Source organism: Rhamphochromis sp. 'chilingali' (assembly GCF_963969265.1).
Source record: "Rhamphochromis sp. 'chilingali' genome assembly, chromosome: 14".
Lineage (NCBI taxonomy): Eukaryota > Metazoa > Chordata > Actinopteri > Cichliformes > Cichlidae > Rhamphochromis > Rhamphochromis sp. 'chilingali'.
The window spans coordinates 9,238,756-9,310,844 of NC_137941.1; the positions used below are offsets into that span (position 1 = coordinate 9,238,756).

General features: G+C 40.2%; 2 protein-coding genes and 2 long non-coding RNA genes across 6 annotated transcripts in view; 2 read left to right on the forward strand and 2 right to left on the reverse strand.

Annotated features, from left to right (window-relative positions):
* The first annotated feature begins 28,986 nt into the window (after window positions 1–28,986).
* On the forward strand, window positions 28,987–45,996 carry LOC308410085 (serine/threonine-protein kinase pim-1-like). Its single transcript, XM_080903165.1, has 13 exons — window positions 28,987–29,241; window positions 29,533–29,950; window positions 30,369–30,528; window positions 40,117–40,190; window positions 41,187–41,312; window positions 42,690–42,932; window positions 43,067–43,219; window positions 43,341–43,435; window positions 43,561–43,608; window positions 43,712–43,930; window positions 44,942–45,122; window positions 45,209–45,379; window positions 45,469–45,996. Exons 4-13 carry the CDS (start codon window positions 40,154–40,156, stop codon window positions 45,558–45,560), a joined length of 1,365 nt encoding a protein of 454 aa, XP_080759291.1. The 5' UTR covers window positions 28,987–29,241; window positions 29,533–29,950; window positions 30,369–30,528; window positions 40,117–40,153; the 3' UTR covers window positions 45,561–45,996.
* Window positions 33,986–36,614, forward strand: LOC308409574. Of its 2 annotated transcripts, XR_013974032.1 has the most exons (5): window positions 33,986–34,391; window positions 34,807–34,864; window positions 34,987–35,152; window positions 35,390–35,485; window positions 35,929–36,614. It is a non-coding gene; the product is annotated as an uncharacterized lncRNA (long non-coding RNA). The 2 variants fall into 2 exon arrangements; XR_013974033.1 differs by lacking the exon at window positions 34,807–34,864 and having other exon boundaries at window positions 34,037–34,391.
* On the reverse strand, window positions 43,665–45,520 carry LOC308410086. Its single transcript, XR_013974123.1, has 2 exons — window positions 45,409–45,520; window positions 43,665–43,876 (listed from the first exon to the last, which is right to left on the reverse strand). It is a non-coding gene; the product is annotated as an uncharacterized lncRNA (long non-coding RNA).
* Window positions 45,997–71,015: 25,019 nt separating the features above from the next.
* Window positions 71,016–72,089, reverse strand: part of LOC308410257 (uncharacterized protein) — a 5,461-nt gene continuing 4,387 nt past the window's right edge. For both annotated transcript variants that reach the window (XM_080903493.1, XM_080903494.1), the window contains exons 8-9: window positions 72,002–72,089; window positions 71,016–71,673 (exon numbers count right to left, since the gene is read on the reverse strand). The exon at window positions 72,002–72,089 is cut by the window's right edge and continues 17 nt beyond it. In XM_080903493.1, the coding sequence (XP_080759619.1) occupies window positions 72,024–72,089 (66 nt within the window). In that variant the 3' untranslated portion in view covers window positions 71,016–71,673; window positions 72,002–72,023. The remainder of the gene's footprint in view (window positions 71,674–72,001) is intronic.

Here is a 72,089-nt window from a genome sequence, read left to right on the forward strand (position 1 = left end):
TGTCACAGTACGGCTGTGTGCAGGCAAAAGTAGGACCCAAACGCAAACTCACGGAGACGAAACGTAAACTCAAAAACACAGCTTTAATGCTGGCATAAAGTGAAACACAAAAAACAGTACTGAACTTAAACTGGGGAGACTAAAGCACGGGGAGAAATCACACAGCTATGAGGGAGGACGCAACACTGACAAAGAGAAACATGGGGCTTAAATACACTGAGGGATAACGAGGGGGAATGAGCCACAGGAGGAGAGCACAGCTGAGAGTAATTGAGCAGGACGAGGCAAGGGAAGCAAAACTAGAAACATTAACATAGAACAGACTGTGAAAGTAAAACAGGAAACACACTGACGGAACTCAAGACATGTGGACTTAACAGACTGGGGGAGACAGAACATAGGGATCTGAAACATGGAACAGAAAGGCACAGTAGATCAACATGAACATAACGCCACAGGGGAAGAGTAAAACTGAACACGATGAACACAGAAACACCAGACCTCTTCACAATAAAACAGGAAACATAATGAGACGTAGACATGACAACCCAAACTTCACAATGTAAGACACAGACATGAAACACATGAAAAGCAGGGGAGATTTACCATAGTTGGAAACACGAGGGGGAAATAATAAGAACTAGAAACACTTAAGCATGATAACAAATGAACTTAGGAACCTGAAGGGCTTACATAAACTAAAACATCAAAATGAACTAAAACTCAAAACACTGGGTCATAAGACCCAGGATCGTGACAGGAATAGCTTCACATCAAAGAGGAGAGTTTTGGGTCACATGCTCTCGCTCCTCATCCATCAGCTCATTCCCACTCCACCCAGTAACAGTGATGGGAGGGGCTGGTGCTTTAAAAAGAAATAAAGGAGAAGCCCAAGGAAGAAGGCGGGCCAAAGATGACGGGACGGCAGTCATGTGATACCACTACACAATGTCCTCACTGATCTACAGGTGCCGGAGTGGAAGAGATGTGACTTTGTGGTGACCTGCGAGCACAATATGTCACATTACATTATAATAAATAAAAAAAATAATGGAAAAACCTTGAAATTAAGTTTTAAAACAGTGTCTTAATTAAGAATTAATTAAATCTAAAAATAGAAACAACAAATTAAAAGAGCAGAATTAAGTCTTGTACACTTCCATGCCCCAAGAGACTGTGTCTGCTCCCAGACCCAACAAAACAAGCCAAAAATCAGTAAAAGAAAAAAGAAAAAAAACCTCTCTAAAAGTCACAAAGAAAGAACAAAGTAGTATTCCCAACTGCACCAAAGAGCATGGATATGGTATGGAAGCAGTCTTCCACACCAGCTTATCAGTTAACTAAAACCCAGGCAGAGTTTAATTTCATTTTAAACCTGATGCTTAGCCTGATCCACCCTAACTGGAAAACTCAAAACAGTTTTATTTGTTGATATCAGTAATGGGAATAACGGCGTTACAAGTAACTGCATTAATAACGGCGTTACTTTTTTCAGTAACGCGTAATCTAACTAATTACTATTCCTATCGTTACAACGCCATTACAGTTACTAACAAGAAAATGCAGTGCGGTCCATTACTATTTTTCAACAAACAGACGGTTGAAGCTGTGTTCAGCTTACTGCATTTTATATCAGTTGCACGGAAGTAGCTGACTACCTAAGTAATCTGGACGCTACAGCTTCGAGCAGCTGCGCACGCTCCCGCGGACGCCAATCACGATCACTTTCTAGCACAACACCTGGAGCTAAGGGGGCAAAACAGTCGCATGAGTTCTGCTGTTTGACTGAGGAAGAATAAAGTAGTCGTGGTAAGACAATCACATGACCACTTCAAGATGACAAAGCAACAAGGTGATATATACCAGTTTTTAAATTGTGTTGATAGGCCACGTAAAACCAGAGTCACGATAAACAATATATATACGAGGCGTTTTTTCCTGAATAGTTTTGTCACGTTTACTGTCTAAGGACAACGCAGCAAGCACTCTCTGCTTATGAGCAAAAAAAACCCCCAAAAAACCACGGGAAGTTTTAGGAGTGACGGCGAGAGAGAGAGAGAGCAGAAAAAAAGTGAGAGCGAGTTTTGAGATGTGAGAGATTTGTGACGCTTAGCGTGTTTGGAGTGTGTAGTTAATGTGTTGTCTTGTGTAGTTAGTGTGTAGTGTTGTGGATAGTTTTGTGTTGTGTGTCAGAACAATGAGGCGACTGCTGTCTCCAGGTAGAAAAAGGAGTGATACACCTGCTGCTGTCAGACCTGCAGGTATCAGGCTGTGATGTTCTCCTTTATAGTGGACAGAAATATTTGGAGTGGCACAAATAATTTGTGTGGCAACTGATTGAATGCAGAACAGATTGTTCTGTAAATAGTTTGAAATGGTTATTTAAAAAAATCAAGGTAAACGGTAAATGGATGCAAATAACTTTGTTGTTTGCAAAACTTGTGCATATAATTTTAAAATTGACAATTTATATTTGCATTTAAAGTTATGAAATATGATTCATTAAACATGTTTGTGGTTGTTACAGTAAAAAAAATATAATAACCTTTTCTACTCAGATTTAATGTTTTTTGTCTGGTTTTAGATCAATTGTGTTAATACAGTATGTCAAAATGAAAACATAACTGTAAATTCAGACACCTGAGGTTGTGCTGAAAAGTACGATACCAAACAAGGCAAAGTAAATAGTTTTTAAAGGTAAAATGTGGAGGGAAAATCAAAAGTAGTTAAAAATGGCCAATTATACCCTGGACCCCAGAGGGTTAAACATTTTTTTTAAAGTAAGGCAATAGTTACTTTTCAAGTAATTAATTACTTTTAGAATATTGTAACTCAGTTACTAACTCAGTTACTTTTTTGAAGAAGTAACTTCTAACTATAATTAATTACTTTTTTAAAGTAACTTGCCCAACACTGGTTGATATCTATTCTCCACCTGGCTTTTACTCAGTTTCCATGTGATTTTTCAGACTTTAAATGAATTTAGTGCCCAGCCCAGATAAAATAGTTATTGCGGGTCATTTAAACATCCATGTAGACACTGAAAATAACAGCCTCAACATGGCCTTTAATGTATTATTAGGCTCAGCTGGCTTTTCTCAAAATATAAAAGAACCCACCCACCACTGAGTAGATGGCTGCCTCTCCCCGACCCCTGGTTCTTCTGGAGGTTCCTTCCTGTTAAAGGGAATTTTTCCTTCCCACTGTTGCCCAAAGTGCTTGCTTAACAGTCAGTCACCTGACTGATCTGTTGGGGTTTTCTCTTTAGTATAGTAGGGTGTGTACCTTACAATATAAAGCACCTTGAGGAAGCGATTGTTGTGATTTGGCGCTACATAAATAAAATTTAATTGAATTAAAAGAAATGTTCACACAGGATTTGATAAAAATCATGAAGCACTGCAGACTTCTCTGAAAGGAAGTGCAAACAAGTCTTTAGAAGTGATCTAAATATAATTAAAGACAGGATTTTATTTAGAAAGGCACAAGTTTGCAGAGGGCTATATCAGAGAAAGCCACATCACCTTTAGTTTAGGTGATGCTGACAGATGCCAAATTCTTTACAACACGTCTGTTTGGCAGTCAGCTCATATTTAACTATTATTGTCTTTTAAAATTCAGTTTAATTTTGGGTAGTTTGATTTTGAAACATTTTATTTTTTCATTTTACCTGTTACAGTTGTTGCTGTTATTATTGTTACTTTAACACTTCACACTTGACAGTGACTTATGGATACAAATATAAGACCTCTTACAATATTTTTCTTCTTTTTTGTTCAGTTACATGATATTTGTCATTGGTGGAGATAGTCAGGTAGAACAATGTTTCTTTTTCCCCCCCTCATTAATCAGTTAAGGGGACAACCAGTGTGACCGGCATGAAAACCAACTTTACACTCCATATGTTTTAAAAGAACATTCTGATCTGTGGTCTCAGATGCTGTGTTGATATCGAACGTGACTCAAATGTTACAGGAACCAAAGGCGACAGATGAAAAGATATAACTCTAACAGAACAGATTCTCTACTGTGCATGCTCTGAGGTAGAAAATGGTTGTGTTGATGGTTTGGATGCAGTACCAAATGAATCCCAAGTGAGGCCTGATGGAAGCTTTCTCTGGCACAGAACCTAAAGGATATAAAGCCTGAGTGAAAGCTGTGAGAAGAATTCAATAATGGAGCAACATTTTTCCACTTTTCATTTCAAAGTGGCAGCTTTTGTTATTGCCCTGCACCTTCTGGCTGGCTGCTTCAGGGCTCGAGGCAGCGCGAGCTCAAGTCTACCTCAGTCCAAGCTGCTCTGTTATAATAATATTCCAGCCCCGCTCTCGGGTTTCATTTGCTTACACAGCACGTTTTAGCATGCGTGATTATTCTGGTTTCAGTGGAAAGTTTTTGCTATGTCTATGTCAGCCGGCTTATTACTTTTACTGCTGGTTGCTTTTAGTGCTGTTAATGAGGAAACTGGAGCTTTTTCTACTGAAGTGCGCACTCTAAAGTGAGTCACATTAAATAATAGATGAAAAATAAATTGAAAGTAGACACACGGAGTTGTGGAACATCAGCTAAACACCCTCAAAATAAGATGAACGAAAAGACTCCCGCGCAAGGCCGTGCTAGGACATCAAGCCAGATAAGTCCAAATTGTTGCATCTCCAAGAAAATGATTAGTGTGGCTGTTTTCCCAGGTCTTCTAATAAATATCCAGGCATCCATGAGAGGACGATTTATGAGATTTAGTTTACTGAGAAGTTAGCAGGAGGTTAGTTGTGCAGACATGTGAAGATAATACAGGTTACATGCAACTTGCTAGAGTTACAACATAACTGTTTACCTGATTGACCATGAAGGGTACTTCTCACTATTAAATCAGCTAAATCTCTTTATTTGTATTTACAGAAAGTCCATTTAGGCTTTTTTGGGTTTCCCCCCATCACTAACTGGTTGTCAAACTGTTTTTTTTTCTCTTTGCTCGAGACATCTGATTTTAAAACTCCAACAAAGGTCTTGCAGAAATCTTCCTTTCTGACTGACAAAATCAACTTAATGTTTTATTCAATATGAACTGGAAATAGCCTCAACACTAAATACAGTGTATATTTCAAAATCCATATGTATAATCCATGTAAATATAGATTATTAGGAGATTACGATTTAAAGTTATCCTTGGAAGTCATCGGTGAGTAATGAAACACGTCTAAATTTTCTAAAATACAAACTTCTTGCCAAATCTCTTTTATAAATAATGTGTTAAACTGTCAGAAAGACAACTGAGTTTCAAGCACAAAACACTCGAAATGAATGAAACCAAACCTCGGACTCGTTTCTGTGTTTGAGCACGTCGGTTATTTATCGCCACTTCCTGTCATCCTCTGCCTGTGGGCTGCAGCGTGTAACAAATGGAGCCGCTGAATCAATAAATTACATTTTCTGAGCCAAGGTGCATATTTTGTGGTGGACCCAAAGTCATCTGATATGAGCGCATTTTATCCTATTGAACATGCATGAGAGATTTTCATACTGTACCCTCGCACATTTAGCGAGGGCTGCTATACTTTACCTTCTTTAGCACATCAGCACTCACATTTATGAGCATTATCCAGTCAGATTTAATAATCACACATCTAATAAACAAACACACGGAATAAGCAGCCTGTACTCGATCCAGCCCATTAAGCAGCATATTGATTTTATCAGCAACAGTAATGTAATTTGCAGAGTAATTGTGGTAGTAATTGAATGAATTCAATGGGAGCACAAAACGTCTGTGTTGCCACTTCTGCGTGATAATCATAACAGAGCTGGCAAAGCAATCTCACCCCGGGGTCCATTTAGCTTTCAGTTATGTTACATGAGCTTCATCAGCCTCATTGAATTATAGATGTTCATATTTCCCTGTTTTTCCCAAACCATTTTAAGGACTTTTATGTTTATTAAAAAGTGAGATTTAAACTGATTTCTTCACCTGAGAAATCTGATCGTGTAATAAACTGGAGCTCCTAAAATATAGAAACAAATTTAATAATATTAAATTGGAATAAGGATAGAGCTACTAGTGATTTTGTTGTGCACTGTGTTGAGATAAAGTTCCAACTTTTCCCCAAATTTTGGAAAAGCCCCAATGGTAAATATATATTAAACATAAAAGAGCAAAATTAAATTAAAAAAAATTAAAAAACTGTTTTATCCTGCTCTGCTTGTTTATGGACGATTATGATATAAACAGGTGGAAATGAAATTTAAAACATCTGTCTGGTTCTTTAATTCCTGTTATAACTTACAGGTTTTAGTATTTAGGTATGTATGGATATTTAGGATTGTAGGTTTTAGTAGGTATTATTTAATAGTTCACAAAAAGGAAATAAATACATTTAAAAAGCACAGACTCAAAAAAATTGAACTGGCTTTGAATAAGCTAATTTGAATAAGCCTGACTTCATTAGGTCCAAATACTCAAGTTCCTCAAGTTGAAAATGGTCCAAATTCGTCCAACTCCAATCAAAGGATGTGTTGCTGTTCTCCCAGGTGTTAAAATACAGTTTAATGTCTGTCATAATTGAAAAAGGATTTGTGGAGGTTAGCCAAGTTACAAGTTAGCAGGGAGTTAGCTGGCTGGTTTCCATTTAAAGATGGTCTGACTCAAGTATTACTAAAAATATATAATGTACCGCTCTGCTTGAACTTTGAACATAAACAAAAATGTAAAAATAAATAACATTTGGAGGGTTAGTGAAGTCAGGCCAGCTAACATATGACATGCTTCCCAGTGGATAGCCACAGAGCTATGGTGAAGTTCAAATAAACACATTGGCAGAGGGAAGAAGGAGGATGAGAGTTAAACTGTTCCTAAAAAGTTCCTGTTGAGGGTTTAGTGGACTAAACCTTACCCAAGATAATCTCTAACTTTTCAAAAGATAATGCTTTTTATTTAATTTCATGCAGATTGATAAAAAGAACAGCATAAAGCAATTCTTAGACACAAACTTCAATGGAGCAGATGGTCCATTGGCCCCTCCCTGAGCCTGGTTGTGCTGGAAGTTTCCTCCTGTTAAAAGGGAGCTTTTTCTTCCCACTGTCGCCAAGTGGTCATCTAACTGCTGGGGTTTTCTATCTATACAATATCTAAAGTGCCAATAATTGGAAGTGTGGTTGTTGTGATTTGCCACTATGTTAATGAAACTGAATTTCCACCACAACTAACGTGGAGAAAAGACTAATTGTTATTCAAGGCCACAGTGTTTGCTGGGAAAAAACTGAAGCACGTTAAGAAGACATGATGCTTGAACCTGAAAATAAATGGCTGGTTTTACACTAGCAGATCTTGATATCTAGTAATCCCCCATGACTCGTCTTTTTTTGTTCTTATGAGCAAAATTATTTTCTGTGAATGAGGAAACATGATAGAGCCTTGGATGTGTCGGAGCAGTTCAGTTCCACTTGTCCAGCGGTTACCAGTCTGAATAGATGGGGGTATCAGAGTTGAGGATTGGGGTCACCCAGAAGTCCCAAACACACACTAATCACGCCTCAGGTCGCGGTGCTGGAAGCGATACATGGCGGCCTCTGAATTTCCAGCCACAAACATCACAATTTCCAGGCAGTGCTGGCGAGCGAGGGGCAGGAAAACGGCCCCGTGTTTAGAGAGGCGCTCTGTTTATGGTTTATGGACAGTTTCACAGTTCAGCCTGAAATTCCCCGCCACGCAGAAGCGGTGATATTCCAGGCGCCTCTGTGACGCTCGGTGTCATTACACCAAACTTTTCATTATTTTAAATGTGTTTCATTTACTGGTGTTTTTCTCTGTACAAGCTGCACTGAAATATGTAAGGCGATTAAGTGAGGGGGAGATTGTACAAACAAAACACGGTTATTAGACGTGACCTATCACCTCTCCCAGAATCTCCCCCTCTGTGGCTCTCTCTTTTATTAAGATGATTAAACATGAAATGAAAAAAACAGTCTAATTCTTTAGATTGCAGTTATTTCAAATGAGCCAAACACAGGTCTCTCTTTGACAGCTGAGGGTCTGGAGCGCTCACTCTGCAGTCTGAAACTTGTGTGAACGATATTTGACAGGCATCCTGAGGGGAGAGCGAATGCTGCAGAGCACAGATTAAAAAAATGCTGCATGGGTTACAGGAAAGCATCAAGTTGCACCTTGGCCTTCAGTGGAAAACCTTCAAAAAGACAAGAAATAATTCAAGAACTTAAACATGCTTTATGTCACACTGCAGCCATAATAATAATCAGTACATCACAAATTCAAAGCAAAGAGCGTCACAATCACCAGCAGATTGGCTGCCGAGGAGCGTTCGGTATATTTTAAAGCATTCAATAAGTACAACTGCTATCTCAGAGGCCTGCAGGCTTTAACTAAAGAGTGCCATAAAAAAAAGCCATCTGCAAATGAACTGGTTGGAGGCTTTAACAGATGACAGCAATGGAGGCATTCTGTAAACAGTTTAATTCCACTTACATTTGCAGGAGCTCATCTGTGTATAAAATAAGTTGGCGTGAGACCCAAAAAGAAGTACAAATACTCATCTGGGACAGCTCTGTGCAGACAGATATACCTTCTATCATAAAATGAAACACGTAACTTCATATGCTTAATACACGGAAGGTCTGCAGGTCAAAATCAAATGTAAAACTCACAGTTTCACATATTTTATGTTTTACTTATGCTCACAGTTGCTTCAGAGTTGATTATTAATGCTTCTAATTGTGATGTAAGAAATTCACTTTTTTGCTTAATATGAAAATATTCCACCTTGGCGTGTTCAGCAAATAAACAGCACACCATTATCAGTGATTTTCATCGTTTCAGTTCTATAATGCGAAGGCGCCCCAGCAGAATTTTTGTTTTAAATTAGAATAAAGTTTGCAGACAAAGCATTTCCTGTATTGAACTCTGTGGAGCTGTTGTTGTAGAATAAAGAGCCATGCATAATAACAGTTTGTTGTTGTCCTGTGTGTATGCATGAAATGCCCCTGGCTCACTTACAGCCTCTGTGGTTTCCTTTTTTAAGAACAGGCAGCGAGAAAGCCAGAAATCCTGCACCGCATGAACTCACCCTCAGTGTTTGAATAATCAATGCACTGAACACAGCATGCTCAGCCGGTTCCTTCAGCAGTAACAGACTGTTATTTAGTTAATAATACAACAGAACACAGCCCACAACACGTCTACAAAATACGAAAAGTGTTTGATTTTATTACCAGTGTGTGCCAGTGGGCTGCTTTGGGTGTGCTGGGACTGTCAGTCTGCCTTCTGCTGCCTCGGTGGTGTTGTGGTTCAGTGTTACTGCTGAAATAAGATGGCATTAAAGCTTAAACGTTACGGTCCACTCAACACAGTTTGAATAGAGAAGGTAGCCATTCTAGCTGCTCAATGAGGCTGGACCAGAACACAGAATGAAACAGATCTTCATAAAGTTATTGGAAAAAAGGAAAATTTACATTGAACAAATATAACAAGTTTTGGGTTTTTTTGAGTGAGAAGAGAACGTGGTGTGAACAGAACTTCCAAAGAGAGATCTAAAAATAGGAGCTGGAAGCTGTCTGGAGATGTCCAAGAGGATGATCACAAAGGGGAGATCAGTCAAATTAAAATCAGGTACGAATTCTGTTGGAAGTTTTCATTCACACCTCCTGCAGCCTACCTGCCAAACAGCCCCTCAGCAGCTGTGGCTGTATCTTGTTATGCCCCAGTTACTTCTGCTTGAATGAATGAATGAATGTATGTATCTCTAACAGTAAAAGAAAACCAGGACTGCAGTGTCACACAGCAGCGGATTCCGTGCCATGGAATTGTTGTATTGACACTTGAGTGTCAGAACTTGAAGCGTGTGAAACCACTGCTGTCAGAGACACAGTGAAGAACACTTCATCTGTTGCACTCCTGCAATTGTTTCCAATTTATACCTGAACTGTGGGACAGCGGTGAGATATCACAGGGCAGGACAGATGGCAAAGTTGTTTTTTTGACCTCTGGAAAGAAACATTTTCACTAGTGGAAGTCAGACTGTTCTGATTCATGGTAATAGCAAAGTAAAAAGTCTGATTACAGCAATGCTGCTGTTTGATGGAGATTTAGCCAACAGATAGAACAGTTCCTGCTGGCAGGGCTCACTGAGTCAACACAGATTGAAAACAAACAACTGATTTCCACCCTGACTGATGTCCGGCTGCCTAAACGCAGCTTAAAGACACCAGATATCGATCTCGACCCTTTAGAAGAAGAAAAGAAACCTCTAAAAACCCTTATCTGAGCCTCTGTAATTCTTCAGGATACCAGCGATTCAGTAGAGTTAACAGATATGTTTCTGAGACATGAATGAAAAACAGGCGGTGTTGGAAGGCAAAAGCATATCAGTGTTTGTCAAGATGCCCTTGTAACAGTTGGGCAGTACCACTAAAGTCCTTCTGGAAGTCTGACTTCTTGGCAGCCATTTTGCCATTGACTAGAAGGAACTTAAGAGTGTTTGCAGAATTTTGAAGCATTTTCTAAATTAAGTTTAATTTAAATGGTCACAAGGCAAATCAGATTAGAAACATTACAAAATAACTTCAGGCTGTGTGGTTTAAGCTTTCAGTGCTCATAGTTTTACCCAACTGTAGTAAGACACTGCCCCTACCACCACTTCCTGCCAGTGGCGGACTCCCTCAGACATCGGTGCGTTGGTGGTTCTTTGTGTCCGGGGATGGGCGTCCAGGTACACACCGGCTCACTCCTTGGCAGCCGCTTATCGGGGCCTGGAGCCTGGGGCTCGCTCGGGCCACTTCGGAGGTGGGGTGCCCCCGGCCTCTCGGCCTGGGGCTCGGTCACTCAGGCACGGCTGGCTGCCGGCGGAGCTCACGGGCGCGTCACTGCAACTCCCCCTGGCTTCTGCTCCGCGGCTGCTGAGTGAGCCCTCATCTGGGACTCTCCTCAGCTCTTTCTGGGACAGTGGCGGGGCTGCCCCTCTGTTGGTCTTCCTTGGTCTCTTGTGTTCTGGGGGCCTCTGGATGTCTGGAGTTTTGATCTCCTCCATACCTGCTTCATGCCCTGGAGGACGGGGCTGTGGCCCCCCCACACCCTCTAGCAGATCATTACATGAAGGAACCTTTTAAAAAAACAAGCGCGTCCATGCTCACAGGTGTACACACGGGTGATCACACCCACAAACTACACCCTTTTTGGCTCCTACCTCAAAGCACACACATAATGTTTAATATTTAGTATTTACTGTCATATTCCCATATATCATTGTGATGTTGTTTATTCTATTACTCTTGTTCTCTTCCGCTTGTTTTCTTTTTTCTTTCTCAGCAGGTGACCCAGGTGATTGATATATGCATTTTTTTTCTTTTCTTATTTTTCTGCCCATTCTGTTGGTTTTTGTCTTTTGCCCTTCTCCCCCGTCCCTCTTCTCAGCTGTTTCTCTTTCCCTCTTTCTTTCTCCCCTTCTTTCCCCCAGTCAAGTCTGTCCCGTATTCAGTAAGTGAAAATAAAATAAACAATAAAAGGTGAATCAAATGGACCATTACGGCAAGGCTGGGATGGTCAATTTGGTAAAGTAAATCCGTTGGGCATCTTTCTTTGCCTTTAGACAACAATTCTGATGGCAAAAGAGCCAAACGGGACAGGCCAAAAAAAAAAAAAAAAAAAAAAAAAAGACACTGCTTGGTAAAGTTTGCTTTAGCTACCACTAGCCACATACAGCCAGTTACGTGGCATACATTTCTTATTAACATCATATCTGAATTATGGTAATGATGACCTACAGGCCGTTTAAATATCAGCAACAATACTGAAGCCAGAATTTGGCACCAGCTGGGAGTGTCTGTTAGCATGTTTATTTCTGCTGTAAATGTGGACATTTTAACATGGGAGTTTATACTGATTAACTGCCTCAAGTGAGCATTAGCGTAAGTGCAGTTTTAGCTTATTTTTCAGGACTGCTTGAATGAATAGAATCTGTTCCTGTTTTACAAAGTTTGTTTGGTATGCTATGTGTGCATTTTCCCTGCATCCTAACCGCATCCACCAGCTATATTAAACTACATCTTGGGAATATGACCAAACCACAAGTGTCTCACATGAGTTGAGTCCTCAGAATTACCCAGTGGTGCATATGTGGTCCAGCAGGTACAGTAATGAGATTTAAATCAGGCTTGTTATGTTAGGCTGCTAATTAGTCTTTTTTGCTGTCTGATAGGGAGAATTTTCAGATTTTGTAGAAGAAAATTTAACTACTTAATGATGTTAATGTCCAGAGGAAACAGGAAGCTTATCTATCCAGGTGTACTGCAAATGTTTAAAATTGGTATAAGTTTCAGCTGAGAAATGAGCAATTTCTTTAAGGCTTCCATGAGGGCAGTTCAATGCTTCTCCCTGTTTCCCGATCCAGCCAAGTGAGGCCGAGCCAACAAACAGCCCAACAATAAGAGAAAATATCACAACATCCCTGTGTCGTGCCTTTTAGTTTCCAGTGAAATTAAATCTATTTATTGTTGGCCAGCCAGTGCAAACATCTACAGTATATTTTATGTTACTTATTTATTTTTTTCTCCGTCACTGTGGCCTGTCAACATGCTGCAGAAGGAAAAAATATTTTAAAAGCGTGTATGGAGTCCAGCCCTGAGGCGACTCGTGTCACTTCTTGGATTTGGTCTCAGTCGCAAACATTTGGCCTCGGCTGCTCTTGAACACTCACCGTTTCCCACACAAACACCGTTACAGATACTTTCTGTGCCTGATTCAAGCAGCAGTTCTAATGTACATGAATTTAACTCGTTCGTTTTCAGCTAAACCTTAGCACAGTATCACGTTTCCTGGTAGTTTAATGAATTGCAAACTTAAATGGAGTAAAGTTACTACATTGTCCCGTGGGGTGACATTTCTCTTGGATGTAGTGGGGGAAACAAAAACAAACAAAATCTTACTTTACTATACATAAAAATTTAAAGATACCCAGTTTTAAAGGATTGTATGAGAGTGAAATTCAAGTGAAGAAACTAGAAAATGACCAAAAAGCTATTTCTACAGATTAAAATCCAAGTGAATGAATTTGCTGGAAAATATGCTAAATCTGTGGTTAACTGAATGCTCCAAGTTTGGACAGTTGCCTTGTGGTCCCCTGTCAAGATGGAGACCATCGATGGTGCGAAGTGTCCAGCCTTCCACAGTCGGCTTTCTGACCAGTAGAGCTTCTAGTATTCATATTTGTCAGTGTAAACTAAAAATCGGAAGTGTAAGTGGACAAATATATGATCTGAGATACACTATTAGACTCAAGGCAGAAATCAGCATGTCTTAAAAAGGTAGAGGTCACTGTGTTTTTCAGCAATAACAATATCTGGCTTTAGTTGACACAGCTGAGGTAAAAACTGTATGGCTCTATTTTAGAAAATCTTTATGGAGGTGAAGAATGAAAGAATGACTTATATCCGCAAAAACTGTGCATTTATTTGATTTCAGGATTACCTGATGAGTCACAGAATGAGACTGAGGTTTATGCTCTAGTGTGTAGACGAGCTATACTTTATCCCGTTTCTGAGTGGGGCCTGTGAGCCAGGATGGGTGGTCGATAGCTCTGATGGGATTTTTCTCTACCTCTGAGTTATTTCTGCCCGTGCTTAATAGATCTAATTATGGCCTCGTTTAGTGGATGAAAGGGTTGCTTTACTGTGGTCTTGGCCAGCAGAGAGCTTCAGAGAGCGAGGGAGAAGATGTTGTTTATCCATCATTAATTTTCTAATGTAGTTTATGAGTTTTCCTACGTGCCAGGCATCTCTTCCAAGCAAAACTTGATGAGGTGATGGAAATAATACAGAAAGAGTTTTGATCTTTTTGTGCTTTTCAGACAGATTTGAAGTTGGCTGCAGTTGATTCTTTTAAGAAGCAAAACTGTAGAGTTACTGTGGGCAGCATCATGACAATTTACCACAAAGTGTAATCACTGGGTTGTCGCTGGGCTGGAGACGATCAGACTGGTTGAGAATCTTTTACCTGCTGGGAACAGCTGGGGGTGGTTGGTAGAATGCTATTATTTTGAAAAGTAGTGTGGGGGAGAAAACAAAAGGTAAGTGTGTTATTTTGTGAATACTATTTTTGTTTGAACATCAAGTTTTGTGTGTGAAGTGGGCAGGGCTACATTAAGGAAGAGGTTTCTTGAGGATTCAGCTGTATGTATCTTTAACTTTTATAATTTTCAGTCTTTGTGTTTATGTCCTAAAGCCACTTTAAATGTGTCATGGTTCGGCTGCGTGGCAGGCGGGAGGAGGACCCAATCGCAAGATTCACAAACACGGGGATGAACTCAAAAGCAGCTTTATTGCTGACAGGCAGAACATAGGAAATACAGAACTCAACTAAACTGGGAATCAATAAACTAACACTCGTAGGGAGACACGGGGAAATCCACACAGCAATGAGGGAGAACGCGACACCGAACAGAGGGAGACGCAGACAGAAATACACAGAGGGTTAACGAGGAAAGTGGGAACACACGGGGAACACAGGTGACACTGATAATCATAACGAGACAGGGCGGGGTGAACTGAACATGACATGTACAGGCGTGAGAGTCACAAAGTAAACAGGAAGTGCACAGAGGTTCAGACAGGAGGAGAGAGAGCACGGGGAAAACACAGACATAACGGGCTGGGGAAACATGAAACAATCACAAAGGGAGACGAGGGCTCATAAATACACATAGGGCACACAGGGGGGGAGAGAGAGCACGGGGAGAACTTAGACATAACGGGCAGGGGAAACATGGAATAAAACATAAGGAGAGACGAGGGCTCACAGATACACAGAGGGGCACACAGGGGGTAAAAGCCATGAAGGGAAAACACTTAGGGAACAACACAACAGGGCAACTCAGGAAACATGGCCTAAATAAGGAACGAAATACAAAAATACAAGGAACTAAGAATACTGGGCCCACATGGCCCAGGACCATGACATCACCCCCCCCTAAAGGGCTGGCTCCCGACAGCCCAAACCCGAGAAACAAAAACAAAAACAGAAAACAACCCACCCAGGGCGGGAGGCGGGGGACCAGGACGGAGGGACCAGAACGGGAAACAAAACAAACAACAGAAAACACAGGAGCACATGACCATAGTCCAAATACAGTTCAGGGGGCCGACCCAGAGCCCACAGGTAAAAGAGTTCACAGGTCACACGGTCGGGGGCCGACCAGGCGGGCGGCACAGGTGACAGAGCTGGTCCGGAGGCCGGCCGTGCGGAAGGCAGCGGCGGCGGCGAAGGAGACGACGGAGCAGTTCAGGGGGCCGACCGCGCGGAAGGCAGCGGCGGCGGCGAAGGAGACGACGGAGCAGTTCAGGGGGCCGGCCGCGCGGAAGGCAGCGGCGGCGGCGAAGGAGACGACGGAGCAGTTCAGGGGGCCGGCCGCGCGGAAGGCAGCGGCGGCGGCGAAGGAGACGACGGAGCAGTTCAGGGGGCCGGCCGCGCGGAAGGCAGCGGCGGCTCTCCAGTGTTAGGCGTGCTGGCCATGGACCAGACGAGGCAGGACCAGACGAGGCAGGACCAGATGGTGGCGATGCGGGGGCTGGACCAGGCGTCGCTGCAGAGGCTGAGGCTGGACCAGGCGACGGCGAAGGCGATGCAGAGGCCGGTCCAGGCGACGACGGGGCCGGGCCAGGCGACGACGGGGCCGGACCAGGCGACGCACAGGCTGAAGCTGGACCAGGAGGAGCAGAAGCCAAAGTCGAAGCTGGGCCAGTCGAGGACGAAGACTCTGAGGCTGGGCCAGGCGAGGACGAAGACTCTGAGGCTGGGCCAGGCGAGGACGAAGACTCAACGGGCCCCTCGGACCCTCCAGCAGAGACGAGGAGGTGCTGGCCGGGCTGACCTGAGCCGCCAGCGGAGACGAGGAGCGGCTGGAGGGGTTCTCCTGAACCCCCAGCGGAGACGAGGAGGTGCTGGCCGGGCTGGGCAGAGCCGCCAGCGGAGACGAGGAGGTGCTGGCCGGGCTGAGCAGAGCCGCCAGCGGAGACGAGGAACTGCTGGAGAGGTTCTCCTGAACCCCCAGCGGAGACAGATGCAGAGCCAGCAGGTGCAGAGACTTCTGGCTGAGGGGACGCTAACTGTGCTAAAGACAGAACTGGTGACAAAACAGGAAACTGTGCTAATAACTGAGCTACTGACTGAGTTATGGACAGCAATGCCAGTTGTAGTGGTTGTTGCGCTTGTGGTTGAGCAGGTGTCTGACTCTGGGCTGCTCTCCTCCGGGGAACAGGAATGGGTGCTGGGCCTGGCCGAACACCAGTCATCCCCACCCGAGAAACAGATACGGGTGTAGGGACGAGCTGGGCTCTGGCTGCCTTTACCCTGGGGGCCGGTGTAGGTGCAGGAGCTAACCGGACCTCTGCTGCTCCCACCCGAGGAACTGAGACTGGTGTAGGAGTCGGCAGGGTCACAGTAGACCTCACCCGGGGAACCGGAACAGGAGCAGGCAATGGCTGGGTGTCCATCAACCCCACCCGAGGAGCCGGTACGGGTGCCGGGATGAACGGAGCCTTTGCCAGACTGGGGACTGCACTGAAGTCTGCACTGGCACAGGGGGCTGCACTGATGGCTGTAGCAATAGTTGTGGTGAGAGTGGAGTAGGTGGCTGCACAGGAAACCGAGCTAATGGTTCTGTTGCAAACGTAGCTGCTGAAGATGGAGCAAACGGCTGTACTACAGGGAGCTGGGACACAGGAAACTGAGCTAGTGGTGGTGGTGGTGAGAGAGGAGACTGGGCTGCAAACTGAACAGTAGGCGAGTTAACTGACAGGGCTGGCGAAGCTAACGGCTGAGCAGGGGTTGGTGGGGCTAATGGCTGAGCTGAGGGCAGACTGTAATCCACAGAGGAAAACACGGCTTTACTCCCGATGGGTATGTTATCATGACGTCTGGGATCTGAATGCTCGAGCGAAACGGAAAAAAGACAGTCGCTCTCGCCAACGGATGAAAGCTGCTCCGCTGCTCGGGAACGCCGGCGACGTGAACACCGTTTTCTCCGGGAAGGGGGAGGAGACGAGCCGGGCCGCGAATCCTCCAGCGGACCGGGCTGAACGTCCTCCGGCTCTTCATACTGGAGCAACTGCTCCGGGAGGACGCCTACAGTGGAGACGAGGAAGTCCTGGATGTGGGGGCGGAGCGCGCCGAATAGCCACGGGAGTCCGGACACCATCCGCTGTAGACGGACGGCTACGGTCTCCCGGTACTCACCCTCGGGCAGCGCCACCCACTCCTGACAGTGATACTCCACTGTATAAATCAGATCCTCCCGGAGGTCAGCGGAGGGGTTGTGAATCGCTGGGTCCATGTCGTGGTCGCGTTCTTCTGTCATGGTTCGGCTGCGTGGCAGGCGGGAGGAGGACCCAATCGCAAGATTCACAAACACGGGGATGAACTCAAAAGCAGCTTTATTGCTGACAGGCAGAACATAGGAAATACAGAACTCAACTAAACTGGGAATCAATAAACTAACACTCGTAGGGAGACACGGGGAAATCCACACAGCAATGAGGGAGAACGCGACACCGAACAGAGGGAGACGCAGACAGAAATACACAGAGGGTTAACGAGGAAAGTGGGAACACACGGGGAACACAGGTGACACTGATAATCATAACGAGACAGGGCGGGGTGAACTGAACATGACATGTACAGGCGTGAGAGTCACAAAGTAAACAGGAAGTGCACAGAGGTTCAGACAGGAGGAGAGAGAGCACGGGGAAAACACAGACATAACGGGCTGGGGAAACATGAAACAATCACAAAGGGAGACGAGGGCTCATAAATACACATAGGGCACACAGGGGGGGAGAGAGAGCACGGGGAGAACTTAGACATAACGGGCAGGGGAAACATGGAATAAAACATAAGGAGAGACGAGGGCTCACAGATACACAGAGGGGCACACAGGGGGTAAAAGCCATGAAGGGAAAACACTTAGGGAACAACACAACAGGGCAACTCAGGAAACATGGCCTAAATAAGGAACGAAATACAAAAATACAAGGAACTAAGAATACTGGGCCCACATGGCCCAGGACCATGACAAAATGCTTATTCTAGGCTTTTATCTCAGGCTCCTGCTCGAAAATGATATACCCAAAATAAATGAAATGATAGTGTTTCATGTCGGAGTGTCTCTATTTTTGGCTTCTCCAGCTTTTTATTAGCACTATTCATGTGTGGCATGTTTTTAGATTGAGTTTTTAAAAATTTGACCTCATGATCAAGGGATTTCACTTTGGACATTTCATAGTGATTAATCCAAACCGCAAAGCAACATGTAATGAATTATCTTCTTGTCAGTGGATCAATTCAGATATTTTCTTGGTGTAAGTTTGGTCTCTTTATGTAGGGCTATGTAGCATTTTTACTCCTTGTCCTCCTGCCCCACATACTGAGTGAATTTCCCATGTTTTGATTTGTTCCGTTACTCTAAATTATTCCCTTTTCACTTCAGTTTTATTTATATAGCGGCTTCTTTTATTGTCTGCGATAGGCCCAAGGTGGAATTTTACAAGTTACAACAAAGCCACAAGCTATGATATTTATGGAATATGATGAAAACTAACACATTACAAGCAGAATATCAGTTACAGTAACGACTGTGGCAGTTCCAGTGACTGAGTGAAGCTGTTAGAAGGTGAGTATTATTTCTCCAACAGAGATGTGACAGTTGACAGATGAACCTCTACACTAACCCAAACGACTACAAGATAAAACAAGAACTCTGTAGTGTCATGGTCCTGGGTCATTTTGACCCAGCGTTCTTAGTTTTCTTGTGTTTTTATATTTTGTTCTTTATTTATTCTATGATTCCTAGGTTGTTCAGTTTTGTTTATTAGATTTCCCCTCATGTCTTTACCCATCGTGTCCCCTTCCACGTATCTGTGTGTCCCCATGCCTCGTTTCTCCTCCTTGTGTTTTATTCCATGCTTTGCCCAGCCTGTCTGTATTCTCTTCCCCTCTGGTCTGCGTCTCTGTGTACTTCCTGTTTAATTGAGAGCAAACAAAACAACTGCTGTACAATGCCGTCCGCCATCTTAGTTGATATGGTCACATGACTGTAGGGCTGCTCAATTAATCGAATTTTAATCACGATTACGATCTGGGCTTTCAACGATCATTAAAAATGACTGAGCCGATTATTAGCCCCTCCCTCATTTATCCGCGACACCTTAAAGGCCGGTCCGTGAAAATATTGTCGGGCATAAACCGGTCCGTGGCGCAAAAAAGGGTGGAGACCGCTGATTAAGAGGACCCGAGGGAAGCTCGGAAAGCTAAGCAGAAGTTATTTGGAGAGTGACTGCCATTGGTTGAAAAGAGAGTTTAAAAAAAAAAAAACTTCAGTGGTGTTGCACACTATTTTATATTATTTTTTTAAAGTCATTGTTAACCCTTTAAAGCCGGTCAGAGCTGCATGCTCCGTTTTGCGTAACTATTGTTAAATCCCTGTAGAACCTGAACCGTGTAAGCTAGCGCAATAATTTGTTTTGCATATGAAACCAGAGGAGTTGTACTTACATCTGATGCCATCAGCTTGTCCTCGGTCACGGTTTCGTTCCACATATAGCTTTGCAAAAATTGCATAAAAAGCGCTTGCAGGAACAAAAACATAATATTCCAGAAACACGCTTTGCCGTTCCTATCAGCTGTTCGTAACACTTCCCACAGTGAAATGATGCACATGCTGTTTTCTTTGCAAATTTGCATCACAGGATTGTTTTTTGTTTTTCCTGCAGTATATAAAAATTGCTGTATCTCCAAAATAAAACTATGAAGACACTCAAAATAAATTTCCTGTGGTGGGAAACTATTTTTTGCAACTTTATTGTATTTAAAGTTTTGAGGGATAAACCTCTTAAATTTCTCCAAGTAGAAATATATGTAAACAAAACAAAAGCGATTTTCAATTTTTTTTGTAGTTTATTGCACTTTTTTGCAATTTATGTAATTACTATGGACTTAATGCATACATATTATTAAAATATGGGCTATAGCAGTTGTATTGATGTATAGCAACTTGAAATGCTCCCACAAATGGCACTACAGCATGTAAAAAAATAATATAAGCTCTGGTGGACTTGGTTCTATAGTAGGTCTTAAAGGGTTAAATAAATATCGTCAAATAATCGTGATCTCAATTTCAGTGAAAATAATCGTGATTATCATTTTTGCCATAATCGAGCAGCCCTACATGACTGCATTATATGACTAAAATGCGTCATTGTTTTCGAAAGCCTCCGTTTTCGCAGTCCACACTGCTGCGCGAAAACAGTTTTTTTTTTCAAATGTATCCACTTTGGAGAGCGTTTTCAAAAAGCTCAGTTTTCCTTGACCAAAAACAACGTCTCAGTGTGGACGAAAGGCCAAAACGTATTAGAGTGGACATGGCCAAAGTGGGCATAATAACATGCTAGGTTAATACCACCTATCTGAACAAAAAGAGACTTTAAACTTCAGGAGTTTAACTTTTAAAGGTTTACCTAAACAAATTTATCTGTTCACATTACATCTCCCTTTTTGTTTAACTTTGAAAAGCCTTTAAATAAAAAATAAACAAAACTAAAACTGGCTTTTGAGCTTTAATTAAAGTGGATTAAAGTTAAAAGGATGGGACTACAACCAGGAAACATTAAAGTTTAAGATGTTATCTTTACTTCTTTCATTTTTTGATTAAAAAAAGAAATTGAACAACAAATAAAAACATTTTGAAGGAACTTTTTTCTTACACTCACACACACACACACACACTGAGTAACAGTTCTGAATAAATGCATTATTTCCTATTACTTAAGATTTTGTTAACGCTACAGTCTCCAACTTTGTTTTTTAAAGTTCTTTCACTTCATTGCTTGGACACTTTCCCATTGCCTCAAACAGTGAATGGTTATATTTTTCATGGCTTATAAGACTTCTGTGGTTCATGATATGATTTACTTGTGCATTTTTCTCATGTGGCCTAATTATACATATTAACTATCAATCAAGTAAACATTACGTTGCATAAAAAAATACAAAAAGAGGCCACTTTCATCATTCTTAGGAGGCTTATTTGGAAAACAAACATTTATTAGGTCTTTACTTTTCAACATGAGCTAATAACATAATATCAACAAGTTCCATTTTATGTCAGCAGAACATGAAATATACACTCTTCATTTGCAATTTAGTTTGGATAGTCAGTCCCGCAGAGTTCAAAGAATCCATTTTTGTAGGAGACCCCCTTATGAAGTGCTAAACTTAGACTCATAAGAAATAAATTAGACTTCAATCAAAACAGTAAAAGTGATATGGAAATAACTGCCGTCACGGTGCCAGGACCTCTAATTGTAATCTGCTCGGTTGAAAACAGGCCACAAATGCCTCCGAGCTGCACTTCCAAGAGCTGCGGGAGAGTGATGGACGTCTAAAATGAGCTGCTTTTGTACTTCACAGTGCAGCAAAGGTTTAGAAGTTGTGCTGGACAGCAGGGGAGGCTTTTGAAGAGAGAACTTAAACAAGAAACTGAGCTGATAGAGTAACTCTCTATTATGCAGAAAGTATCTTGAAATTTGGTAGAAGTTAGAGCCCAGGGTCATAAATCTGTCACTAGTAATGAAACACAGGATGTTGCAATAAATTGTTTGAAGGGGTCTCAGGGATGGAGTGGAAACATGCACCTTGATGTGAGCAGATGTGGGAACATCATTTTAAGACTGGACAAAGAAATAAAATGATTGTAACAATGTTTAATATAATTCAAGAAGAAGTGCATGTATATCAGGCCAGACTTTTTTTAATGAACCTGATCTGCCTGAATGTCTGCCTTCTAATTTAAAAGCTACTAAATTTATCCCTATCACCAAATAATCTTCTCTTTAGACAATGTAATCACGGGCCTTCATCTGTTACTATAGTAACTCTGTCAGGCCTCGCTATGTTTCTGTGCAACAGCTCCAGGAAATATGAAGCTTCTATTTATCCTTCCTGTTTTCCACTGTGGCAATTTCTGTCTGTAGAACAGTCATCATGAAACTCTCTGTGTCTCTGTATTCAATTAAATTACATTAACATTAAAATTAAGCAACGTTGAGCTGAGAAACTCTTACCCTAAACTAGGGGTCAGCAACCTTTAACACCCAAAGAGCCATTTGGACCCAGTTTCCACGCAAAAGAAAACACTTGGAGCTGCAAATACTTTTTGACATCTAAAATGAAGATAACATTGTATATGTTGTTTTTTACCTTTATGCTTTGTGTGAACAACTAAGGTGTGCTGCTTATGAAATCCATGAAGTGCTACAGAGAAAATTAAATTTTATTTATGTAATTAACACATTTTGAACTCTTAAAGAAATATAACAAAAGGAAAGACACCCAGCTGAACTAAAATGATCCATGTAGCAAACAAAAACTGTTGTGAGCTGCCACCCTTATATCGCCTTTGTGCTTTTGGAGCCTTGACCTGACTTTTAAAAAATAATTGGAAAAAAAAGCACTATGCTGCGGAAAAATGAAAAATAGATATTTGCAAAATTCTGCCTAGATATGTATTTTACCTGGTTAATGTGTGTGGCGGGGCGTGGTCTGCAGTGCCGCTGCAGGGGAGGCGGACGCACGTGAGCGGCACCCACTATCACGCCTCGCCGCCTTAACGTCTGTGCTATCTATGCTGTTGTGTTGGTATGTGTCGGGCTGCGAGCTGCAAAGCTACAGCTGGCTGTGTGTGTACAGCAGCCATGTGTGAAAAGTGGTCAATAAAGAGAAGCTGTAAAGCATGTTCATGCAAACATCGTTGGGTCTGCTGTGATATGTTTACAATGGGACTTCTGCTCCTGAACCTCTGCGCACAGCGTCTGCAAATCGGAGCTGTACGAAGTCACTTTCAGATTTACGCAGAACTGTAAGCTGTCATCTGTGAGGTGTGAGCGGTGTTTGTTTTTAACATAGTTCACGGTGGAGAACAGCTGCTGACATAATGTGGATCTGAAGATCCATAATTGGCCTACCTGGGGTTGAAAGTCGGCGGGTATACCGGCTTCCACGAGTGTGACGCTTATTTTGAGCGATGAAAAAATAATATAATATAATTATATTTTTATATTTCAATATCACAATAATCTTCCAATTTAGAACTACAAGTTAAAAAAGAACTAACATAAATAAAATACACTTCAGCTAAATACTTCTAATTTATTTTCCCAAACCACGCGGAGCCGCACTATAAGGACTAAAGAGCCGCATGCGGCCGACCCCTGCCCTAAACATTCAGAATATGTGATTTTTGTTTTATTAATTTGTTGTATTCATTTTTCCTTTTTTCAAAAATAGTTATGTAGGATTAGGGTTGCCAACTATTATTACATGGGCCTCAGAGTGTTTAGATGCGCTGCTATCCTTCTACAAATTCTGGTTTGTAACTTGATTTTAAACTAAGGGCATCTTTTATTGATTATAGGACATTTTTTGTTGCTACTGTCTAGATTTATCTTAAAATATGAGATTTTTATAAACTCAACACTTATGCTTGGTCTAAGGTAACACTTTCTTAGAAATGAAATCCACATTAAAAACCATTACACAAATGTGGCTTCACAGACGATTTAAAGGAGAATAACATCAAGCTGCAAGCTACAGTTAGCCAGCTAGCTTGGATTTTACTACTTTTTTTTTTAACCATGTAGGCTAATGTTAGCCAACATTAGCCAAAACAAAGCCAGGTTTATCTAATGAAGTCTGCGTGTTTAAACAGCAATTTTACCATCAGCAGAAACCTGTTATCAATATATGCGGGACTTCTAAATTATGGAGGGATCATTTGGTTTTTGTTAACTTAACATTAACGTAGCGAAACAGCAAGCATCTGCTGTTGGTAGGTTCCTCATGTCCATGTCAGCTTAAATAGGCATTACACTGATACTCTAGTGTGCTGTAAATACACTGTTCACTCAGTGGCTGACATACAAAACACTGAATTGAGCAACATCATATTACAGGACTGCTTATGTAAAAAAGCTTTTGGGTACCAGGTAAATTGAAAAAAGCTCAAAATTGAAGAAATAGAAACTAAGGGTGTTATCACACCTGCACTGATTACTCAGTTTAAATCAAACTCTTTCCCCCTTGGTGTAGTTTATTTGTGCAGATGTGAACACTCATTTCCCATTATGCAGCTCAGAGACTTTAAAACACTTAATTCCTACTCCACATTTCAAAAACACAATTACAAATTTAAGTTAACATATATATGTTTGCACTATTTTTGCACTAAGTGTGTTTCTTGGCTGTTACTGATATGCCTATAAATTTTTATTCTTCTGTGTAATGTATACTGAACAATTCAGCAAACTATCATTAAGAAGTGGGAGGTGAGACCCAGCAGAGCCCCAAGGTTCATTTACACCCAGTATGCTGTGCCTGCCAATTCATGACCAGCTTATGTGTGTAGAAACTAAAATGGAAAATTGCATCAGATACCCAGATGGAAAGACATTTGTACATAGTAACAAAAGGAACTAAAAACAAAAAAATATATAAATACAATAAAGAAATGTCAGCTCCCATGCTTTCTGCATGGAAGACGTCTGCTTTTCCAGATTTTTCAAACACAGGATGTGGAAGTAGTCTAAATGAAAAAAAGGATTAATGCAAAGACCAACCAACACCAAATTTAAAAAAGTAGCATAGGAATCCAAAAGCAGGAAATCGCAAACCCCAGGAAAACTCAAAGACCACAAACAGACAAACTGGCAAAGAAACATAGAAAGAGTGGACTATACACACAAGGGTGATTAGTGATGTGATACAGGTGAAGCGATCCACATCAGCCGAAACTAATGAGGGCTGGCTAGACACGAAAGAGGGGAAGGAATGAAGATAATATTTCTAAAAATCTAAGACATGCAGAACGCAAGTTGGAAGTAGAATCTGCTTATTGTGTGAAAGGGAGGTAATGTAAACCATACCACTGACAGAACAATGAGGAATGCCTCGGCCTAGAGTAGTTAGTAGACATGAGTCAACCGATATCAGCTGAATATCTGAGAATAAAACCCACACACAACCATAGACACACACACACACATCATATTTCCCACACACAAGCATTTGACTATCCTTGTGAAACCACTGAGATGCCCTTCAGTTATTGTGGACCTTATTAAATGATACACGCACTTTATACTTATTCAGGATCAAGATCAATCACCTTAGCATGGGGATGAACAGTAATTTCACAGATTAGCATCTGCCACCATCATATAATTCCCCTTGCCTTTTTTATCTATATTACGTAAACACTGTTCTTAAACACGGGTTCAAACACTGGTTGCTGTAGCTGCATCTGTCAATATACAGACTCCTGGGCTTACTGGCAGGTTGTCACTTTCTCCATGACCAGGCTCGTGACCGTTGGTTGACTTTCAGAATGGATTGTTTCCTGCCAGCTTGAGAGCATCTAATATTTCCAGTCTTTCACATTTCTAAAACCGTTTTTGATTCAGTCTCAGGGGGCCTTTGGACTCCTCCTGGGAGAAAATGGTCTGTATGGCATTTGGTTTTAGTCATTCTTTTTTCATTCTTACAGCATTTGTGACTCTTAGAGAACTTCCAAATGAGCGTCTGCTGTATTCTCTGCTCCTTTCTCGATGCATTTAGTTGACATTGTCCATGAGCATTTTGCCTCTTTTTTTTTACTTGCCAACAGGGAAGATGTGCAGACTAATATCACTTTCCTTGTTTTTATGGAATGGAATTACAATCTAAGGTAGCAGCCCAGTAAACACCAGTATGTGGGCCCCACATGGGCTATGGGGGTTCCAAGTGGGGATGGGCTTACAATGGGCATCCAATCTGGGACCCACCTGGGTTAGCCAAGTAGGACCCACTTGAGCCAGCCCAGATGGGCTATGTTCTATGGGCACCATATGGGTAACATATGGGAAGTTGCATGAACAGGCAACTGAGTTTAACGATCTTAGTTAAGTATAATTATTAGTCATGTGTAAGTATAAACATGAATTAAGATGAAATAACTGATAATAAATTATGCCAGAGGCAGCATATGTATATTTAATTAATAACAAAATATACATATAAAATATATTAATATAAGTGAAACACAAAGAACAGATGTGACTTAAAATTGTAAGACGCTTAATAAAATAAAACAAATGGTTTTACATTTGAGTGGGAAAAAAATTTCACTCCATGTAGGAGTGCTTTTCGAAATCTCGCGTTATTTCATGAAATATCACGAGGTTTTCTCAAACCCGTCCCCCCATTCTGGAACATTCTTCATTTCGCGCCCTTGGACAAAGCTGACAGTTAAGCTGGCAATTTTTGGATTAAGTTCATCTTTGAGCTACGGACTTATTTTCTGCACTAACGGTAAGAACTTTTTGACTTAATTTGAATCCCTAAGTATAAATGAAATGTTTACAAAGTTATGATGCTGCAAAGTAATGTATGGCACAAGTGCTGGCGAACTTTTTCCTAGCACTCACGCAAGGCTAAGCTAGTTTAAATTTTTAGGTAATGTTGGATTTAGCCAATTTTCACAGTTTGAAAGCATTGTCTGGTGTCCTGTATACTGCTTAACTAGCACCAAAATTAATGACTGCATGTACTTAACATCAAGTTGTACTTAAACATTATCTTGGTTTTTCTCTATGATTGGTATTAATAAAGGACTGTATTAGACCAATTTAATAAAGTTCTAGTTTTTTAGGAGGAATATGGGAGGGTATTTTCACTATCAGAGCAACCAAAATTGCTTTGGTGTTGTCTTTATTAGCTTCATTCCTCACGGCTAAGTGAGGAGGGTAGGCCATGGCCATGAGCAACTAGTCCCCAGCTTTTGCCCCTGTGTCAGGAGCATGCACAGCAGTCAGAGAGGCAGATCAGTGAGCACTCTATTTCTGTAGAAGACATAATCATCATTTTTCTTGCCATTGTTCTCATTTTTCCAGAAAAAGCAAAAAAGAAAATATAGGTATTCTTGATTTGTTTGGTTTTTTTTTTTATACACACTTTAGTATGCAACTTTATATGTGTAGTTGTTTTAGTGAGAACTTCATCAGAAATACTGTACTGACTCAAGAATCTGCCTCTTACTGTTGTGCAAGCTCTGTACATGAGGGAAACTGATTATTTAAGCAGAACTGGTCGGTCTTGTTAGGGCCACAGTGCCAACTCCTTTTACTATGATTGCTGTGGCCCTCCTTTTTTCCTTTTTGTAATGTATATTTGGCTAGAATCTACACATTTATTTATTTATAAAAAAGAAAAGCAATTGCTCTTTGGATGTGGTCCTAAAGATCTGTGATCTTTAAGTGTTTGTCTGATGCCTTATTTGTGCATGCGCACTGTTATTTTAATTTGTTTCATTATGGCTTAAATTTGTTTGAATTTTGTGCATGCTCCTTTATCAGCCTTCCTGCATGGACAGCTTGTGTGGTTATTGGCCAGGAGGGTTTGCAATTATCTCAAAACTTGAGATGTTTGTTGTTTTGATTATGACTATGGCTACTTATAAATTGCATAGTCACACTATTACAATAATATGTTATTAATATCTGTATATTGGTTTGATTTTGCTGTTGGACAGTGGAGTGAATAGTAGCAAGGGTTATGTGTGATTTCTTTCTTTATTTATTTTTACAGACTTTGACATAAGAAGCAGTGTATATTTCAAAATTCATTTCTATTTAAAATTTGATGCATGCCAGAAATATACTTGTAGGAATCTTTTTTTGAGTTTGTAACAATTAGAATTGTTACTTTATAAAGTGATGTCAGGGTCTTTTATTGTAATACAACAGCTTTTAAGGCTGGTGTAAGCATCACAGGAGATGTCTTTATGCCAAAGTAACTGAGGATAAAACACAGAAAAAAGGAGATTTTCCTGGAGTGGCTTTTTAAATCAGATAGCCTTAGAAATATTCTGCAGTTGAACAAAAACTGAAGAAAACCATGAATCAATATATGAACATTACCTGATGCTGCTGAAGTAAAGCAGAGCAAAGTTACAGAAATTTTTTTTAGAGGTTTTATTAGTGAACAAGGTGAGTTTTTTGCAATTTGGCATAATTTGGCACAAAAAACAACTGACAACAGCGCTAAGCACAACTGTACACTGATGTATAATAAGCAAGGGAATAATGTGGAAAACATATTTCAGATGGGGAAACTTTTCTTGAAGTATACTACGAGAGAGCTGTGCAAGAAGTATGATGTTTTGTTTTTTTTTGTTTGTTTTTTTTCAATCGTGGTGGAAACAAGACAGGAAGAGGGAATTAATGACAGTATTTATCAAATGTGAAGCGTAGTTTGGATCTTCTTTTGCTGCTGGTTCAGTTAATTTTGAATTTTGATTGGAGAGTGATGAAACCTGGAGCTTCAGAATCTGTGAGCTGTCTTTCAGAAAGCAATGGAGCAATCTCAGAGGACAAAGAGCTCAGAAAGTTGTTGAACATTTTAGTTTCGTTTCACAGTAAAATGAGTCAGAGCATCATCAGGACTTAATATTGTACTCTGATTCTTTTGAGAATAAAACACTTGAGGAAGAGCACTACGATTGCGATGAATATGCTAAAGATTATGTTATCATGAAATTTCTGTTGACTAAAGGACTGATGAAACTTTGTGCTATGGCCAACAAAGAGCACCAGGTTGGGGTGTCACTTTGAACGAGCTGGGTGTGGGATATGGGGGTAATGCGCAAGCTTATTTATCTTTGGTTAAAAAGTCCCCGAAAATGCAGACAGTCTATGCAAATTCTAACTGATTTCAGCATTCATGGTTTCTGTCAGGCAATATCTTCCTTAAAGTTTTGCAAGGAAACCAAGGGCTCTCATTGAAATTAGCACGTAGAAAGCAACTGAATTGAGACAAGTTTTGCTTTACACAAGCCCAGTTCTACTGAATAATATACCAAGCCAAATGTATAGATACTCTATACTGTTATCTGTATCTACAAGAATTCTTCTAAGTCCTGATTTGTATATTGATAACTGACTGTGATTATGCAGAGGATGTTTTGAAGCAGTTTGTGAAAGATTTTGCTTTGATTTATGGTCTTGACTTTGTTGGTTATAATATACATTCTTTAATACACCTAGCTCAAGATGTACGGAAGTTTGGCCCTTTAGACAGCATTTCCTGCTTCCCATTAGAAACCTTCCTTGGTGGAATTTATTTGGATTCTGGAAGCAGATTGGGAAAGGGAAGCGGAAAAGGAGGTAATTATGTTGAAAACACCTTAAAAGCAAAAATTTATTATTGAGATTATAAGAAAAAAAAAAACCTGACAGTTTCTTTAGCAGACCCTTGCTGCTCATCAGGTTCAGATATGATTTCAAAATAGCGCTTTATAACTTGTTGACTTTTAAAAATCTGTTTTAGACTTTTTTTTTGATGCCATTATATACATTAATGTTTTTAGTTTGTAGGACTAACCAGTACCCTAAATTATGTGTTTGGTTTATTATTTATTTGTGTGTGTATGTTTGTTGTATTTTGTTTGTTTTAAGGCCAGTGATCCCGTCGAGCTCTGATGAGGATTGGGACAACACTGCGGAACAGCCAGAGACCTCACCACCATCAGCAATGGAGAATAGACATTCAAGTGAAACTCACTTCCTGAACATCACTCATCCATTTGTTCAGCCGCTACAACCCTCAACTCCTTCACCTGTGGTTTCACAAACAGTTCCAAGACAACTTCTACAAGCCACCAATACGAGCATGTTTGTACGTGTTCTAACCCTCCTGGAAGACATTAAGGACACTCAGAGGATCCACAGTCGAATGCTACAGTCTCTCCTTACACAACGTGATGGATCAGTTGCTGCAGTATTACCCGAGGGTGCTGTATTTCCCATCCGGACAGTAGCAGATGTGGCAGCACTGGAGCAAAAACTGGCAGACCCTGTCTTCCTAAAAGAAGTGGTAAATAATAATGATGTAATAACAATATTCAATGATTAATGCCTCAATCAGTCTGTGTTTCATGCTAGCAGTTATGATCAAGGAAAGTTGCTGTTTGTTCGAACATGGTCAGTGCAATGAAGGAGTGGGAGGAGAGCTGAACAAAAGTTGCTATTTTTGTTAATAAAATAACTTCTCCAAACATTACCTAGTTATAAGTTGTGCCATGCCAAACCCAAAACTTAAGAAATTACTTTTGGTGAATCATTTAGCTCTTTGCATTCACATCAGACAGTGTTTGACTTTGACACCTAACTCTTTCTCAGTCAATTAGCATCAATATTATAGAGCCTAATTACTGTGTAGCTGTGCTTGCTTTCTTTTAGGTATGACTGATGGTACTACTGTCAGTAAAATTATTGTCCTTGCGTGTCATAAGGTTGCTGTTGTGGCAGAGATCAGAGGGAGCACTGTTGATGAAGCCACAAGAAGAATGATGGCCTACATTATGGACAATGCTCTTTTTAGGCAATATAACTTCGTTGGGTGCCATGGAAAGCGGGAATTTCGAGGGCTTAAAGTTTTTGAAGTGCTATATGGTAAGTTCATTAGTTGTAAGATATTTTGTTGATGTTTGAATAACGGATGCTCACTACAGCTGCAGTCATTCAGAATCAACTTTTCTCTCCACCATTGTGAGCGGCTAGCTTCGCAATAACAGAAGTTTGACTTGATTGACGCGGGAATGTTCCCAGTTAGCCTAGCGGTCAGCAAGGAGGCTTCAGCGCTGCATTATGGGATCTGTAGTTTGTATATTATTAGCGCCTCATATCGCCGGGCCATGCATAACAATAATAGTACATCTATATAAAATGATCTTGCGGGCCGGATATAAATGTATGCCGGGCCGGATGTGGCCCGCAGGCCTTGACTTTGACACGTGGTTTAGATAGACTGTACAAATTGTGGAGATGAAACCATCAGCTCATGTTGTTCTGGAGGTTGGTGGCTGCTGGCAGGAATGACCACGTTTCTTTCTGGCTTGTAGCATACTTGAAGAAGTCTCTCACTAAACAGTTTTTTGGTTGCTCACAGAATGTGAATAAGCTCCATGAACTCCAGAGCCAGCCTCTATTTTTTCCAGTGTAATTAGTAACACACTGATTTATCTGATGGCCCTATTTTTGATTTACATGAAAATTATTGGCGCCCGCCTGGCACACACCTCAAGAAGTGGAATCTGTTTTCTCCTTGGTAGATGTAGCCCTTGTTAGGGCTGCTCGATTATGGCAAAAATGATAATCACGATTATTTTCAATGAAATTGAGATCACGATTATTTCACGATATTTATTTAACAATAACAATGCATTGAATAATTGCTTTAAAGATTGTCAAAAAATAATATAAAATAATGTGCAAATTCTGATAACCGTGCAAATGTTTGCAATATAAAAAAAAAAAAAAAAAATGTAAACATTAATGTTTAGTGAACTTCAAACTACTGCATAATATTTATGCATACAAATAACCAAACATCAAGGCAAGCTGTGTAGCCACACAATGCACAATTGCATCAAACTGACATTGAGGTATGTCAACTAAAATTGCAGCCTGTACAAAAATAAAATTAAACACTGAAAGTAGTACCTTTTATAAGAAATAAATAAAAACTAGTAGGCCCGAGTCCCATACAATCTCAAAATGGCTCAACAAAACATGGTTCCTGCAACCTTTCAAAGGTTTTTAGCCAAAAACACCAGCCTATTGACATGATCAGGCTTCAGGGATGCACGCAGGCAGTTGACAACATTTCCACCAGTACTAAAGACCCTTTCTGATGAGGCACTTGTGGCTGGGATGCAAAGATATTTCTTTGCCAGGATGGAGAGTCGTGGGAAGAGGTTCTGTGATAGCTTCCACCACCCCAGTGGGTCTTCCTCTGTGTCCAGGGTCCCTGCCTGGAGGTAGGCCTGAAGCTCAAAAGCTATGGCCCGGTCCAGTTGAAGAGCATGTTCTGCACCTGGAGCTGTGCTGTGAGGGGCCTTAAAGAAGCTGCTTAGGCCCTTTTTCCTCTTCTTTTGGTTTGATGCACCATCATCAGCAACCTCCGTGTTACCAACGGGTGTCCCCATCACTGCAGCCTCCTTTAATGGGACAAATATAAAATGACAGCAACACAGAATGAGGAACCAGTTTTATCTGTCTCGGGTTTGGCATTCTAAAATACAATCCTTAAATAATTACTATAAATAATGATAGATAGATGTTTAGTATCTTTATAAATACCATGACGGACTTCATTTCCATTGTCAGTCTGGCTTTTATTGTCTCTTGGCTGACCTCGCTTACATATCTCAGTTTGAACCTTGGGTCCAGGACAGTGGCCATGTCAAGCAACTCTTGTGTTGGTGAGTCACCATACTTTTCATTTAGGTACTCCAGTATTCTCCTCTTGATGCATTTTGAGAGGTCTGTGTCATCATCTTGCTCAGCCAAGATTGATTTGTTAAATAGGTGGAGTGTTGGTTTTATTAAAGACACACTCACATATTTCTCTCCAGAAAGTGCATCAGTGAATTCAACCAGAGGTCCCAAGGTCTTGTTGATGGCCTCAAGGACATCAATGTCCTGCCATGAGGGGATGAGGTGCCTGGTTCCTTTGTCTTGGGAGAGGACATGGGCAATGGCCTTCTGCTGCTCAAGGACTCTGGAAACCATGGCCTGCCTAGATCCCCATCTGGTTGGACATTCAGTCTTTAAGGAGTGGTCTGGCAGTTTGAGGTCTATCTGTGCCTTTTTCAGCTCTCTCTTTTTTTTCCAACTGAATGAAAAGGTGCTGACCACTTTTTTGGGGCAGTCTGAGGTACACCTGTGCACTACTCATGATGTCAGATCAGCATCCTGATGTGGCACACCTGTGAGGTGGGATGGATTATCTCAATATGGCAGATGTGCCCACTACCACACATTTGGACTGATTTGTGACCACTGTTTGGGAGGGATGGTTATATTGTGTATCTGGACTGAATTTTAGGTCTCTACGTCCATCCCATGGGGAATGGGAGCAGTAACAAAGGTGTTGCGTTTATATTTTTGTTGAGTGTATATTGCAGATATCACTATCTGCAATAAAAATCTATCAGGGGCGCATACAAGGACTTCGGTTTCCCCCTCGTTGAGTTGGAGGAAATTTGCAGCCATCCAACGTTTGATCAAATCTAAGCAATCATTCAGACGCTGAAGCTTAGATAAATCCTTGGGGATAAAAGAAATGTACAACTGAATATCATCAGCATAACAGTGATAAGAAATGAAGAAGAGCCCATTGTATGCTGGAGGGGGAGAAGATATATTAAAAACAATAAAGGCCCCAAAACTGACCCTTGAGGGACACCATAAGTAAGGGAAGTAGAGGATGACCTAAAATTGGAGACTGCCACAGAAAAAGGATTGGTGATGGAGATAAGAGGAGAACCACTCTAATGCAGTTCCAGATACACCAACCCAATTTTTCAGCCTTTCAATGAGGATGTGATGGTCAACTGTGTCGAAAGCTGATGTGAGGTCCAACATGAGTAGAACAGAGCATTTTCCTGCATCATTATTCATCAAGATATCACTTGAGACCCTAAGAAGAGCTGTCTCTGTGCAGTGAAATCAACAAAAACCGGACTGAAACTTATCGTAAATGCCATGTTTATCTAGAGCTGGATGTATCTGTATGTATCCTCTCTTAACAAAGTTAAAAACAATAACATAGTGATCAGAAATAAAAATGTCTTCAACGCAAATAATCTCAAATCATGCATTCACTGTAAACCCGAATGTTCAAAGTAATTAAACAGATTAAGTAGTGTATACTCAAAGTTTTTAAAAAGTTCTGTTAACTTAAATATGTCAAGTTCGTATAACATGTTCTTCTTTTTGAGTAAATGAAACTAATAATATTTGATTGAATTGAACTATTTCTATATTAAGTAAGCATCACTTAAAATCATAACTTAAGCACAACGTAACACAGTTAAGTTAGGACATATAAGAATGGTAAAGTCCTGTTTTTTTTGTTGTTTCAAGTAGGATTTAATAATAAACTTAATTTATGTAGCACATGCTAAAATACAATAAAATCTCAAAGTGTTTCACCAAATAAGTAAAATCAAATTGTCTTAAATGCATTAGTGGAAGACAAAATGTATTTATTTTAATATTCATTGTTTTATCAATGTGTCCTACATATATATTTTTAATTTTTTCCGTAAGTGTTGAGCAGCTGCAGGAATCAATTTTTATTCCGAGTTAATCTCTGATTCACCCTCCGAAGCGGAAGGCGGCGCTAATGAGCATTAATACGAAACACAGAAGAAGTGAAGGTATATGGGCGGGAACAGCACCAAAGAGGCAACACGGACGACTGGAGAAAGTTGGACCTAACGGCAGCAACTAGCATCACTGGACTTACAGTAAGTTTTCAATGTTGATATTAGTTTATTGTTAAAATACGAATATTTAGTTGTATTTTGGGTGCGTGTCGAAAAGAATAGCAGAAATGTCGGTCTGTGTTTTTTATGTGCTTTGCTGCTCTCCCCGAAGGAAACTTTGCGCTTGCAGAGCTAGCATTAAGTTGTTGTAATGAGGGTCGCAGGCTGTTTAAAAAGTTAGATACTACTTGTTCTAGAGGTGGCGCCTGGTCGCCTAGTATAAAACAAAGTATTTTAATCTCTCTAAATTTTTAAACCCCCTCTCATGACTCAGAATAGTTGGGTCCAAACAAGCCCGTTGTCCCTGCAGTTACACAACGGAGATGCCTGTCTGCAGTGAGAGTGCTTTCAAGCAGTTTTCTTGTTAGAAACGCTATATTTTAAACTATATGTTCAGGGTTAGGGTTGTGAAGGAGCTCTTGGACCTCTGGCCTGCTCTAAAAATGGAGTCTGAGGTAATATGGATCAGCTCTCTTTAAAATGAAAATTGTAATTCTTACTCATGTGGCAGCTTTTTGCTGCTTTATAAAGATGTGCGAGATTCTTCAAATTGAACTGTATTGTTCTTCTGCTGTAGTTGTATGCAGAGTTTCAGCGGATTACAAATCAGAACCTGCCCAATACATTCTACGCTGAACTTGACCGCCATCTTCCTCGACTGATGACCTTATTCAGCCAGGGCATCAAAAACTGGGAAGACAGCAGATGCCCTGGCTGAAATTCTAAGAATTCACAATGAACAGGTAATAATAGATTGTTACACATTTCATAGGTTGAACCAGTGGAACATTGGACAGGTTCAATGATTTAAATGAGCTTTTTGAATTTTGCTATTACTCCACTTTGTGTTTGCTATTTGTCTGACTGTATTAAAGATGTGAACAGGTTATTTGTGGACATATGTTCTGATTTGACTGTTGTTTTTGTTGTTGTTCAGTAAACTCACCAGTATATACAATTCTGTTTTTATCTGGAAATAGGAAATCCATGATATCCACACCAAGCGCACTACCGTTCTCCACGCCCTTCCTGTCTATCTGCGTGAGGATGTCTCTGGATTTTTCAGAACCTGCACTGTGAGTGTCCTTAAGTATCTAACAGATACTACTGTGTATATAAACAGTGCATCAAAGTACAAACATGTATTTTGATGCACTGTTTGGACTTATCTTTGTTTAGTCTACCCATAAGGTTTCCATGTATGGTCTTTTCTGTCTCCTCACTACGAATGAACTGAATTGGTGTTTTGTTGAAAGTGATGTTTAGTAAAACATTTTCCTGTGTATTTCCTTTAGCTTAGTTTCAGTCTATCTCACACCACTTGATTCTCTGGTGAATTAGCTGATTTATGTGTGCAGAACATGGATCTTCTGTTTTTCACCTCTTACAGTGAGACTCAGGTCTCCCTTGTAAAAGAGGTATTGGATCTCAGTGGGAGTTGGTAAAATGAGAAATTATATGTCGTCTGTTGTATTTCTTGGGTTAGATTGTGATTAGTATCTCTTTTTCATTAATTCAGGACGAATCTGATGAGTTGGAGCTTGATGGTGTTGAAGTGGCCCTCTTCACTGTCATCAGTGACCATGACACAACAAGTCCAGTTCACTACCAACCTGTGAAAATCTCTGTCGTCATTGTAAGTGATGCCGTGTTCAGTCTCCCCAGATTTGGTGAAGCCTTCCTGGTAATGTTTGGACTGATCTATGCACTTCACCTCAGCTACCCCAAAGGCCTGACCAACACTTTAGAATTTACTCAAAAGATTTTATTTGGTCTAGAAAGTGGTAAACTGTCACCCAGGTTACAGACCCTCAAGAATGACTTGGTTATGTAGGAACTCATCTGAAAGAAGGATGCAGGGTGAAGCATTATAAAAGGCTAGTTCAAAGTTCTCTCCTTTCATCTAAATAATGCCTCAAAACATTATTGCATTACTCTACAGGTGTTCAGCCAATAGGTCCAAACTATACAATGTTTGTTCTCATTAACATAATGCAAAGCAACACTAATGTTTTGTATGTTTTAATGTTTTTCGTAATACTATTTCCAAAACATTGTGGGCTGCGCAAGATGACCTAAATTTCACTGTTTGATACTAGTTAATGTAAAACAAATAGCATTGTAATTCACTCAAATTGCTGCCTTGTTGTCTTATTCAGATATTAGCCAGAGAGCCAAAAGCACATTTTGATATTATTAATTATTATTTGGCATTTTTTTTTTTTTTTTTTTTTTTTTTTTCTAAATGACATCAGAAACAGCAGTATGCGACATTACGTGATGGCAGAGCTTCAGTTCATCCTTTGTCATTTTTTTTTTTTTTTTTTTTTTTTTTTTAATAAATAGGACAGGGGGAATGAATGAGAGAGAGAGGGGGAGAGAAAGAAAGAAAACCAAAGGGGAGAAGAGACGGTGAGAAGGGGGGGGAAGAGAGAGAAAAAAAAAAAAAAAACTCCTGGGTCACCTGTATGGAGAAAAACAAACAAACAAACAAACAAACAAAAACAAACAGAGGAGACAGCAAACAACAAAGGCATTATTTTTCATTACTCTGACAGTTTTCCTGACTAAACAATTTTTGGTCTACTTATTTTAATTTATAAATGTTTTTGTTAATTATTTTTAATTAATTTAATTTTTTTTTTTTTTAATGTATTTAATTTCAACATAGTGCTAAAAGGGAGCAGGCAAGATACTGTTCAATGGCAGATGTTTATGACTTTTGCATATTAAGTTACCGATACTCAGTGTAATTGAGGCAATCAATTGCCTCAAAAATTTTAAGTTTTGGGTCACATGTTTTTAAGTATCAAGTAGTCAACATATTTGACTAACGTGTACTTAAAATAATGACAACACAAACTAATAAACATTTGAGTTTTGTTAACATAAAAATGTTGTGGTTGTGTACTTATTTTTTATAAGTTCTGTGAACTTATTTCTTTGAATTTGTAAACTTGAAACTTTAAGTCATATTAACTGCAAATATTTGAGTTGACCGTTCTCAAAAGATACAAGTACCATGTAATCCAAACTTTTATGTTCTGGAAAAATTTGACTTTTGAGTTGATCAACTCAAAAAAATTGAGGCAATCGATTGCCTCAATTTTTTTGAGTTCTGGTAACTTATTCAGGTTTACAGTGTTTCTAAAGTCTACCTTACTTTTCTGACAAAACCCTGACTTGAACAAAAAGGCGTCTCTTATTTGTTTTAAACCATAGAACGTCATTGTGTGTGTTGTCTCAGAGTGATTTCAGAGGGGACAGTCATATGCCGGACAGGGAGGTCACTGGATCCCACGGCGTCTGGAGGAAGACTGAGTAGGTCATTACTGTGGAGGTTGAGGCTGCCAGAAACACTTGTTCCGAACCCACAGATGAAAGCCAACCCAGTAATGATAAACAAATTAGGCTAGGCTACACAGAGATGGAACCTGCAGATGTGGTTGCTGTCCGCTTCCAGACATGAAAGCTGCTGTGTCGTCCAGATTGAATTACATTACTCGTTTACATGGCAGCGCCCTTTTCATTGGGGAGGCAGACACAAGATCCACTTTATGAGCTCTGTCCTGTACATTGAGAGCAGATGCTATGCAATGTGAATTTTACACACCTCAGTGATTCCTTAAGCCCTCGATCAGCAGACTGCTCAGATTTCTGCTGCAGCTTGCATCCACGATCAGTCCTATGGTGTGAAAACAGGTGCTTGAATCATCCTTGTGATTGTCCACTAACACTAAATTGCCAGTGAAAACAAAAGTTACATAAATAAAGAAAAGTAAAGAAAATTACGGTCTCACACACGAGTCAAACCCTAGTTTCTAAATGATGTTAGTAATAGGAAATTCTATCTTTAAAAAAAAAAACAATTACACCACTTTGTCAGCCTCGCTGGCGTCAAGAATCATTAGTATTACTCCTATGCTAAAGCTTTAGTAGAAGTTGCACATCAGTTGGTGTCCCCGCCCCTTATCCCCCTTAAAATCCTAACTTGAAGATGCAGAATTTGCTCTGTGCTGCAGTTGTAAGACCGGCACTCGAATCCTTCCTTAAACCCTCTCCCCAGTCCCTACTGACATTGTCGTGATGTTACTGCTTTCTCACTGCAGTCATGCAATTTATTCTGTAAAAAGCTCTTAATGTTGTGCTTTTATTCCCCTTGTTTTTTAGTGTATTACATTTATAAAATGAGGTTGCTGTTGTAAAGTGTGTGACTTTGGGTTATCCTTTAAGTGTGTGAGCTCTCATAAAAAGAAAAAAGAAATTTGTGGGATTAAAATATAATTACATTTTATCATAAGAATCAAGAATCGCACTAACTGTACCATGACATAAAACATGTGGCATTTTACCCAGCTAACTATTTTAATTGGAATTATGTTTTGTAAAGTATATTTTTTGTTTTTATTTTTTGTTTTTGAAGGCTCTGATAGGATGAATTTCTTAGACAACCAAGAAATTGAGGCACTAGTGACTAACACTGTATTTTAAGCGAAAGCATAATTCTGACAACCACTACCAATCAGCAATCAGAAAACCAAAATAAAAATAATGATGAGGAAAATGCAAATAGTTCATCCAATCTGGGAATCACATCAGCTTTAAGTAAATCATGCTAGCTCACTGCATGTGACAATCCCACCACCTCCTAACAACAGTATGTTGCTGTCATTAGAAGGACCACATTGTGTGATTATTTCACCAAGTGTCTGAATAAAATTTGACCAACTAATTTAGTTTGTGTGGCTATTTCTGTGTGTATAGATTAATAAAATGATTAGGTTCCATTCAGTAATCCAAATCAAGTGAGTAAACTTTGGAAATAAATCAAGAGAGGATACATACACATTCGGTAGTAGAAGTCATGAGCCGAATCCGACAGGCCATTGCATGAACTCCTCTGGGGAGTTAGCTTGCAGCACATGTTCAAATTGAATGTTCTGGGTCTTATTATGCTGCAGCGAGATTCAAATCCACAACTGCGATGTTTTTGTTAAGGAAGAAAGCTAAATGTTGTAAAATATGTGAATGAAGTTATTACCGGGCTGGATAGCAGACTGTTAGCAAGCTGGCAGCTAAAGAAACCTGGCTACCTTTCCAATATGGCGGCTGATACAAGGTCAAATATCAAGATTATGTGTTTTTGCCTAAGAAAATTTGGTTAACAGCATTTATTTTTTCTGTTAATATTTTTTATATAGGCCAGCCTGTATCTTTATGATGTTAATAATAATAATGGATTGGATTTATATAGCGCTTTTCAAGGCACCCAAAGCGCGTTACAATGCCACTATTCATTCACTCTCACATTCATACACTGGTGGAGGCAAGCTACAGTTGTAGCCACAGCTGCCCTGGGGCAGACTGACAGAAGCGAGGCTGCCATATCGTGCCATCGGCCCCTCTGGCCAAGACCAGTAGGCAAGTAGGGTAAAGTGTCTTGCCCAGGGACACAACGACCAGGACAGAGAGCCCTGGGATCGAACCGGCGACCTTCCGGTTACAGATGCGATTCCCAACCCCCTGAGCCACGGTCGCCCGTCTAGCAGTTGTTAAGACTGCTAGATGAGCTGTTAGTGACACTGAGTTAGTCATGACTATGCTTTCTGTGTTTTTTCTCTCCCCTTTTGGTATCCTGTTCCTGCTGGATGAACCACTTCATGATAATCCTGATCTGATGACTCCGCTGTGCTATCCTGCCTGGTAGATTCTCCTTGCTGCAGGTGTATGCTTCTGCCAGCTGGATGCTGTTACTGGATAGTACACCGTTCCAATGGAGCGGTAGGAACAAATTGAAACACACTAAAAGAAAAGGGTTATTGTTTAAAATTGTGTTTTAATAAATGTGTTAATGTTAATTAAGTGTTCATTGTGTGCTGGAGGTCCTACTGGTCCTATGGTGGAGCAGCTATTACCTCTCCTTTAAGAAACTAGCCTCTGATGGGATACAGATATTTGGGACACATTTCAATTCTTGTAAGGGTTTAAAAAATACACAAACTTGGAAGAGTTGGCTGGATTTGTACAAAATGAGAAGGCTGGCAATGGAAAGATGCAATTTGATTGTTACATGTTTAACCCTTTAAAGTCGGTCGGAGCAGGCACGCTCTGTTTTGCGTAACTATTTTGAAATCCCTGTAGAACCGGGAACCGCGTAAGCTAGCACAATAATTTTTTTTGCATATGAAACCAGAGTTGTACTTAAATCTTATGCCATCAGCTTGTCCTAGGTCACGGTTTCCTTCCACATATAGCTTTGCAAAAATTGCATAAAAACCGCTTGCAGTAACAAAAACATAATATTCCAGAAACACGCTTTGCCGATCCGATCAGCTGTTCGTATTCCAGATGTATTTAATTTGCAATCAAGATGGCAGAGCTGTAATCGTGCTCTAAAATTATATATTGTAATAGGAAAATTGTAAAGTTACTTAACCTGTGAGTCCTTGGTAAAGACATTCTCTTCAAAGTGAACGCTGCAAAGATGAGATGCAAGTTTCAAATACAGTACATTTCAAGTACATCCTTCTTATGTTAGCTAGCCACTAGTTCAGTCTCTGTGCTACACCATCACCTACAGGACAACTTCCAAAAAAAAACAAAACAATAACAACAAAGAATAAAAAAACAAAACATGTAGTTAAGATGATGGTTTTTAATTAGCTGCTGTAAAACAATGTAATAACAATAAATAAATGCAACATGACATTAACTGCTTTTTAGGTAAGTACTTTATATACTTTTGGAGAACTGTTAGATCATCCATGTTTTCTACAGTCATTGGTTTGCTGGACAAAGTGGCCCACCCGAGGGGTCCCCTGCCATCAACCAGCAAGCCACCCTGGCTGAGGATCATCTGGTTGCCAGGGCAGAAGGAGCAGAGCATGCCAGGCAGTCATGGAGGTACAGCATTCTAATAAGGTGTCAAGGGGGTATACACCAGGCTTTGGTGGACACGGGCTGCGCACAGCTCCTGGTTCACCAAACCCCGCTTTGCCCCGGGACATTATTGGTGTTGGAGTGGGTGGAGGTTAAATGTGTACATGGGGGCATTCACAGACAAAACACATGGAATAAAGGCTGCAGTCAGTTTGTACCTGTGGCGTCCTCTAATTTTAGGAACACGTTGGCAGGGATTTAATAAACCTTTGGGGCAGTATGTGGGGTTCTGATCACGATATTAAGTAGTGTGTAGTGTCTGCGTGGCGCTCTGCGGTGATGCAGGGTTGTCCGACGCTGATTCCGATGATTTGCCCCACAGAAGATTTTCTACTGGTGACACCCTACGCTCAGCCTTTGACAAAGTGATAGAAATTGATGATCACTTCCTGCTGCGTGGACCTACCCTCGCTTTGTACTATTGAATGATCCTAACAGAAAAAAAAGAGTTAACACTGATTTAATAAAAAAGTGTTATATTTTATCTCAGATAAACTAGTCAGTGTTTATTAGTGTTTGCTCAACTAGAAGTCTTCATAGTAGCATCCACACATCAAGTCTTTAAACAAATAATGAAAGGATAATGAAAGAAAGTTTAATGTGAAATTACTGAATTATATGAAATATTATGGCTTTGTCTGCCAGAGTGTTTTTCTTTAAACTACTTGGGACACTGCCTTTTAGTGATGTCACTAAAAGGCAAGGTTCTAATGTTGTGTTGCCATAGTCTCCGGAGTTTACTTTTAAAGCTCACTTACAGAACTGACTTATACAGCTTAGTTAGAAAAGTCAAGCATCCAGACATTTGAAGGACTATTCACTCATTAAGGTGACATTTTCTATTTTAAAAGTTCTCAAAAAATTAAGATGAAAAGGGAAACAAGAAAAGTTACGACTGAGGCAGATAAGAAAGATCCAGGAGATCAAAGTAAGTAAAAAAAAAAAAAAAATCCCCCAAATAACAGAATCTACATTTCTAACAATGTTGAGGCTCTGTGTATAAAACGATTCATTTTTAGAGGATTTAAATCCTGGTTTTGATTGAAACTAACCTAAGTGCAACATGTCTAATCAAAGAAAGGTTACTGGGGCACTTTGTCTTTTGGTAAAATAATGTGACAAGTTTATTCTTGGACTGAGCAGTGAAAACAGAGCAACAAGTGTCATCAGTATCTAGACTTAGTAGACCTAGTATGGACTCGTGTTGGTGTGTTTTTTATCAAAAGGATAAACTTGTTATTATATTGTAAGCAATACTAATTTAAAATTCAGTGACATCAAAATCCTTCTAGTCCTGATGTCGAGCGCTCTTTTTCACTAATGTGTTGTTGTTGTTTATAGATTGTAAGAGCAGGATGGCTAAAAGAAAGGCCAGTCCTGAAAAAACGACCCCCATAAAAAGAAGGAGGGTCTCTGAGCAGGCTGGTCCTTCCACCAGCTCAGATGCTCATGTGGTCAGGGGAGTCAAGCGAAAGGTCCAACAAGATGAAGCGGGGACAGCCAACACAGCAAAGAAGCGTAAACTTCTTGACCATGTGAGCGGTGACAAGGGGCAGGCATCTTCCTGGTTGGACACTGGTAAAGGTAGGCTAATTAGTTGAGTGAGAGGTAGATTAAGTGTACATCTGGTTGCTAGTTTGAAGATATTAGTGTTTGGGAGATATTTGTGTCTATTATCTAATAAGCTGACGTGCTTTTGGTGTTTTCCACATCTGCAGACTGCAGCATAGAGATTTCAGAGAGCTGCAGTAAAAACAAAAAGGCTGGCAAAAGGAAAGCTGCGGGAGACACCAGGGACCCACCTAAGAAAAAGAAAGTGGACCAGGACAAAACCAAAACTGTTGCCAAAAAGTCAGTGGCTGAACAGAAACGTGAGTAGCAAGCAGCTTGGCTTTTATATTCAGGTGAAGAGCAAAATGAACATTTAGGGTACAGCAGAGAGTAATTTGTGTGACAGCTGTAGTAAAACCCAATTTGTGTTTGTCTGTTTAGGTGACTTCCAAGCGAGATACGTGGAGGAGCACCGGCTTGGAGAAGGAGGATGCGGAGCAGTGTTTGCTGGCTACCGCATAAAGGATCATTTACCAGTAAGTGTTCAGATGGTGATAGTAAGACAGGCAGTAACGCAGATAAGGGATAATATCGTAAGCTGTTTTACACCTTTAATTATGTCATACTGAGGAAATGCTCATCAATGCCCTGTGTCTTTTAGGTGGCCATCAAACACATCCCAAAGGGGAACGTGTACTGCAAAGTGAAGGTAAATATGCAAAACTTGAATTGCTTTTACATTAGTGGATTGCATGCAGCGTTCACCTGTGGAACGTCTGTGCCTCATCATCCACTTTGTTGAAATATTTCAGGATGATAACGGGAAGAATGTGTCAGTGGAAGTTGCCATCATGCTGAAGCTTGCAGCTGAAGCAGATGGATCAGTGGAAACATCAGCCCCAGTGTCTCTGTTGGAGTGGTTTGACTTTGGCAGAGAGCTGATCCTGGTGATGGAGAGACCTGTCCCCGCTGTGGACCTGGATAAATACATAGAAGAAAATGGAGGATTTTTGCCAGAGGACAAGGCCAAGGCAAGTTGACTTGCCTTAGAAGAGTCTTAGACTCTACATCATTCAATCAAAGCACAGAGTGTTAGAGAAACATTAACCCATTGATTGATTATTGTCTTTTTCATCGTTTCCAGGTAGGGCTGGGCTATATCATACCGTTCACGGTAATACCGGTGTAATTTTGGGCAACGATAGGAAAATGAAATATCACGATAGAATATGGGTAAAACGCGCATGCGCAGTGCCCTTGTTTACATACGCACATGGCGGTGACGCAGAAAGAGAAGAGCAAAAGTGGATCGTTGAATGAAACGGATGAACCAGAACTGGTTTGTAAAAATGCTGCAACTTTAGTGGTGTGGAACTGGTTTAGCTTTTGTCCGTCAGATACACAACAAAGCACAATTTTTGGTAGCGAATGCTAGCGGGGCGTCGTTATTACCGTGTTGTTTGGAAAATACGGCACACTTAAAATCAATCCTTTGATTTTTCTGAAACTCGACAGTGCCCCTTATAATCCCGTGTGACTTATTGATGAATTCTGGTTGTGTTTACTGACCTCAAAACGATTTTATGTACACGGCAACTTTGCTAAGCTACAAAGCTGCACCGCTCGATGGATTGTCGGAGCATTACGGCTATCGTAGGCAGGCGCCTCGCGGAGTGATACGTACTGCACCTCAACATTATATTACCGTATTGTGTGTGTATAACCTCTTTTTAAGTTTTGTGGATATTATACATGGTTATGCTGAGGATATGTCGGCCAATTTCCACTGGAAATGCCTTTTGGTTAAACTGTCAGCAAGGAATTTGCACTGTTACATTTTTATATAACTATAATGGACATAAAAAAACAGCTGCTTGTTTAAGTGAAAATACATTGATGGGGTTTTTTGCACTAATAAAGTTGTGGAGTTGTAAAGTATTTTGTCTAGTGTCAATTATATCGTCAGTTATATCGTTATCGCAACTTTTCAAATGTATATCTTGATAAATATTTTTGGTCATATCGCCCTGCTCTATTTCCAGGTCATTCTGAAGCAGCTGGTTGATGCTGCGAAGCACCTGGAGGATAAACACATCTTTCACCGGGACATCAAGAGTGAGAACATTCTAATTGAGACCGGCTCAGATGTACCGCGTGTTCGTATCATCGACTTTGGACTGAGCTGCTTTGTTAAGGAGCAGTCGCAGTACCGCGTCTTCTATGGTAACATATTCTGCTCTTGCTCTTCACAGATGTCACAATTTTCGCCTTTTGTTTTAGAAGAAATTGCAATTGTCTCTGTTTATTAGGTACAGAAATTTACTCCCCTCCCGAGTGGTACGGGCGCAGTTGCTACAGGTGTGGACCCACCACGGTATGGCAAATGGGAGTGGTTCTGTACGAAGCGCTTCATGCGGGAGACTTTAACACCACGAGCTTCCTCAAAAAGCGTCTGAAATTCAAAAGACATCTGTCCAAAAGTAAGAAAACGTCACACTTCAAGACTGACTGATGGCTTGGACCACTGGAACTATCATCTTCATGTTTTTTCTCTTTCCTTTCTTTCCAGACTGCCGGGATTTCTTGGACGCGTGTTTAACCAAAGTCCCGGAGACGCGGCCAACGCTGGAGGAGCTACAGCATCACACGTGGCTGAGATAAGCATATCACACACACACACACAAACACACACAATTCAGACGTTATCATTTATGTGTGATGTATGAATTACCTTGCTTTTTTTCAGGAAATAATTTTTTTAATTGGCCCACTTTAAATTTCAGTGTTTTGGAATTCCTGTAACCCCCCCAGCCATCCCAGGAAAGGGGATCTCTCTTTGAATGGGCTTTCCCGAGGTTTCTTCCCGTCAATCTGGCCCCCCCAGGGGAGTTTTTCCTCGTCTTCATAGAGAGCTTGGGCTGGGTCAGGAGCTCCATCAAAACTGTCTTTATTTAATTACTCTAATGTAATCATATACTTTAAAGTAATCAAATAAAAGACAGTAAAAATCTGAAGACTTGAAGTAAACTTCCATTAAAATAAAACTTGTTTAATTCATCTTTGCTGAGGATACTGTGTTATTACTATTTCAAGGATTGTATTTTACCTACGATGTGTTTTGAAAAGTAAGCAAATTAAAAGGTAAATCAGGTTCAGGTATATACAAAAAAGTCACGCTGCCACTGCTCTGAAGACTTGCATCTGTTGCCCTAACCCCCAACCAGTCTTGACAGATTCTAGCAGAGGTTGCAGCAGTTTTTCCTTCCCACTGTTGCTGATTGTTTGCTCATAGTGGGCTGTCTGATTGGTGGGATTCTTTCTCTAATATGGTGGAATCTCTACCTTACGATGTAAAGCGACGGATGTGATTTGATGCTATAGTTACGATTGAATTTATTTGTTAATGTCCGTTCAAGAAAGTTTGATATTTCTTAATATCCGTCTATGCTCAGTGTGAACTGTGAGCTGTTTGACTGATCACCTAATGTGTGACAAAAGAATGCGCTGTGATGCTAATGACAGTCTGCGCTCTCTTACCTGTCTGCAAAGGTTGGCCATAAAATTACTGCTGCAATTTATCGGAGATGTGCAGAAGCAGAGGCAATTTACCGGATTTAAAAATGATGTAATTCATGCAATATTGGTTAAGCTACTGTTAAGACATAACGTAATAATTTAACAAACTGTGTTTATTTATTTATTTCTATAAATATTTCTATATATATATATGTGAATTCCACATTTGTTCCTTGTACTTAACCTAAATATTCAACATCCTCACTGAGGACTGCAGAGATTGACAAAAACAATCTCAAAAACTATATCTCAATCTGAGCTTGGATTGAATTTGCGTGTATGTCCGTTCACTGAATTAGTCAAGTCACGTGTGACTTTTTAAAAACAGAACAGAACCACTGTTGTTAAGCTTTATGCAACAGTTGCCCTAGATTAACAGTACTGGTGATTTCAAAATATGATTTTATGTTTCTGTAATAGTTAGATCAAAAATATAATGCTTAAAATTAAGGAGCTTGGAAAGAAAAGCGTCTGGACTTCTTTTAGTTGCTTGAAGGCGTTTCACCTCTCATCCGAGAGGCTTCTTCAGTTCTAAGAGTCAAATGGTGGAGAGTCCCAGATTTAAACCCAGTGAGAGTACCCCCCCAAAGAGGGACAAGGACCCCCTGATGATCCTCTACCTAATCACATGTGCCAAGGTGTGAAAACAGGTGTGGGTCACAATCAGCCAGGGTTTCGGGTGAGCTCATTGTGAAACCTGGCCCCACCCTATCATGTGATTTCCTGAGGCCAGATGCAGTGTTGCCAACTTAGCGACTTTGTCGCTATATTTAGCGAGTTTTCAGACCCCTTAGCGACTTTTTTTCTAAAAAAAAAAGGCGCTACAAAAAGACGTGAAAGCGCGTATCGCTTTTACTCTCAACAAGCAGCGGGTGCTATAACGCAGTCAGTTCTTCTTTTACTCTTTTACTCTTGTGCTGTTTTGTGGATCACGAGGTTTAAAACTACTTATAAACAAACACACACAAAGTAGCTCCACCACAGTGCCTATTTCGGGTCACTTTTGCCGGTCCAAGCCCGGGTAAAGGAGCAAGGTTGGAATTGTGACATTAAAAAAAAACAATAATTGCTAAAATAAATTTAATTTGTAGTTCTAAATAAACTCTAAATGCATTTAGGACATTTTTTACTCACTTTATGTCTCTTCCACGATGTTATTTCTCTCTCCAACAACATAGGTTACAATTAGATTAGCATGACCAATTATGCAAATTAGGCGATGACGTCATTTAGCGACTTCTAGCGACTTTTAGGACAACCAATGGCGATTTTCCTTACTGAGGAGTTGGCAACACTGGTCAGATAGCCCAGGATGTGAGTGGGTGTTAAGAGCCAGAGGGAGAGAGAGATAAAGAGAGCCAGGGGCAACAACGTCACATTAGAAAGGTATAGTAATCATCCACAACTATATTCAGTTGCAGATGATAAAGGATTCTGAAAGTTTATTCATGCAGGTCCATATGACAGAGAATATGCTTGTTCTTTTTGTTTTCATATTATAATTTATATTTAATTGTGTTGTGGTTTGCAGTGTTTTGTGTTGTTTCACTTTAAATTTGTAAAAGGAAAAAGCTGAAAATTTAAATAGTTAAAAGTTGAAATGTGAATAGTTGATCTTTGTATTATATGATTTATTTATTACATTTTATGTGGAGTGAATAAATAAAAGTATATTTATGGTGGCCCCTAGAGACAAAGCATGTAAAAACTCCAAAACACGTACGAACTCTGAATCACGTACAAACTCCAAAACAAGTAAAAACACGTACAAACTCCAAAACATGTACAAACGAAGCACGTTAAAACTCAGAAGCACATAAAAACTCAAAACACGTACAAAAGACATCAGAAGTGCTCCAGGATGCTGGGCGCAGTGTTGAGCTGTTACCTAGTGGCTACACAAGCCAGCAAGTACCAACGACCGATTTGGTGTGTGGTAGTAACAGGTAAATGAACCTTTTTTAAATTATTTGAATATATATGAGTGCCTGTGTATAAATACACAAACAATACACACATGCTTTCAATTGTGTAATTTAAGTGATCTAGTAGCTCTGCTTTGGAAGTTCAGTTCATGCTAGAAATGTGTTTTGGCGTTTGTACATTTTGTCTCTAGGGGCCACCGCATATATTTATATATTAACATATATAAATAAAAACTTTTTTTTTTTTACGTTAGTAATTCCTTTCGTGCATAATTTTATATTATTGTTAATAATAAATTAACTAGAGAAAGAAAACAACCTGAAGAGCCGGTTCGGAGCCGAAAGAGCCGGCTCTTTTTAGTGAGCCGAACCGAAAGAGCCGGATCTCTAAAAAGAGCCGGAAATCCCATCACTAGAACGCGATAGACACGAACAAAAACGCCCCAAACGCCCCTAATTTGACATGTGCACATTCGCGCCTCAACGCGTGTCCAAGAAAAATCCATTTTGACGTGCGTGAACGGGGAATGTGGGAGGAAGTTTTGCCAGACGGTATCTTTGCAAGATGGCAGCTGTCGAGCTAGCGCTTGAAGAGAGAGTCTCCCTTCTCTATGTACTGTGGAGAGCAGAGCAGTGACGTAAAAGACGTCCTCGCCATACCTGGGTCCATCAGGTCCTCCAGAGGCGTGAGCAGTTTGGTGAGTTTCACCATTTGCTCCAGGAGCTGCGCCTGGATGACGGCCAATTCCAGCGATATCACCGTCTTTCACTCGGCCAGTTTGATGACCTGCTTGCCCGCGTTGGTCCCAGAATCGCCCGCCTAGACACCAATTACAGGCGCTCAATCCCACCTGCAGAGCGCCTGTCCATCTGCCTGAGGTTAGTAAAAGTATTTAATACAGTAGTCCTTTATTGATACCTGTGCTAATATATGCTAAACCATCTGTTTATACACTGCTAACATGGATGTGCTATGCTAACAGTGAATGCTCTCGGTGTTTACTGATAGCAAACTGTGGTACAGAGACGACTGTTTATAATATTTCTAGTGATACTCAGACGGTCTCATGAAGTCCTGATTTAATTCGATTTATGCTGTTATCAGTGTTTGCAATGACAGCATGGCTGTGGTGTCATATCAATGTATGCGCTCGGTGTTTGCTGATATCAAACTGTAGCATTAGGACCACTGAGTTAACCTTTGTAGTGATACTCACTCCTTTTTATTTAGACCTGGTTTAATTCTGGGATAGTTGAATATTTGTATATAATCACCGCAGACTGTTTTAGATTATATCTAATATATATCATGTAATTATCCTTATAATTACAAAATGTTTTATGTAAGATTTATGTTTTGTAATTTGTAATTTTGGAATTTCAATAATGTATTTTGTAACTGCAGTACACATAATACTCATTTTAAACAATTTTGTCCAGGTTCCTTGCCACCGGGGACTCCTTCAGGACCATCGCGTTCAGTTTTCGAGTTGGTGTGTCAGATCTAGTGATGGGATTTCCGGCTCTTTTTAGAGATCCAGCTCTTTCGGCTCGGCTCACTAAAAACAGCCGGTTCTTTTGGCTCCGAACCGGCTCTTCAGGTTGTTTTGTTGCTTTAATTAATTTATCATTAACAATAATATAAAATTATGCAGAAAAGGAATTACTAATGTAAAAAAAGTGATTTTATTAATATATGTTTATATATGGCCCCTAGAGACAAAGCACGTACAAACTCTAAAGCATATACAAACTCCAAAAAGCACGTACAAACTCCAAAACACATTTCTAGCGTTAACCGAACTTCCAAAACAGAGCTACCCAGATCACTTAAATTACACAATTGAAAGCATGTGTGTATTGTTTGTGTATTTATAGACAAGCACTCATATTTATTCAAATAATTAAAAAAAAAAAAGTTCATTTACCTGTTACTACCACACACCAAATCCGGTTGTTGATACTTCCTGGCTTGTGTAGCCACTAGGTAACAAAAGCTCAACACTGCGCCCTAGCATCCTGGAGCACTTCTGTTGTCTTTTGTACGTATTCTGAGTTCGTACGTGTTTCTGAGTTTGTACGTGTTTTGGACTTTGTACGTGCTTTGTCTCTAATGGCCACCATGAATATACTTTATTTATTCACTCCACATAAAATGTAATAAATAAATCATATAATACAAAAAACAACTATTTACATTTTAAACTTTTAACTATTTAAATTTTCAGCTTTTTCCTTTGAAACAAATTTAACGTGAAACAACACAAAACACTGCAAACCACAACACAATTAAATATAAATTAAAATATTAAAACAAAAAGAAGATGCAAATTCTCTGTCATATGGGCCTGCATGATTTCTGAATCTACTATACCTTTCTAATGTGACGTTGTTGTCCCGCGCTCTTTTTTTCTCTGGCTCTGTTCCTGTGCTACTGCGAGTGTAACTAACGCCCCTCCCCCCTCTGCCCAGCGCAAAGTACAGGCCACGCATGCGGAGTTTAGCGGAAAAAAGGGCCCGAGAGGGTGAGAGAAAGAAAAAAACAAAAAACCTCACGAGCCGGCTCGCGTCGTTCACTTCAAAGAATCGGCTCAAAGAGCCATTTCGTTCGCGAACGACCCATCACTAGTCAGATCATCCCCCAGGTAGCGACGGCCATCTGGGACTGTCTAGTGGACGATTTCATGGCTGTGCCTTCAACTGAAGACTGGCGGTCCATCACAGAGGGATTCCAGGAGAGCTGGAACTTCCCTCTGTGCTGTGGAGCTCTGGATGGGAAGCACGCCCAAAGGAACCCCATATATCATATAGGAGACACACACATTGATATATCCTAAATATTTATTCCATTTCTTTTTTTGTGGTGCCCAAATTTATGCACCTGCTAGATTTTGTTTAAACAATTATTGCACACTTTCTGTAAATCCAGTGAACTTCTTTTCACTTCTCAAATATCACTGTGTGTGTCTCCTATATGATATATTTAACTGACATTTTTTATTGTAACAACGATTTATACAGGAAAATAATGTCTATTAACAAGGTTGCCCAAACTTTTGCATCCCACTGTATTAGTATATTTTGTCATTAGTATAATATGAAATAAATTCTACATGTGTCAAGTCATGTGCCAACATTTGCTGTGTAATAGAACTGAGACATTAGTCATTATAAAAATTTATTTGAAATAATATTAAAATTCTCAAACAGAAAAACATTAAACATAAATATATAAAATATAAGTGTTTACAGAGAGACAGGAATAAAAAGGACCCAGCTGCTCTCCAGAGCAGGAACAAGGCTGAGGAGGAAATGCTCCATTGGAGACTGGTGTGGCCTCTTCAGGGACTCCAGGATGGCCAGCTCCACCGCCGATGGACCGTCCTGGGACCCGTCCCTCATCTGCCTCGGAGCTGTCCTCCTCTGTGGGCCTGTAAAACAGCACAAAACACAAAGAAATGAGAAGGCTGCTACTAGATTTTAATTTCAACATCGAAAAAAACAAACAAACAGGATATAATCAGATTGGTTGTAGACATTTAGTAAAGGTGATCACAAGGGAATCCCACTGAGTAAAAAGCTATCAGTGCTTGCTGTACATCTGATGCTACAATTACATACTAGTGATGGTAAATTTGATTCTTTTTACTGAATCGAGTTTTAATGAGTCACTCACCAAAGTGAATCGGATTTTTGAGTCATTTGATTCACTGGGTCAGTTGACCAGAGAGTGCAAAAAATTTACATTTTCACTCAAACTTAATTTGTTTCTCTTTTCATGTAAATCCCACTGCTAAGATGAATGATTCTAAAAAAACAACTATTTTATAGAGCAAAAACATTTCTAAAATTAAGCAATTTCCTATCAAAACTGCTTAATAAACATTTATTTTGTTTATTTTTATTTTATTAGCACTTTCCTTAAATGTGTTAAATATATATATTCTCATCTAAATGTCCACTGAACCAGGGGGCGGTAATGCGCCTTAACATTGGTTGCCAACCAAGAAGAAGAAGAAGAAGAAGAAGCTGTGAGCCAGGAGGGAGGGGGTAAGTGAGTGAGTGATTCGTTCGCTTGCTCTATGATTCAGCACAGGAGGGAGGGGGTGAGCGAGTGAGTGATTCGTTCGTTCGCTCTATGATTCAGCACAGGAGGGAGGGGGTGTGTAGCTCAAATGTGCTGTTAGCAGAGCAATGCTACTGTGAACCGAGGAGCTATTTTCTTGATGTGAGCTTCTACTCAGGGTTTTTTCTTCCAGTTCAGAGCAGAAATGCTTTTGTTAAGAAACTGGCTGTTGTCCCCCCCCACACAATTTTAATTATAAGCTAGATATATTTCTACTAAGCGAATTAGTTTGCTAACAGAAACAGGGATGAGTCAGTGAGTCAGTTGGGCTTGTGAATCATGATTCACGAGTCAGTAAAGTGATTCTCGAGTATTGAACGATTCGTTCATGAATCGAACATCACTATTACATACCTGTGGTGCAGCAGCAGAAGCTCAGGGACTGGGGAGGCAGGAGAAGCAACAGGGGATGCTCTGCTGCAGAATCAGTTGGTTCTATCAATACAGTATTAAATGTTAACAGGTTGAATATAATAATCATAGAGTAGACAGTGGTCCCTCATTTATTGCAGCAGGGGTTCTCAGAATAACTAGCCCCTCGCCACACACTTTATACACTTTTTTCCCCACACACATGAACATTGGTCACAGTTCTCACAATTGATTCTCAAAGTGCAAACCTTTGTAGATTGCAAAACGTAAAAGTATTATTATGCCGCGTTTTGTCTTCATCTGCCTGCCACTTTTGTGCGCCTTTTCCCCTCACAGTGCAGGTGTCTATTTCCGAATGAGGGTCATAGTTATGGGTGTTTTTGTGCTGTTTTTTCTATTGGACGTGATGGTTATCAAAACCAAACATGATAAATTTGGCAAGCGCAGGAGACACGACACGGAGCAGATTTGTCAATCAGGCTGCAGAATGCAATGCTGTACTGTGCAATAAAAAATCACAGAAAAAGCAAAGCAGTGACGGATGAACAGCGGGACCACTGTGTGCTGTTTATTAATAAACAATAAAATATATTCCTAAATGACAACATGCATAAAAGCAGAACGGTATTTGTACGTCAGTGGGAAAATAGCGGTGGCTTGCTAGCTTTTGTGCAGCTTCCCCGGGTCAGCGAAAACTTTCAAAAGAGAAATGAATGAACTTACCAGGTTGCCCGATCTCTTTACATATCTTCCTCCAAGCTCGGTCCTTTTTATTCCTGTCTCGGTACAGAAAGCAGCTGGTGTCGTACAGCTCCAGGTTGTTTGCTACGGCATTGATTAGCCTTCCCTCCATTGAAGTATGAAGGGCTTTGGCTGGATCTGCCCCTTTGACCTAGGTCACAGCCACGTCACCAGGCTCCTGATTGGTTGTCGTGGCGTGATTTGACAGTTTAGATTTTGGAGTTTAGATTTTTCCAACTCGAGCGGTAGACGCGAAACGCGCGTATGCACAAATGCAACACAAACACTCACGCGCGTGGTTTTTTTCGCGAGTCAAACAGACCGACACATGTTTCAGGCGTTTTCGCAACTCAAATCTGCTTCCGAATTTTCGCGGGAGCCGCAATCGCGGGTCATCACGCTTTTCCATTGACTTTACATGTAAACCTGACGTTCTATTCACGTCCATCGTGTTCGGTGTGAACACACCATTGGTCACATTACCATTGTTTAATTATAGTCCACAGACAGTGCATACCTACCTACAACAGCAAATGTCACATTGGCAGGCGGTGAGTCACGACAGAGTAAAAGTAGCGGGGCTTCGTTAGATGTGACACCGAGAGGCTCCATCTCACAAGTTTCTGGATGTTTTTTCTGCTTTTACCTCTGAACCTTATTAGGCTAAAAAAAAAAAAGTAAAAGGAGAACCTGGAGCCGACGACAGGAGACGTCTAGAAGAATTAATGAGGTCAGCCATTTTGGTTGGTTAACAGTATTATTTTTCAGTGGTTGGGCCAGGCTGTTGTCTGCAGGAAGAGAGGAACATATGACATTTGCCTAATTAACTTGTGCCGCTGGTGGCGAGTTGGACTTCTACCATCACGGCGAGGACCCGCCGAAGATGTTTCTGCTGCTAAACCATCATTAAAAGGAGAAGCTGCTGGCTAGTTTCCCCTCAGCCTGTCATATTATGACTTATTTTTTATCTGTTCTCTGTTCTTTTTAGCACTGAATCTTGTGCCAGAACATCTGACAAGGTTCAGAACGAGGGCAGAAGAAGATTATCAGGTTGCTGTGTTTTCCCCTGTTGAAGTGGGCAGACAGGGCTATGTCACCTGTGCAGAGATGAGGAGCTCTTAGGGCAAAGCCTCTGCTTTGGCTTAAGAGCTGAGTTAAACCAGGCAAAAACAGGTGAAAAGAATACATTTCTTTGCAGGTCTGTGTCTCTCTTGGTTAAGACTGTAGGGATCAATAAGTGAAAGATTTGAATCAAAATGTCACTGGCTGGCTGTGAAATTTAAGTGTAGCCTTGAACGGAATGTATCAAAAATTCCATAAAAGTAACATAAAAGAACTTAAAAAAAAATCAAACTTGAAAGTATGTTCCACATCAAAAAAGTGAAGCCAATGAGTGACCAGCAGGGGAAACTCCTCTGGCTGTGAAAAGAAGTCTGATTGTATAGAAGTGTGTTAGAAAATGAGCTTCCTACTCACCTGAACTCTAAGCTCAGTAACTGCTTCCCTGATGAGTTTATGGTCTCAGTCGCTAACTGAATGAAATGTGATGATCATTTCAAATGATCAAGTCACTGCTGTCTGAACATGCATTGTTAAAAAAATTATGATTGAATTTGTTTATAAATTTTATTCTTGGCTTAGCATAGATGTGATTTACTTTTGGAGTCAAGCTTTATCCAGGAATGTTTTAAATGATTCTTTACTTTTGCAAAATAGAGCAAAATTGGACATTTTGCATCATATTGACAAATCCAGCCATCCATTTCCACCTGCTAATCAAAAGTTGGGTCATAGTGGGTATTCTGAATATCCTTTCCAGTTCCTCCTGGGGGATTCTAACACCGTCTTAGTCAACATGAGACCTGTAATCTCTCAAATGATGTTTGGGTGTACTGTAGGGTCTCCTTCTAGCTGGGTGTGAGTTTAAAACCTCCAAAGGGAGACGACTAGGAGGACCAGATTCTTGAACTAAATAATTTGACGTGGCGGAGCAACAACTCTACTTTGATTTACTCTGAGGTGCTCACTCTATCTCTAAGGCCCAGCAGAGACAGCCCGAGTGGATGAACCTTATTTCAGCTGTTTATGTCTGCGACTGTGTTTGAAAGCTCCTCCATTCAGAGTTCAAAGAGGTCAGGATCCTGTTCACCAATGAATATAAAGTGGAAAACATTAGGGGAAAAATAAGGGGACATCATTTTGATTCTTAAGAAAAAACGGATATCCTTCTGGATGATGAACATTACAGGTACCGATAAAGTAAAAAAGCAGGATGCATGCTTTACAGTGTGAATGATAAGTAGCTAGCTTATAATCATACAGTGTACCTCAGTTTCTTAATCTAAGATTTACTTTCAAAACAACAAATTGTTGGCAGCACAAATGCTCACATCACGTATGGGTGACGTCAGGGTGACCACGTCAGTGATGGAAGGTATCAATATTCAAAATGAATTTTGTTTCACAGTTGGTTTGATGCTCTGATTATCTGTACAGCATACTTAAGACATACATAGATATAAGACATACAGGGTGAATTTAGTAAAAGAATTTAGTCATTGTAGAAGTGAAGTAATTTCTTCCCTCAAGTTTGACTCTAGAATTAATTTTAAGTGCTTCCTACAAACACAGCCAATTCATATTGGCATGTGTAATTCCAGGGATTAACCATCACATTGGATTAAATCCTCTGTCAATTCTGTCCCTTAACAATGCTGAGTGTTTTCATAGCTGTGTGACACTGCATCCTCCATCCTTCATTGATTGGCTCATTGAAAGAAGAGATCATCCTCTTTCTGCCTGGCCCCTGCTTATCTGACAGGCCCCAGCATCGTAAAGCTGATTGGAGTGGCAGACCTGCGCTCCTCGGCACCGGAGATGGCCCCTTTAGTGGCTGTAAATGACAAGCTGACTGACAGCTTGGGATTTAACCCTAATTACACCTGGCTAACCAGAGCCAAAACAGAGCATTTATAAGGAGAGCCCTTCGGCCGACGGAGAGTTCCATTCAATCCCCTGGAAGCTTCTATTTCACCTTCATTTTTATTTCCTGTCCCTGGAGTCTGACAAGCACCATGAAGAAGAAAACAACTTTATGCTTACCACCGAAATTTAATAACAGGTTTACGTGGGCAAAACAAAACTGCAGAGTTTGACAGCTCAGGGGACAGAGAGTGAGCCTAGCCTTGTGTTAGCATCATCGTTCTGTTTGAGCTACTGACGACCACAACCAAACCCCTTCCTCCAGGTATCACATACAGATGTAAAATGAAACCGGAAGAACTTAATCTGTCGTAGTTGTCGGTATCACCACCATCTCTCTGCCTGAGCTGTAATTCCTGTGTCTCTAGCCGTTTTCTCCTCGCAATCACTCTCCTTCTTTCCCCTGCCACCTCACACCTCTCTACCTCCCAGCTCTCTCTCTCTTCCTCCCTCTGTTCATCTCTGGCAGTCCCTGCGGGCAGATCGTAGCCTGGCAAGGCGCAGTGGCTTTATTGAACGCCGTCTCCTCATCTTTCATTTTATCGAGCGCCCCGGCCGTCGGTGCAGCCTGCCAGCCCCCTTCCTATTGCACCCCATTTGTCTTCATGTTTGGGCAGCTTTTCTCAGTCAGTCACTGATTGCATAGTGGACAACACCCTCTTGGTGCCGGCCCACACCAGCACAGACACATATCTGCACATGCACAAACACGTACTGGACCATATGTCTGGAGTATGCAGTGTGGGGGAGTGCAAGTTCTGCCGATGCATCATAGTTGTTAGTGATTGTGAAACTAATGCGCGCTTAAACACATGAAGTATGCTCCAAGCTGATCTTTGAGAAACCATATGCTGGGTACTTTTTTTGTTATCAGGGTTAGCACTGAGAAGGCTCCAAGGGTTCAAGAACTTAGTTATCAGCTGCACAATGTGACTGCACACTGTGGATTTTCTTACCATTATAAAGAACCAGAATAACCAGAAGTGTACACACTTCCAAACAGTTTGAATAAACATCTGGGAACTGAGGAGACTGGCTGTAGGACTTTTGGGAAAGGAACGTTGCCCCATGTCTCTTGTCTGATACTGGATTGTAGTTGCTCAGCAGTCCTGGGTCTTCTTTGTTTGTTGTTATTTCTTTTTTTAAAAACTTAATTCTCCAAATGTTTTCAGTCAGTCAAAGGTTTGAACCGCAGTTGGACCAGTTCAGCATCCAGACCCCTGCTAGATAAATGCAGAATGATGCTGGATAATTGAGTATCTTGCTCTACCCATGACATAAAGCATAAACAGTGGCTTTCTTGCCTTACAATACTCATGAGAAAAAGATTCTTAGAGTCAGATTTACTAACAGTCTGCACCAACACGAAACCTTTTGCCTCTAAAATGCTCCTGTGGGGATTTACAGTGTCAGCTTTGCGACTGAAAGGTGTGGACACAGATATTTTTCTTATTACATATGTTTTTGTAGGAGTTTCCCTTTCAGAGCACACAATTTTGTGAGGAAAAGATTTAAATGAACTGCACAAATATAATTTACTAAAGTCTGCAGCACACAGTTTACTAGAAATCGTGTTGAACTGAACATAGAAAAGTCTAATTTTGTGCCCGACGTGGTCATTATGAGAACAAGGTTGTAGTTGCTGGGGTGGATGTCTCAAAGCTCTGCGCAGAATACCAAAACTATGCCTCTGTCCTGTAACTCTTCATTGATTTCTCACCCTGAATGTTTAGAGCCACACGTTTGTTTGGTCCCTGATAATTCTTGTATTTTCATGAGACACAGGAGAACCAAGAGGAGTAAATGGTCGGAAACCACAATAATGTCTCTGCGTGTCTTTTCTAAGCCGTTCCCTTTGTGACCTTTGGTAAGATGGCAGTATCTGATATCCTGAAAATGCGCAGTTAGGGGCAGATTTTTGTTGACATGATCTCAGAGCATTATCCAGAAAATTTAGCTCATGCTGAGCTACATGTGCGAAAATAGTAAATTTATATCGAAGCGTTTGGAGCAGCGTGAGCTGTGTGTCTCCTCAGTAACAGAGACTTCAACAGAGGAGCTCGTGTTAAATCCCCTGCAAAGTTATGAATGACGCTCTAACGGCAAAGTAAATCGTCCGAGGAGAAAAATCAATTTAGAAAATTGCTTGAATTCTTGCCGGCCTGTTTCATTGTCATTAAGAGATCAGACAGAAGGAGGGGATGAGATGAATGTCTCCTTGTGCTTAGGGGGCAAGTGCATAGCTTATACAGCGGCCTCTGAGGGCTTATTAATTTTGTCGGTGTTCCACCAACGTCTGCCGCTTCTCCTCTCTGCCTTTTTAAAGGGTCTGTCCAACAACGAACAAAGGAGGAATGTGAGTAATCGATGAGAAACTCTCTGGAGGAATTTACTCAGTCGCTTGTGTCGATCTTCACAATGGTGAAGAATCCTGTCTGTACTTGGCTCTGATCTCTGCTGTTTTCCGCTGAATAACAGCAAAGTGTGCAGCAATGTTTGATTTTATCCTTTAACTACTTGAAGCAGCCGTTCTTTGGTACTCAGTGATGGGACATGAATGCAGTATGCCGTGATAGGGAGGAAGTGAACAGATGTTGCTATTATCTTCAGCCAAGATGTGCACAATCCATGAATGCAGCTCCCAGTCACTGTGTTCCTCCGTCTTTGTTTCCTGCAGCCTTTTGTTGCTCAACAACAGCCTGAATTAGATCACTGTCCACTGTTTTGCTCTGATGATTAGCTCATAAGCTACTGCAAGCACCCGTGATTACTGAGGCACGAGTGGAACAAGAGACAGCAGAGAGTGACTAGTTGTCATGCACAAGTCCGCCAATAGCCATCTGTTCCAACGTGTAAAATCAGTCTGTGTGAGAGCCTCGACGTATCCCAGAGGAACCGCACACACATTCAGCCACAGAGGAAAAGGCTTATTTAGGCCAGCTATACCTACAGTCAGAGTATATCAAGAATGAAGGAAGAAAAATTCAGTTACATACTGGAGAGCCAGCCTAACCCTTCAGTTAGGGTTAGTTTTGGCAACATGCTGAACGAAAAAATTTTAAGAAACTAGCAGATGTTACAATTCAAAATGAAGGCTCCGGTATATTTTGCCATCACATATTTTTTGTGAAAGATTTTCCAGTTGGCTGTCTTCACATAGTTAAAAGGTGTATAGAAAGGGATGAACAATAACTCTCTCAGGTCAAAGTTGTAATCAGTGATTACAGTGATCACTGGTGATCCCAACACTAATCCTAATCAACTGTAGCTAATGAGAATATGCAAACATGCAATCGCTCTCTCTCTCGCTCCCTCGCTCCCGATTTCCCTGTAAATCTAATGTTACTGTGTCCTAAACCTCCTCCATGCCCAAAGCTGGCTCCAAGAAACAACTCTAAGGCTTTGCTTTTTAGAGGTCTCAGACCACAAAGAAAAATATTTTAAAATAAATTCTTATGAAGACTCTTCAATTGAGAAGTGGGAATGGGCAGACCTAAAGACTTTTATCACCTTTAGAAGTCTTTTACAAATCCAGATTCAATTCAGTGATGGTTCTTAGTGGGCAAAAAGTGCCATTTAAACTCACACGGTCAGTCTGTGGTCATTCCGTGATCTTTGTTCAATGTTAAGGTCCTGGGTATTTTTCTTCCTCACTGTCAACAAGTGCTGCTCATAGGAGATCACCAGATTGTTGGAGTACTCTCTCTCTTACAATAGAAAGCGCTTTGAGATGTCCTCCTACGAACTGGTGGGCAAAGTAATTTTTGTAATATCCATGTGAGATGGAGCAAAAGTGGAAATATTCCAATATCTTCAGGCCACATGAAAATCATGAAAAACAGGAGATGTTATCTTGATGTTCTCAAGAAAACATCTTGGATCCAGGAACCCAATTCATGCACGGTGTGGAGGAAGTATTTAGTCTTTATGAAAGGTACGCAAATCTTATTTATTAATGAAATTAATTAAAACATTTTGTGTTATTTGTTAATTAATTGATTTAATATCAACTTAAAATACCATAGTCAACCATTTCCTAAAGAACTAAGCCAATAGTCCTCTGACCTCACAGTTCTTACACTGTTTCTGTGACTGTGATCCAGACTGATAAAGGTCCTGTAGTCAAGTGGTCAATAAAATGGCAATTTATTAAAAAGCTGGTCATTTTGTCAAGTGTGTAAATGTTTTAAATTTAAACATTTATTAAATCGCTTTAAGTGAGTGTTGTTAAGGGCATTAAAACCAAATGATGGCGGTGTAATTACCCCTTTATTGTTCTCTTATTACTTGATTGCAATTTGTCTCTTTATGGTTTATTTATTGTATTTAGTCTCCAGCGCTGTGTTGTGTAAAAGTCAGAGCTGAGGTATTGCTTCATAAAACCTATGAGGGTACAACATAAGAGTTACAGATACTTGCACCTGATTCAAGTCTTTCACATCAGTAACAGAACGTTGTTTTCACACCCTGCCAAGCACTGAGGTGGCAGTAACCTCTAAACTACACCGACTGAGGGGAAGCGGTGATGGTGGGGATGAAATGTCAGATTAGGTGTTTAGATAAAGTCGGGGCTTTCACAGCTTCGCGGGATGACATGTTTTCATAGCCAGAGGTGGATTCCATCAGCAGCGAGTGCGAACGCGCCTCCTGATGCATCCCAGCAGCGTGACTGCAGAGTGAGACGGAGTTAAGGGGTGTTTGGGTTCATGCATGTTAAAATGTGCTCACACTGACTGCACACTTTAGCTGAGGATGTCATGAATATTGATCTGGAGGTGTGAGTCTGCGTGTGTGTTTGTGTGGGTGTGAAGCATGTGTAAATGACTGCGTGTCAGCTGTGTATATGTTTTTCTGTCTTGCGGGCTCCTCTGTGCCTGTTTGTAACTGTGGTGGCCCAATTTCTTGGTTGTGATCATTAAAGTTTAATCTTAAGCAATTACATGAGGTTATTTTACTTTTTGCAGTAGCTGCTGCTGCGGTTTTCAGAGATTTTGCCTGGATTTTGGTATGTGGAGTTTAAGTAAATGTTAAGGATGGAGTTTCTGTACAGGTCATAGCACTCACTGAAGACATTTATTGAAACTTAAGTTCATATTTTCAGAGGAAAGCATTTAAACTCTTAGTTAAGATGCCTGCTAAATCATGGATGGGGCAATTGGGCTACCTCACCAGGCTATGACTGAGTTGTCACATTCACAATGAAAGGACTTGGCACAGGCGGGATCCACATGCTTGTGTAACCAAAGTGGAAACCTCCAGGGCTCCAGCATAGCTTTTGTAGGAAAAAAAAATGTATTATGTATGTTTGCATCAAGCGCAAACCTCTTGGGCTAAAAATGAAGCCAACACTTAGTGCCAAACTCTCCAGTTCTTCTAACATCCACTAGAGGCACCAGCGGTACTTGAGTTCAGAAAGAAACACGTTCATAGTCTGACAAGGAAAATATTTTTGTTAGTATGGATGGGTACCTCCTTTATAACTCTATGTGGGGGTGAGCAATTTATAACTGACATGTTTGGATTTTGAGGCTTCAACTTAAGACTGTGGCTTTTGTGGATGACAGTGTGGTGCAGCGCTGTAGCCTCATACAGATGGTAAAACATGAAATGGCTGCACAAGATTTTGTTGGAGTTTATAACTGTTTTCTGGGAATTGAGTATTTCAACTGTTTACTTCAATAAAAGTTTTAATCCTTCTTTAGTGATAGTACTCAAGTTTTAGCGCCCATAAAGTAGCTAAAGTCAAATACGTGATATTACTGGGCCATAATCATGGATTCATGTGTGTCACTAATGTTTATGTCATATTAATGGCATTTATATTCTTGATTAGCTTTATCTACAATAATAGTGATTCAAGTAGATTTAAACTAAAAATCAGCAAACTACAATAGAATTAAAGCTTAAAATATCAAACAAGAAACATTGAAATTAATTTAATTTTTCAATTTTTTTTCATTTATATAGCAACAAATCACAGCATTCGCAATAACAGCCTCAATGTGCTTTATGTTATAAGGTAAAGACCCTGCAATATTAGAGAGAAAACCCCAACAATCAGATGACCTATGAGCAAGCACTTAGGTGACAGCGGGGAAGAAAAACCCCCTTTTAACTGGATGAAACCTTACCAGACTCAGGGAGGGGCAGCCATCTGCCATCTGAGGGTGAGGAGAGAAAGAAAAGACAAAAAGGACTGTGGAACAGGGCCAGAGATTAATGGTTAAATGATGAAAAGTGTTGTATAAACACATGGCGAGTGAAAAAAGGTGAGTTTAATGATCCACATTTAGCTTTTTACTTATTTTTTGATGGTCTGAAGGCAGACACAGTCTCTGTGGGGATGGGGTTTTGAGGGGATGACAGGTGGGGAGAAACTGCAGTGACACGTTTAAGATTGAAACTCTGCTTATTGGTCCAAAAAATGGATCATCATATATGTTATTGTAGGGGAGTGGGGTGTCAATAAATTTGGCCAGATTTCGAGAAATGAGAGCTGCTCTACCCAAAGTGAGATGGATGTCATCTCTACTATCAAGACTGGGTTTTTCTCAGAAAGCTTACAAGTTATTGATAAAAGCAATAAACACCACAGGGACCTTCCTGGTGAAACCTGCACAACCAAGTTCAGTTTCCCTGTCGCTAACCATCTCTTCCTTAACATTCCCTGTCAGTCCACATTTTTTGCTTATACTGCTGTCAGGACCAGCAGCTCTACCTTTGAAAGAGCTGCCTGTCCCCAGTCTAAGTGTTCTACCACAAACCTTTGGTGCAGGATGATAAAACAAATCAGGTGATATGTGGAGAGGAGCTGCATGCTTCACAGGAGGTGATGGTAAGCTCTGAGCTCTTGCGAGCTGTAGCTACAGGCCTCGTTATGATTGTCAGATTGTCTAACAGCATCTGACCCCGCCTCCCCCGACACCTTTCCCCATGTGGGTTGTGGGAGCGCTGCATCCGACAATTTCTGTAACCTTTCAAAGTGGACAACCTGAAAATTGCACCTACTTACAGAGTGATGGGCCAGCTGTGGGGAAGTGAGAACGTTTACGGAAAGTCCAACACTAGCAATGACCTGAAGCAAGGACTGTCCTAAATTATATCTTCTTATGGCCATTTGTGGCACTCAACACTTCTCGCCTCACTCTTTGAGGGGAGTAGAGTTGAATACTGTGAACTGACATGTCGCCATTTTCTTTTCTAATATAAAATGGATCGAAACAAAGACTCTTGTCCTTCAGACCTTGTGAAACAAAAGACGATCCATGAAACTCTGCTCTAAAATGTTACAGAAGTGCAATATTTTAGTAGTGCAACTACACAGCCTTTATGTCCTCTTGTCCCCCTGTCACTCATATTAGGACAGTGTCCTGCATTGTGGTTGGTTAGTTTGCAAAAGTCAACCATGTAGGAGAGACATTATCCTAAAGTCTAGCATTTATTTAACATCTTTTGCTGCAAGTAAGGCTTGCACAGAGTGAAAAATTGCAAGTCAAATGAAGACTATGTAGATTTTTGTGCTTTATGATTAAAACTGCCAGCAATAAACAGAAAGCTGCATGAGGATCATGCTCAAAAAGAGAGCAGAGAATCAGCCACTGTTCTTTGTGAGTTGTATAGGTGACTTAGGTACCATGACAGGCTAACCAGGGATGCCACCTTGTTGGAGCCCAACTTTCTTTAGAAACCTAAAGAGGAAGTCTCCACCATGTTGCAGTCACAGGCATGTGTGATTGCTGTGATTCTCGATTGTGTCATTGCTGTGCATCATTTTGTGCACAGCCGAGACTCTGGGCCTGCGTCTTTAGCCGGGTTTTCACATTTATTTGTTGGAAGTGTTCCTCTGCAAATACCCTATAGCTGCTGAATGGGAAGTATGAAATAAATCGATTTGAGGTTATGACTGTATTACGACCAGCTGTGAGACTGAGGTTAATCTGAAGTTAAAATTGTTTTCATGATAATCTGCAGTTGTGTTTAAAATCAAAGTAGTTCTAATACATGGACTGTCCTTAAAATCTCACTTTCCAGCAGTTCCATACAGACTCTGGTTTTTCAGGCATACTGCAGCCTTTACACTGTTTCCTGCAATGAAAAACGCACGGCTATGTTTCTGCAAACTAGTGAAAGTTGCATAGGAGGAGGTGATTGATTCCCAGAAGACTGTCACCACCACTTTAACATGTCCATGTATAATGGTACATCTTCCTGTGTGGGCGTGCAAGCTCTGTATACAGAAGCAGCACAATGATAGTGATCAATAATAGTTGTGCTAGCAGAGTGACCCGAGCAGCCTCACAGGCCGCTCAGAAATACATCAGCCAACTCCTAACAACACCCCAGCTCGTTATTTCCTCCCTGGGGCCGCCATGCAATGCAGAGGCTAAAGGCAGCTGCAGCCACATGTATGTATATAAATATATATCTGCAGTGGGAGGTGGAGTTTGAAGGTGACAGACAAAGTCTCAGTCTCTCCAAAGTGGCTCAAGGTTACAGCTCACCCCAGAGGTTTGTCACTGAGAGGAGGGAAAGGACAGCGAGACAGCTGTGAAACGAATCGACAGTCACCAAAAGAACTGCGAAGGAGAGGCAAAGAGCTGCGTGTCTGATGTTTGTGCTGACCAAATTATTGGACAGTCATACAGCCGTTTCTATTTTAACATCATCGATACTTGTTGGTCGATTTTCTAATGACATTAATGCATTCAACTGGCGGGACGCTAGGGAGTTATACCTCTGTTACTGTTGTAAACAAGTTCAAAAGCACCATTCTGGCTCTGTGGGTGATTTGTGATCCAAATTCGGATTCATTCATTCATCTTTTTGTGAATCTGGAGGAATTCTTTGCCCTGGTGACTCATGAATCTTCCAAATGAAGAGCAGAAGCAGCCATTAGGCGACTTGTGAATGATGTCGAGTCAGCCAAGCCCCGCCACAGCCAGTTGCCGTGTGTAATTGTTCACCCTGTAGCCAGTCCTATCATTCATCATGGGCTGGTCAGTGGAAATCCGTGAGCAGGGTAAGAGAGAGGAGAGGACAAAGGGTGCGAGTTGAAGCTGAGGTTCATTAAGATTGGACCTTTTCTGCCAAAATGTGAGGGACTATAATGTCACTGGAAGCCAAAAGATGCAGTTTGTGGTGACAAGAATGAGCTTGATTTCTTTGACCTGACAGTGCTTGAAATGCCTCCAAAAACCCATTCATTTCCATGAAAGGTCAGGTTTTTTAGCATGAGATGCAAAAAGATAATGTAACGAGGCCAAAGTTAATTATTTGGCAACAAAAATTGTCCTTCTGACATGTGTGGCTTTAATCTTAACCTCTTTATAAATGAATTAACTTGAAAACATTGTTTTCTTAAATCTTACGTATATATAATGTATGTATAATGTGGGGCCAAGGTGATACAGCATAATAATATAGCCAAATTTTAATATGTAACGTGTTTGTGGGTATTAATGATGTAGTATATTCACTTCTCTATCAAGATTGTCCCACACAGTCCCAATCCATGACTGATAATGTTGTGTGTGTTCTTTTACTGTATTTTGCAGTGTGTTTGGGATTATTGTCGTACATTGACACCATTTCCAAGCAGATGCTTTCCAGATGCTTTTCATAGAGGATCAACATCCAACAGACACAATCCACTTTTTATGTTGGAATGGTTCAAATGTTTGTTCAACAACAACAACAAAACACATTAATTTGAATGTGTTCAGGTGCGAGGTTTGAACTAAAAGTGAGCGACAAAGCAGTCCAAAGAAATACTTTGAAAAACCATCTGAAAGCCTGGAGAACTACTACTTTAGATCACTTTTAAGTACAAAATAGTATAATATAAAGAAATGAGGGGAGGCTCAATACTTTTGCACAGCACTGTATGTGCAAAGCCCAATTGCATGCAGCGATCTAGTTTCTACTCTATTACTACTCTACTACTCTATGGCATGCTTTAAAGTGTTAGTTTTTAGCAGAGATGTGTATAACTAGTCAAGTCGTATGATTAAACTTTGTTACCATCACCCATCACCACCAGAAATACTGGTTAGTTTGATGAATTGTTTTATTTCACCACTGTTCAACAGCACAGAACAGATATCAGCACGTCCCTTTTTTCTCTATGATACGAAGTTGCAAACAAACAAGGTGGGAAATAATATTTAAATGAAATTCTGCAGAAATTCTGCAATAGATACTCTTCAGCCTTATAGGGCTAGCTATATTCCACTGATATGATATTGATGATGATGCTTAGTTAATATTGTTTGTAAAAGGAATCCTAATGTCTATAGAGTTATGGACTCTCTTGTCTCTCTGTTTTCAAATATCTTCTACTAGAAATCCAATAATATCCTTCTAGTGAATTTTTTTGGTCCTGAATGACCTTGGATGCCGTCCCAGCCTGAATTGCTGTTTGAGTCAGCCGCTGACTGTATGCATATTTATGGCCTGACATTCAGTTCGTGACGTCTCCTATTATTAGAGAAATGGTTTCCTGTTCAATGTGCCCAGCATGTTTCCATTAAATACTTTATAGAAGAAAGAGGTACAAGAAAGCAGTACACACACACAGTACACGACTGTGTCGCAATTACAACGTATTCACTTACAACAAATCAGAGGATAAATGAGCCCCACTGGCCATGGTTTATTAAGTTGACATTGGAATACATTATTTTGATTTGAATTATTCCGAAATGTCCCAGGCTTTGCCAGAGAGCGTCACTGGCTTTACATCATTAGCAAAGCCAAACAAATAAACTCACATAATCATGTTCCTTCAGGGGAACGCTCGGCTTCACAGATGTCTCAGTTTATCTGCAGAAGTTAATGTTTCTGTAAATAATCCAGGAGCAAATGTTACATTAACATGGTCATATTTCTGTCTGAGTGTAAAGTTATGGGATTCACAAACTATGACCTGAACGACTGCTTCGGTGTTTTGATGCTTTCTCTCACAAAGTATCCATCCATATTTCCCTATTAGCTGGATTTCATGGAAGTATGGCCAAAGTTCCGCGTGAATATTGAAAGAATGTAAATGAAGGCAAATTTTTATCTGTTAACTGTTGTTAGATTATTAGGAGTCATCACATACTGATGCTTGGAGCATTTCTTCTCCCATTTCCATTCCATCCTTTAGCATCATTTTTGGTGGGTTTTCTGATATGCATGTTAAGGGTAGCGAACTGGACTCAAATCTAAAACACACTGGAAATACAAATTCATTTTAAGGCTTGTGTGGGTTGTATCAAATGCTATGAATGAGTTTGAAGTCCTTAGACCATTTTTAATGCTGGCATACACAGAGCAGCATTGGCAGTGCTTTGGCTACCGTATGAACATTGCTCTGATTTTTCTTGCTCTGCTTTTGGTCTCCTCCACACTCTCACTTGGAAGCTTTTAAAATAATCAAGAAAGTGTCTGCTACTTTTTCTACTTATTTTTAAGTTGATGTCTTTATTAGGGATGGGAATTGATGAGAAATTAGTGATTTCATTTCCTTTCTAGATATCACTTGTCAATATGATTCCTTATCGATTCTCACTGGATGCTCGTTGGTTCTGCTTTCAGAATCACCACCTGATACAGTTGACCACATGCTATATCAGTATGTGATGACTCCTAATAATCTAACAATCTTGAAGGTATTTCCCCTCTTACAAATGGACTGATACTGATCCAGACTGTTATCGGCTGACCTGTGCAGCTACTCCAACATTCTCTGATCTACCCAGTTGAATTCAACAAAATATAAGATATTGCCCAAGCTATATAGATGATTTTCAATGCAAAGACACTACATAGCTAGTTCCACATGTAGAATTCAATGAGTGAATCTAATCAGCATCATCTTAAACATAAATTGATGTCTTCTGTCCTTGATGTAACACAGACAATCACTAATGGATCAACACAATACTTCAAACTAACCAGTGTAGCCAAGTAGAAGATTTTCATGCAACCTTTAAATCACACAAAATTAGTATACTTCAATTTGTTTTCCAAGATTGATCATAAAAACATCACGTATAGATTCAAAATCAGATTTAAAAAGTCTAAATGAATGAGAACATTACACGTAAGATAAAAAAATTACAGTTTACAAAATTTCACTTGCTGAGGAGTCTTTATTTCTAAAAACAATTTCTCATCTTCCTCTCCTGCTCTCTTCCCGTAACATTTTTTCCATCTCAGCATCACACATCAACTTTTTTTCTCTCCCCGTAAATACAGCAGCTGTACATTTAACTCACTGCACAAAAGCAGTTTGTGTTTGCTGATATTTTTGTTGAGCTGTTTGAAAAGCTGCATTTGAAATTATCTTGCCACTTGAAAAAAGATATGCTCCCTCCTCTTCCGTAGTGACTATGACAGCAACGTTATTTATGTCTGCACCATGAATGCATCACAGGGATGAAAAGGGATGTGCTGAAGATGTAAGTGATCTGTGAGATGTCATTATTTTCTTATTACTGAGCAAATGTGTGGCTGCAGCACACAGAACAAATAACTCATTCAGAAGTAATATTGCAATCCATCTGTTTATTAGATTTATTAACTGGTTTATTAACTCATTAACTGAATTTGCCAAAAGACTGTTCTAGCACGTTCTGGTCCATTGATTATGAAGAGATTTATAAAGGAAATCTTGAATTAAAGTCCGACTTTAACTGATAACTCCAACTAATCATACTTAAAAATTGTTGCATGTAATAACTAAGGATTTTTGATTAATCGTAGTTCTGTGAATAACTGAGCGAATGTAATTCTCTTTTATAGTTTTATTGTGTACTAGACATTCTTACAAAAAAAGAAGAAAAACTATTAATTTAATCATTTAAGATAACATCTGTAAGTTGTTTTATTCAGTTGAGTTTCTTTTTCTACTGCTTATGTGTAGCAGTATACAGTGTATATGTTAAAGGCTTTTATTGTGACAAGCTGGAACAGGAAGAAGTCCTATCTAGTCGAGTACAACAAATTGGATTTCTGGTGACATGCCCCAGTTGGATTTGTAGTCTCGTACACAACATGACCCAACATGAGATGTTCAACTGGTTTTACAGATGCAGTCATATTGGATTCATCTCTGTGAGAGCCAAGCTGTGAAAGTCTCTTTCCAAAAAGGGACTTGTCTCTTTTTTCCCCTCCGTCAGAAATCTAAGATGTCACACTGTGTGGATAGTGAGCAGCTAAAGGAAACCTAAACTGGATTGATGTATTTATCCAAATTTTTAGTTACAGTTTATGACTCGAGCCATTTTGCATCTTTACAGTTGAGTCCAGCGTGAATGACTGTGTGCAAACGGGATAAGAACAGTCAAGAGCTGGTTATGCCCAGCCTTGAGAAATAGTGATTGCTACGCCAAGCATGAAGCGTGAAAATATAAGGTTATGCATCAACATTCTCTAGATGTGACACGCTTTATTTACGAGATGTCACAGCAGTGAGCGATAAGCAGATTTACTATTGTGCAGTATGTCAGGGGTACAGGGACGGCTTCCTGCGTCACACTATGGCAAATGAATCTCAAAAGCAATAACAACCACTGTAGAGACTGTTTAGTTATTCTTTAGGCCTCAAAGGATGATTCGTGTGATGGCACCACCCAGGACGAGCAAAGTACTGTACTGTTTTAATGACACGGTGGCTGCGTTCCAAGATCAGCTAGGCCTGTGAGCCTGAAGGCTGGACCTGCAAATAAAAGACAAGAAACAAACTTTCTGCCTTTTCTCAGGCTGAGTGGGTTTTTTTTCTTGTTTTTTTCCCACCACCTTTTTACAGCAATACCCCAATGGTACTGAAGGAGACGATAAATACAGTTATTACTGCTTCTCTTTAGACCTTCCCTTTAAATTCATCTGGATTTGTTAGACACACTGCAAAAACCCACCTCCTTAATACTAGAAAAATACACTTATTTTTGGTGAAGATTTGCTTAAAACAAGTGAAATTATCTGCCCATGGGGTAAGTGTTTTTTTCTTAATAAGATTTCTTGAAATAAGAACAATATCTAGATTTAAATAAAGCTAAAAATAAGTATTTTACACTTATTACAGGCAACAAATTAGAACAATTGAAACTTAAAATAAGCTTTAACCACTTATTGTAGGCCACAAATAAGATAATAAAGCTAAAAATAAGTCTTTTACACTTATTCCAGGCAACCAATCATGGCTTGAAACCTAAAATAAGCTTTAACCACTTGTTCTAAGTAAAATGTTGAAGAAATTAAATCTGAAAATAGGCATAAAACACTTATTCTAACAAACAAATCAAGGCAAATAATCTAAAAACTAGTACATTAAATCATTTTAAAGATATTTCTTCTTTTTAAATTTAGCTAAACACTACTTTAAGATTATATTGCTGATTAAGGACAAAACAAAACTGAAACAGAGTAAAAGTGTCCATCTTTATTTGTCCACTTTAACAATAACCTGCAGATAATAAAGATACAATTGAACAGTACAGGTCCAACATTATGAGTTTAAGTGGTTTCAACATTTCAACAGCCTTAGAGGTTTCGCCATTGCCCCATTAAAATTGACGAGTGACATAGGAAGACCACAAAGATTCTAATTTCTTCCGAATGACACCAAATACCACAAAACTTGTCTGGGTGAGTAAATGAACATTTTCCATTTTAGAAATAAGACCCAGATTGAAAAAAAAAACAAACAAAAACAAAACAGAAGTGCCCTCTCCTAATCTTATCTGAAATTTACACACTACTTTCCAATAAATGCATGCCATTCTGCCAGGGCTTTTCTGTAAGATGATGTAGTGTCATGCTCATGAATGGCATCCTGGAGAACTTCTGTCTGAATGACAGACAGCAGGGTTGCCACGCATTTGGGGTAAGTCAGATGGAGTGCATAAAAGTATGCCATCACATATATCATAGCCTCACCAATTTTTTCTTTGTCAAATGTTGTAACTGGTAAATTACCAACAGCAATGACACACTTGCAGCCATCGAACATCACTACTGGACATGACAAGCTTCGTTTCTGGAGGACAGCATCTGGATCTTCTGTAGGCTGCAAGACACAAAAGACATGACAGTCAACATCTTATGTTAATTGTATGTTTTTTTGCTGGGATTTGGTCATAACGTTGGAGATGTCATTATCCTGTTCTTTGTTGGTTACACACATTTTATAGTAGTTTTGACTTATGGTTTATCAAGCGACTCCTTATGTGACCACACTCGTGTACATTAAATACGTTATAAATTAATGAAAACAATAAATTATAGATTTAAGTCTTTCGGCTGAAACTGAAAAAGCATTTGAGTCATGTTTGACCGAAATATTTTGTTTGCCAAATTTTCTGTAGATCTTTATAAGCAAATTTTATAAAACTTACCTTCAGGACATGTAGAAATGCTTCAGAAGCATTCCCCATCTTTTTTGGTGGATGGGCAGGTGTGGGAAAGAGGAAGAGCCTTCATCAG

Bases quoted from the DNA above. Each gene is read 5' to 3' on its own strand.
- LOC308410085 (XM_080903165.1), top strand. From the start codon at position 40,154: ATGCTGTTACTGGATAGTACACCGTTCCAATGGAGCG. The intron at 41,313-42,689 runs GTACAGCATTCT...TGTTGTTTATAG, and splicing joins CATGCCAGGCAGTCATGGAG to ATTGTAAGAGCAGGATGGCT. The intron at 43,220-43,340 runs GTGAGTAGCAAG...TTGTCTGTTTAG, and splicing joins GTCAGTGGCTGAACAGAAAC to GTGACTTCCAAGCGAGATAC.